Consider the following 72,089-nt stretch of genomic DNA (forward strand, 5'->3'; position numbering starts at 1 on the left):
ACAAGAACTTCATGGGTCTCTACTGTTAGGAATAACAAGGTTACCTAACGTAGTTTGGGTAAAATAATATATATATAAACTATGATAGTAAGTTTAAGTGTGTGTCACTTTAAACTGCAAAGCATGTAATTTTGGGTGCGGTGTGAAACCGCCATAAGAGGGAGCAAGAGAACCTGACGATTGCTGACGATTGCTGGTTTGATGGTTTGCTAACTGCGTGTTTCCCTATTGCTGAGTTGCTGAACGTCGAAGGAAGATAGGAGGTTTGACTTCTTCATATCTCTACTGCGAGGAGATATATTACTGGACTGATATTTGTAAGTTTACTGACCTCTTTTTCGACACTGGACTTTGCAACTGTATAATCCCCGGACGGACTGAACTAGTGAATGATATATGGACTGTTTCGACTATGCTAAAACTATTACTGGAATAAACTATTTAACTAGCACAGTGTATCTGTTTTACTGAGTGTAAGCTACAAAAACATTTATCTCACATATTTTGCCTGCCTGCCTGACTGCCGTGCAGATTCTGCTAGGGTGTATCCCTAACATCTACCAAATGCTAGTCCATGGTACATTTCGTGATTACTTGCTCCTTTATTATTCAGTTATTCAAGTCTAAAAGACATTAGTTATCTACCCCTTCAGAATCTTCATTGTCAGTTCTAAGGCTGGTTGCTATGCCTGCGTAATTTTTTGGTCTGCGATATATTTAATCTTAATCCTTTTTCATCATGCTCCTTCACTTTCATTAATAAGGTTGCAGATCATTTATACATTCAGGTATCAGAGTAGTATCATCTACACAGCACAGATTATTGATGGGCCTTCCTTTAAAACCAAAGCTCATCTTTTTCTAATCAAACTTTTCTCAATATACGTATATTCAGCACATATGTTGAATAAAAAAATAAGAGAGTATTCAGTTTTGTCTCACTTCTTTGCCAACCAGACTCAACCTGTTACCAGATATGGACATGGGACAGTACCTGGCGCATTTTCTGGTGTGAACAACAGAGTACAGGTATTCTCAAGTTATGACCACAATTGAAGCCAACATTTATGTCGCTAAGTGAAACATTAATTCAGTGAGTTTGTCCCATTTTACGACTTTTCTTGCCAGAGCTGTTAAGTGAATCATTGCATTTGTTAATTCAGTAATAGGGATGCTGCAAAGGTCGTGTGAAAAACGGTCATAAGTTATATTTTCCACTGTCGTCGTAACTTGGAATGGTCACTAAATGAACTGTTGTAAGTCAAGGACTACCTCTACATGCACAATACGATACAAGTAGTTCTCGACTTATGACTGGTCATTTAGTGAGTGTTTAAAGTTGCAACAGATCTCTCTGGAGGTACTTACATTCTAGTTCTGAAGTTCTGGTAAGCATTTTTTATTGAGTTATAGAGTATTGTAAAATACAACATACAAAAGTAAATAGAAGCGTGTGGGCGGGAGGGGAAGAGAAGTGAGGAAAAATAAGGAAATAAAAGAAAAAGAAGCAATGACTTCCGACTCCCTGTTACAGTAAAATGAGGCATTTGCATCAAATCACAACTTTTTGAAGAAGCCACTTCTATAAAGATCTATCAGTCTAAAACTGTAAAACCTGAAGTCAGTGTGTCATTCTTTTCCACATCGAACACGAAATTGAGAAGCAGTTTCCATGAGGAAACAAAACTATTTGTTTTTTTCCTTAATCAAAGTAGTCAGTTTTGCTATTTCAGCCAATTCCATCAACTTCTGCAACCATTCTCCCAGGGTAGGAATCAAAGTGTCCTTCCATTTTTGTACATACAATAGTCTTGCTCCTATCAACATAAATAGTAACAAAGTTCCAATTTTTTTCTCCAGTTCTTTTTCCACTAGGCCCAAAAGAAAAAGTTCTGGTTTCATTTTTATCTTCATTTTTTACAAAAAAGAAATTGCATTAAAATATGAATCATACTCCAATTTTTTTGCTTTATCTCATTCCACCGTAGATAATAAAAAGTCCCTTCTTTGCTTTTACACTTCCAACATTCATTGGACATACCTTTATACCTATTAGATAACTTATCTGGTGTTAAATACCAGCAATGGTTCTGAAGTTCCGATGGCTTCTCTGACTCCAGTCACATGACTGTATGTTGGGCGCTTGGCAACCAGCCTGCATTTATGACTGTTGGCAGTGTCTTGTGTTCACATTGACCTGTTTTATGACAGAAGCGATCCACAGTGAATCATTGCTTTGCTTAACAGCTGCAGTGTTCACTTAACAATTGCTGCAAAAAGATTGTAAAATCGGGGTGTCGTGGGGTTGACCCAATTTAAAACCTCCATGGCTTGGGACCATGATAGGCAGGTTCCATTAAGGTTAAGTCAAGGGCTATCTACACAGACCTTGTTTTCCCGTGGCCTTTTGGTACACGTCATGGCCGCCAAAATGTTTCTCACCTGTGGGCCCCTTGAAATCTCCCAGGACCCCAGGATACCATATGGTTTTTATCTGAGAAGCACTGGAGCAGTTGATTTCTCATAATCTTTCATTGTGTTGACCTTTCCCATGTTCCTGCTTCTTGCAGTTTATGTTCCCATTGTAATTCTTTCTTTGCGGCTTTGAATTTGGGCGCTCTTGGCGCACACTCCTGTAGTGCTCCACTCAACCTTCCCAGGAAACCCTTCCCCACCGTAACCCTAACCCATCCCTAGACGGAGTAAGTTGGCCAACTGACAAGAAAAGCAACTATCCGAAAAGGATCCATAAATATATTTGACTGAAAGCATTCCCAACCAGGTCTGTGCATAAAACTCTGAAATGGGGATTCAACATTTTTATGTTCTTCTTTTGGAAGAGGGATATAAAGTCATGAATGTGAAATGACATCGCTTAAACAAGAAAAATAAAAGGAAAGCTAATAAGAATGAATAACTCTATTAACGTGTTAATAAGAATTTGTTAACTGATCAATCAATAATGTTCATTAATTTGTTAATAAATATCTGCAGGAGGTCACCTGTGTGAATTCTAAATACTTGCACAAATCGCCCCTATTTGATGAAATATTCGACAATCTTCCTTTTTTTGTTTCCTTGACCTGGAACCAAGTCTTAGTGAGTGAAATTGAACTAGTTTAGTTTAGTTTAGTTTACTTTATTGTCATTGCACCTCGTACAACGAAATCAAACACCATCTTCAGTGCAGATCATGACCATGAAAATAAACAAAAACACACATCTTTCACCCTCCTCACATGAATTGAAAACCCTGACACCACACCAACACTGCACTATACAGTAGAATTCAAAAGAGCGACTGCCCTAGGATAGAAGCTGTTTTTCAGCCTATTTGTCCTTGTTTTTATTATCCTGTACCATATGCCAGATGGTAACAGTTCAAAAAAAAAGGGTGCGCAGGATGAGATTGATCTTTGAGAAGGTTTTGGAGTTTCTTAAGGCAGTGGGAGCTATAAAGCTCTTGCGAAGAGGGGAGAGGGCAACCAATGATCTTAATGTTAGCCCTCTGGAGTGCTTCCCTATCTGCCACGGTGCAATTGGAAAACCATACAGAGGTGCAGTAAGTTAAGATACTCTCTATTGTGCAGCGGTAGATGGTCACCAGCAGTTTTTCATTCAGTTATTGTTTTCTGAGAAGTTTCAGGTAGTAGAATCTCTGCTGGCCCTTTTGACCAGTGCTGCAATGTGAGCACCCTAGGTCAGGTCCTCTTTTAGGGTAACACCCAGAAACCTAAAACTGGCCATTTGCTCCACTTGGTCTCCATTGATAAGTAAGGGCTGGATGTCTGGTGTGTTCCTTCTGTAATCCACTATAAACTACTTGGTCTTACTGGTGTTGAGGACCAAGTTATTGTCTCCACACCACGAAAGCAACCGGTCCACCTCATCTCGGTAGGCAGACTCATCCAGCAGACTCATCCCCCCTGGAGATGAGTCCCACCACTGTTGTATCATCTGCAAATTTAGCAATAGTATTACTACCATGTTTCTCACAAAATAAGGCTGGGCCTTATTTTTTTTTGACCCCTGAAAAAACGACTAGGCTGTCTTTTTGGGGATGACTTAATTTCCTCCCCCACTTTGAGAGGCCCATACCCATGGACCTTGCCGCGAGAAGGCAGAGTTCCCAGCTGCTTCAGGGCGTGGCATGGCTGCCCGTGTCCCCTCGCCTTTAGGCAGTCTCTTTCTGGCAATGGAAGCTCCCCAAATGCAGTCACCAGCCACTTCGATCGGATGGTAGAAGCGGCCTAGGGGTGAGCGCACACACATACACACTCCCCTCGCCACGAGGCCGCTTCTATCGGCAGACGAAAGCTCCCTTGAAGGCAGAGTCCCCAGCTGCTTCAGGGCGAGGCGTGACTGCCCGTGTCCCCTCGCCTTTAGGCAGTCTCTTTCGGGCGATGGAAGCTCCCCAAATGCAGTCACCAGCCCCTTCAATCGGCCGGTAGAAGCGGCCTCGCGACTAAGGGATGCCTATTAGTGTACATTCAAAATGACAATAAAGTTATTCTAGGTTTCTAAGTCGAAGTCTAAATGCTGCTTTGGGTGAATGATCAGAAACGAACAGGCAAACATACATCATAACCACTACAGTCCTTGTACTAATACAAACCAGCTGTCCTTTTCCTGTATTTCAGATACATTTTTCACTATTTCATAGGAAATTGGAAACAAGTGAAGTTCCCGGCACTTGTCCTTCCTTAAAAATGTCCCCTGAAACAAACTGTATTTTGAGAAAAATTAAGTGCTCAGGGATAATATTTGTACTTCTAATGGGGTGTCATGCTTGCAATATTTCTGACTTCATTTCAAGAGTACTTATTTATTTACTGGTTGAATTGATATCCCAATAGGTAGGTTGGGCTGAGAGTGGCTGCCAAGTCTCAAGCTTGAGGTCAAATAAGGACTTTAATGTTTAACTTAATATTAAGATCCAATCTTCATGTTTAAAAAAACAATGCCCTCAGAAGTTATTTCCACTCTAATAAGCAGAGTTCAAATGTTTCTACAATACTGCATGCTTATGCCTTCATGTGAATCCACAAACTCCCTCTTCTAACGCTCAAATAAATGCACCACCCTCTTTCAGACATTCAACATAAACACGTAACTAAGAATCCTTTAGCGCATAAGCAGAATGCTCCGCCCACAAACAGGGGCGGGGCTTCCCCTCTATTCTTTCCCGTTTTCTTATTGGACACCCGAAAGGGAGAAGAACCGGTTGTATCTTAGCAACGAGAAATCAATCGCGCAGGTGTACCCGTACTTTACCCTCCAAAAGACAGATTTGCTCGCGCATGCGCCTTGCTTCCTCTTTTCTATGAGAGAAATGACGGCAGCGCTTCCTCAGTTTGTTCTTTCTTTAACCGCCCCGCCCCCTACCGATTCCGAGCTCCTCCTCCCTCCCTTTCGCTTGCGCACGAACGCCTGCGCAGAACATCCATCTCTCTCTCTCTCTCTCTCTCTCTCCGCCCCCCACCTCTTTTTCCCCGCCCGTCGCTTCCGAGGTTTTGTCGCTGGACGATGACGTAGGCCTGCTGGGGCCGGTAGCTGGCGTGTAGGTTGTGGGAGCCTGACCCACGTGAGTCGCTGCCGAGGCGGTTGCCGGGCGCTGACGCTCACGGGAGTGGGGGTGGGAGAACGGGAGCCGGGGGGTTGGGGGAGACCAGCCCTTCTCGGAGGCCGGGATGCGCCCAGCGACGAAGGTACGCGCCCGACGGGCAGCGGTGGGAGGGGGCGTGGTGAGCCGGGGCTCGCGTGCCTTCCTCCGCCGCGCTTCCTGCGTGGGGGGCGGTGAGTGACGGATGGGCAGGGCCGGCTTTCGGCCTAGTGCCACCCCACCACCCGTCCTCCGGCCGGAATCCTGGGGGCGAGGGGGGTTCCCGGGGAAGTGGGGAGGGGATATTGTCCCCTTCGGGGGAGGGATTGCCTGGGTGGGGGGCGAGGATGGGCGTCCGTTGAGGGAAGCAGCTGCCTCCCCGGGAGGGCGGGGGGCTCTGTGTTCCCAAAGGGCGTTGATTCGGGTCAGCTCCAGAGACTCGCCTCGGCCCGTTTCTAATGAAATCTACCCGGCGGAGGAACACCTCCCTTCCCCGGTTCCGATGAACTTGATAAGCCGGGAGAGCGACCGTTTCTTGGGTTCGATTTTTAAGGGGCTCACAAAAAAAAAGCTCCGAGGGACTCGAGGCAACAAAACGAACATGGCTCCCCCAAAAATACAATCTCTCCCTCTCTTTCCTCAGTAGAATCCGAAGGTCCAGCCATTTAAGAACCTGATGCCCCCCAAAAAAAGTCCTAACGCTGGTTTATTGTGACCTCTGTTTATTTACGAGACTCGCTGCCAAATTAAATCCCACCTGCAACATTTTTAATGGTTTCTCTGTGCTCTTAAGAGGTATGTTGTGGTATCAAGGAACTGATTGGAACTCTGACACAAAACACTTCTGGTTTAGCTCTGGCCTTCTCCTCCAGTAATGTAATGTTTTCGCTTAGAAAAGGCATCTCCCCCCTTTAAATAACTGATAGTCGGAATTTCCTGCAGAGAAATAATACTTAGACTTACATACTGCTTTATGGTCCTTTATAATCCTGTGCAGATCTGTTTCATCCAGTCATCTGCAGGAACTGGAACTTTCCCATAAAGGAACTATGCCTAAGAACATACAAAGAAATCAGAAATTGACAGTGAAGGTTAGAGCTCCAGAAAGAAGTGACTGTATATGCATGCTGGGGAGTGTTAGGGAAACTAAAACAGATTGTGAATCAGTGTTGAGATTTTTTTTCCCCATGGTGTGGAGAAGATAAGTGTGGAAAAGGGAGTGAAAATAACGATATATCTAATTTCAGAAAGAAGATTCAGAGAATATAAACACAAGCTTATATAAAAGCATATTTTCAATAAGGTAACAATAAAAGAAATGTTTCATCTAAGATTTTCCCATGAAGAAAGTATCAGAATAGGAGGTAGTTATATATCTAAGAAGCACAGTACAACAAAGCTGCTTTAAAGACATACAGACAGAGCCGTGTATCTTCTCTGAAAATCCTTATTAGAATTAAACCTGAAGAAAAGGAAGTACATATTCAGGCTGCAGATTGTACAGAGATAAGTTGCTGATGCCAAGCAGGTTTTTTTTAAAAAAAAACAAACTTTTTTTTTCTGCTGAGAATTTTTTTTCACAAGCTGTTTGGAAATACTTGTATTTTTTTTTCAAGGGCAAGCACTTTATTCTTGGCTGCATGGGAAAACACAGACCTGTTTAAGACACTTAGGTTCAATGTGTTTTGGTATAGTTACATTCAAGGAGGAACTAAAATCCAGATCCTGTCCTCACAATATTTGAGTTATTAAATAAAACTGATGATCAGGGTTGAAATTTAAATCAGACATTTAATTGATGGAACATGCTTCCACAAGTTATGCTGACAGTTGCTAAAGGGATTGAAGGCGGATGAGACAACCTGTAAGATAATGCTGGTAGAAGCTCCTAGTCAGGAGAAATCTCTTTGTGCCTTGTTTGTGGTTCTCAACAGACACCTGATAGATCACTATGGAAGGTGGTGACTAGTGTTGATCTGCATCCACAGATTTTTACACTGCTCAGAAAATGTAAAAAAAAAAAAGGCATTTTCATATTTCAGATGTCTTACCAAATCCAATGTGAAGAGAGAGAACTGATATAATAGTCACTGGTGAATACGCATGCTTGTACTGATTATATTGACATACTTAAGAAGCTGGATAAGAATAAATGGGTGAGTGTTACATTGGCAGCTTATGGTTACGTGGAAACAACCATCTTGATTGTTAAATGGCTGCAGATGGAAGGATGGGAAGCCTAAAGATTTTATTCCATTATAAAATTCCGTTAGCCAAAGAACAGAATTATTTTGTAGGTAGAAGAACTAGATATGCTTAGGATGTGGCTTGTTGGACATTATTTTTGGGACAGTCTTTCCACCAGTCTTTATTCTTTTCCCCTAGCATAAAGAAAAGTCTGGCCAGGAGAACCAGACAGGGATTTACCAGATGCTGATCAGTTTAGATCTAAAAACACGGAGACTCAAGTTCATAGTGCATTAAGTCAGTGGTTTTCAACACGGACCCTCTTTAAATACTTTTGTGGCCATGGACCACCAAGACCTAATTCAAGATTTAAATCGTAACATTTCTTCAAGCCTTTTTCGGACCTGCTGTGATGATATCACACCTGTGGACTACAAGTTGTGAACCATTGCATTTAATTAAACAAAGGACTGCATCCTACTCTTGTGTATGTTGAAAGGGGTATTGCAGGGAAGAGCACAGTGCTGGTAAATGCACTGTGTACTGCTTGCCTTCATAATCTGAGGTCTGGCATGTACTTACAAGTCAGATTTATCTGACTTTGGGACAATGTCTATGTTGCAGCATATTTTAGGGTGTGACAAGCTCGTAATTTAGCAATTTTAAACAGGCTAGTATTTAACAGTTTCCTGACGCAGCCATAGGCAGTTGGGAAAGTGATGCAGGGGAGTATATGGAGTTCCATGTTGATGAATGAGTTGTCTGGAAAAACAACAGATCCTTCCTCTGGTTCCTTTGCCATTTGCACAGGGAGAAATTCTTCCTCTGCAACCAGCAGAGAAAGATCAGACATTCCATCCTTTAGAGGCTGGTTACTTCTTTGTTAACATCTTGCAGGCTATAAATCTGTGGTCTGATTTTTAAAGTGGAGTTTAGAATGTTGATAGAAAGCCCTTTGTGTGGGGCAGGAGACAGGCCTGTGACATTGAGGTATGGGTGGTAGTGGTAAGAAATCTGAAAGATGTGGATCCTGGTTTCTGCAAATTTGAATGTAGCCTATTTATCACGTTGCTGGAAAAACGGTGTGGTTTCAATGCCAGGATGGCTGGAATTTAGTTTTATAAGGATGAGCTTATAAAAGTGAGTGAGCTCTCCTTTTCTATAGAAAATGATGTCATGAAATCATTTCCAGTTGAGAACAATGAACTTAAAATGTACAGGTCTCTCCTCTGCCAGTGTAATATTTTGGGGGAGGGGGGAACGAACAGAAGAACAGAATAGAACAGAATTCTTTATTGGCAAAGTGTGGTTGGACACAAGGAATTTGTCTTGTTGCAAATACTCTCAGTATATATAAAAGAAAAGATACATTCATCAAGAGTCAAGAATCATCAGGTAGAACAATAATAGTCATAGGGTACAATAAGCAATCAAATCATACTAGGAAACAGTATAAATCGTAAGGATACAAGGGACAAAGTTACAGTCATAAAGTCACAAGTGGGAGGGGATGGGTGATAAGGAGTGATGAGAAGATTAACAGTAATAGTAGTGCAGACTTTGTAATAGTTGGACAGTCTTGAGGGAATAATTTATTTAGCAGAGTGATGGCTTTCGGGGGAAAAACTGTTCTTGTGTCTAGTTGTCTAGAAGGTTTTGAGTTGTGCATAAACTTTTTGAAATGGTTTCAAGCAATAACATCTCAGGATCTCAGATACTTTTCCTCATTTCTGAGTAGATCAGACTTCTTCCAATTGTGACTTTCAGATATTTGGGCTTTAATATCTGCTTACAGTATGCATCCTGAGCAGATTTGAAATGTGTTTGTTGTTTTCCTTTTGAATTTTAGAGCAGTTATTTTCAGTGACTATCAGCTGGAGTGGAAGAAAGCTGAGTATAGTCCATCTCCAGTTGTTGTTTTTTTGTACTCCAGAACATTGTGCTGCAATATTGTTTTAATACTTTTATATTTTTGTGACTATTATGCTGTCCCATGTAGCAAAACTGCTTAGATAACTAGAGTCCACCACATTTTCCAGTAGTTCCCCTGGCATTGAATAATTGCCCTCTTCTGCTTGTGTTGCTTTTGTTACTTGCCAATATGTGGTCAGTCAGTAACTATTTACACAAGAATAAAATGTACAGTTTTCCAAAAATGTGCTGTTTAGCAGACAAAAAAATTCAACAAGAGATTACTAATAATTGACTTTTAAATATATAAAGCATGTGAAGCCATAGTCAGTCTTCTGATATTTTGGACATTTGAGAAAATAGCTTGACTTACTGCCAGAAAAATGTCTTAGAATGAAACCTTGGTAAAGTCTGAGCAGAAAATGTTTCAGAATTTCTACTGTTTGCAGTTCCTTGGGGGGAAGCAAGTCAGTGCTATATATTATTTGATACTAAAAGTAAGCATTCTGAAACAAAAATACTAGCATTCTCTGTGTGTATGTTTAAATTTGGGATAGGGCTTCAAATCATAATTTTATTTCAGGTGAATTTTCTGTGGTCGAATTTGGTTAAAAAGATAGCAATGAAAATTTTATCGGTTTGCATGTTTGAAACCATTACAGGTAGTCCTTGACTTACAGCCATTCATTTAGTGACTTTTCAAAGGTTGTAAAATGGGGCAAAATTAACTCATTCAGCAACAGAAATTTTGGGCTCAATTGTAAGTCGAGGACTACGTATATGTAAAGTGGAAACAGGTTTACAGCTAAAATCTTTCCCCTTTAATGGCAAAGATATACAAAAAGCATACATTCAGGAAAATTGCCTAGAAACTAATGTCGTTATTTATAAAATGAAGTGTTCCCCCCTCTGCATTTGAACAAAAGAGTTATTCCACCTTCACTTGAAGAATGTCCCAGAAAAATAAAGCTTGGGAAAAAAAATTGGTTGTTTTGCTATTTTCATCGTGGAAATTTGAAATGGTTCCTTTGCTTTCTTGTTTTATAGCAATAGGCCACAAAGTAGAATGTGAATCTAGGCTAAGTGCTACTACCACTCAACCTGAGTAGGGGATGGATTTTTTTCCTATTTTGAAATGCCCCTAACACTGGAAAAACAATTAAGCAACTTTTACAACCAATGCCTGTTTAAAGCATCTGTCAGAAAACAGATATCTAAGAAGCAGCAGCAATAGACTCATACAATACCTGCAACATAACAGCAAAAATATTTGTCTTGATGCTTCTTCCTGTTGCACATGTTTGCAAAGTTAACATTTTTCCAGTTTTTCCTCCAAAGCTTAGCAAAGAAATAAACCTTCATAATTTTCCATATGGCACCTGCGAATCTGAAATCTCAGTAATAGTGTTACTTAATTTTATTTGCAAAATTTGTGAACCACCCACTTGAGACATGCCAGTGAATAACGAAGCAAGGACAAATCAGAGCGCAATAATCAGAATATTTAAAAAGTGATACTCATATACTTAGCCAAGACAGGCACCTGCAAACAATTCAGGCTGAAGGCACATTTGAAGCTTACAATAATAAAAAGGAAGAAAAGGAAAGGGGGAAGCAGAACTAAAATAATAGAATAAAATAAAGCATGACAAAGGAACACAATGAAAATAATACAATATTTATATTCCACCTTTATTATTTTTATAAACAATACAAGGTGATGAACATACTTTAATACTCCTTTCTCCTATTTTCTCCACAATAACTATCCTGTGAGGTGGGTTGGACTGAGACAATGACTGGCCCAAAGTTACCCAGCCAGCTTTCAGGCCTAGGATGGGACTTGCACTCACAGTTTCTTGGTTCCTAGCCTGATGCCTTAACCTGCACATTTTGCATTTAGAACATTCTAGAAAACAGAAAACGTTAGGGGCAGCAATACTGTGTTACAAACCATGGATTCAACGTCCTTTAAATATGTGTAGTTTCTCTATAGATTAAGACTGAAGTACCATGTTGGCAGCGTGCCTACTTTTGTGGCCCTAAAATAGAGCATGAGGAAGCAGCAAAATGCTGCTTTTAAGTTCCCATTTTTCACGTTTCTGTCCGTTTTGAATAGTGAACATTTGAGGTACTTTGAGTTTTGTTCAATAAATACACATTCACTTAAAGCTCAGAACATACGGTTTTGGATTCGCACCTTGTTACAAATGGTTTAAATATATATTTCAGTTACAGTATTAATCCAGATTGGAGGAATAAGCATCACACACAACGGAAAAAAACCGCCTCATGATTTTTAGAAATCTGAGCAAACATAATTTTATATCCTGTGAGCTGTGCATGTTCTGGATAGCATTGCAATTTTGCAATCCCTCCATTTTGGCTTGCCTGCCTGCCTTCAGAGGAGTTGAAAAGAATATTCCTTGTTACTTATCAAGCATCTGCCTTCCATCAGTCTTTAATTTTTGCAAACCAGTTCAGAAGATTGCCTCAAAATACAACACAAACACACACGCACACACTGTAGGTACCTTTCTTTCTGTCCATCAGTGCTTTTTCTTCATCTTCTTCCTTTTTCCCCCTGATTTTCTTTTTTTATTATTACTGCAAGGTGGGGTTGAATGAGCTCTGCACTGATTAGCTCTCAGTGGTTAAGATGACCTTGATAGGACAGAAGCTGATTGCTTCGGTCACCTGCTGTAATAAAAGACCAGCTCACCTTTGTTTGGCTCTTACATTACATATCACCACAGTATCAGTACAGATGGCTTCAAGACTGTTTTACTGAGGTCTGAGAGTGATGCCTTCAAAGGATGCGATGGTTATACACAAACGACAATAATTGAGTCATGTAGGCCACAATTATGAAAGCAGTCTTCGGTAAAAATGGTGCGGTATCCGGATTTTCAGTTAGAAGAGCTAGTTCAGTTTTTGGTACCCAATTGTCCCAATTCTTGGGAACAGTGATCCGGAATATCTGAGGAAGATTGGGTGGAGGGTGGGAAGGAGTGTGGATGGATAGGGTAGAAGAGACAACACTAAGAAATGGATGATTAAAACTGTGGGAGTGAGATTGCAATCGAGTCATCATTTATAGAACAGACTTCAAGTGTTCAAATCAAGGCTCTTTCCATACCTCTTGAAATAGAAAGTCCTGAATTAGCTCAGTTCCCCACTTATTCCTGTAATCACTTCCTGTAAATACGACTGTTGTCTGGATGCACAGTGGTTTGTGTAAGGATGCCTAGTGATTTTGTGGCAGGAATATAGATGCAGTTAGGAATTTGCATAAAGCAGAAGGGATTAGGTTAGGGGTGACAAACTCAATTGCATTGAGGGTTGTGTTTGACCTTGGGGGGTGGGGGGGCAGGGCCAGGGCGGGTGTAGTCATGTCAGGGGTACTTGTGATGGCCCGGGCATGCGTGGGGGGATCCTCCTGCAGCCCTCTGCCAGCGGTCCTCCCGAGCTCCGTTTTCACTGGCAGAAGCACCATGGGCCGGCCTTTCAGTATTTCCAGGGCGGCCCCGCGGGCCAGATCTAAGCATTCCATGGGCCGGATCTGTTCCATGGGCCTTGAGTTTGACATCCCTGGATTAGGTCATATATTTCCTGTATTCTACCAATAAGCAATGGGCAAAGTTGGTTGTGACCTATCTGTAGGCTTTAGCAATAGCACTTAGACTTATATACCGCTTCACAGTGCTTTACAGCCCTCTCAAAGCAATTTACAGAGTCAGCATATTTGCCCACAATGAACTGGGTCCTCATTTTACCCACCTCGGAAGGATGGAAGGCTGAGTCAACCTTGAGTTGCTCAGGATCGAACTCCTGGCTATGGGAAGAGTTAGCTTACAATACTGCACTCTAACCACTGTACCACCACTAAAGCTGTTCTTCAGAAAGAAAGTTATTGATATTGTAGGGTCCCTTTGTGAAAAAGTACGTTTTTTATTCAGGGAGGAGATTCTAATCTAAGCCAGGGGTCGCCAACCTTTTTGAACCTCAGGGACCACCAAACTCATAATTGTAAGTCCCGCAGACCAGAAACCCTGGGAAAATCTCCACCCAGTTTTCCTACCGATCAATCGTTCTTTGTTTGGGATCGCAGGATACCATCTCCAGCTCCGTTCTCGGGGGAGAGGAGAGACTTTTGGCTTCATGAAAGGAAAGCAGAAGCAGCTTTCTCTGCCCCAGACTCCGCCAGAAATGAGCCTTTGTGAGATTGGTTGCGCCGGCACAGCCTCTTGGAGCAGGAGGCCTTGCAGGGTCCCAAAGACTCATTTCTGGCGGAGTTTGGAGGAGCAGACTTTTGCTGCTTTTCTTGTGGGCAGCCAGAAGCAGAAGAAGAAAGCAGAAAGAAGGAGCCCGGTGGCTTGTGGGGCGATTGGGGCAAGTCCCCCCCTCTTCCCTTTCCCCCCTTCCCCTCACTACCTCGTGGTGTTCACAATGCAAGGGACGCAAGCCTTGTGTTCCCACACAGCCTGGATTAATTGCTTTGGGGGGTGACTTGGGAGTGACATTTCTCTGCAGACCACCAAAACTTTCTTGCGGACCACCAGTGGTCCCTGGCCCACTGGGTTGGCGACCACTGATCTAAGCCATTACAGGCAGTCATCAACTTAAAACAACTTTGTTTACTTGACCGTTTGGTTACAATGGCAATGACCTATGACCGTTTTTTCAGGCAACATCTCCATGGTCATATAATCAAAATTCAGAAGCTTGGCCATTGGTTCATGTTTATGATGGTTGCATTGTCTGGGGGTCATATGATCCCCTTTTGTGACCTTCTGACAAGCGGTCAATGGGGAAGCCAGATTCACTTAAAAACTGTATAACTAACTTAACTGTGGTGATTACTTAACAACTGGGCCAAGAAAAATCATAAAATGGGGCAAAGTTCACTTAACAAATGAACTTAACTTTAGCAACAGAAATGTTGGGCTCAGTTGTGGTTGTAAGTCGAGGACCACCTATACATTACTGGAGAATGGTAAATGAGACAACCTGCATGTATTCGGTTGTGTAATTCTGTCTTTTTCATTGCAGCTTCACTTTGGGATCATAATGCTGCAGAAAAATGAAAGAGCATAGTCAAAACTTGCACTGGAGAAGTCTGTCACTGGCCAGTTGTCGAAAATGGACTGTGGGACTTTGGGGGCCAAGGCCACGCTGCTTCCAGAAGAGGCGTCTGCCTCTACTTAGAAGAAGGAAGCAAAGCAGTCAGCCAGCTTTCAATACAAAACAAACTAAACCCTACAGGAGGAGGTCTCTTCTGCAGCAGAGAAGTTGGACTCCTGATGTGTTCTTCAATATAAATCTGCCATTTGGATTTATTCAGGACTGCACATGTCCTCAAAATAGATTCAAAACCCCTTTCTCCAGGTGTGGAAGGCTCCGTTCAGGGTGCAGGGGGCTTCACAGCACAACTTGCCAGAGTGAGCTGCTGGCTAAATACATTGGCTTAGGGGTTGACTCAAAGGTTTGTCAAGACAAGCCATACAGCCCCGAGGCCAGCATTACTAGTTTGTCGCGTAAAAGGGACAGTCTTGTTTTGAAAAGGAGAGGCCGTAATCATGATGGAAAACAAAATGAAATCATAATTCTAAATAACTCTACGAGAAAATATTGTTGCCGACGACTGAAGCAACATGGAACTTGCGGCCTCTTGATTGCCCGACGGCCTAAATTCAACCAGTGTACTTTTAAAAGATTCCTATTTATGATGCATAAAAAACTTTCTCTGGTTCAGTTTCGAATTAGAATTGCGAAATCTCTTCCCAGGCTTCGGAGAGGCAAATCGTGTAAATTAAACAAAAGCAAGCTGAGCTGGGCGGCGAAAGTAACAAGGGATTGGCAAGAGGCTCAGCAGGCAGAGGCCTTCGCAGAGGATCACAGGGCCTCGCTTCCTTCACGGGAATCCAAGCGTAACTTTCCTTGGGATCTGTTCTGCTTCTCAGATATGAACAGTAACATGCCAGGACCACTTATTGAGGAGACTCAAACGTGTCGGCCTGACGCTTGCCTTACGCAGGAGAGACTCTTTCATTGTAGGCAGCTCCATTACAAAAACTTGGTGCCCCGAGATCAAAATGGTATCGCGGAAAGCTGCCTGCTTCCGGAGTTGCAGAAAATTCCTTCTTCAGGGACGGAGGCCCTGCCCAGGGCGGACGTGGGAGAGATTCCATCCTTGGACGGCTGTCCCGAAGACCTTTTCATCGTAACGGAAAAAGACATCTCGGTTTCAGGGCAGGACGAGGACGAATCCAGCCAGGTGATGGGTTCCGATGAGGTGGTCCTGGAGTCCTCCAAGTTGGATTTGGGCACAAGCGATGGTTGCACTAACGGACCTGTCATGGCGTCGGTCCAGAACGAAGACTGCCGTAGTCAGATGGAAGTGGAAGGGCCTATCAACACGGACGTCTTTGGCACAGGGCTCTTAGATCACCTGTACTGTAAGAGCCCTCTGGAAGAGCCCCTGAGGGGAGGAAGCACAGGACAGAAATCAGGGACTCCCAAAGGTGGCAAAAGGAGCAGTCAGAAAATGTCTTGTGTCAATGATGAGCAATTGGCTGCCTGGCTCTGTGGTATTTGCCTATTTTTTTTTCTCCCCTTACGTTTTTGAAGGTTTTTGCTTGGTGTGTAGTTATTCTGGGTTGAGATTCAGGTGCTGCCTGCGGAGCAGAGTTCCTAAACCTTTCAGGATTGGCAGCCTGGAGGGGAAATAAGGGATGGTTTTGTGGGAGGGGCAGGCGCATGCGCCTGAATCGTGATTACAAGGGCAGTGCAAAAAGTGATTTATAACCAGGCCTCGCACTTAGGATGCTTGCTGCAACTGGTACGTATTTATGATGGTTGTACCATCCCTCGTGGTCAGAATATGAAGCTTTGCATGCAGCTGCTTATAATGCAATTAATGATACACACAGCTCCTTTCAGTATAAAAATACTAAGTGGAATTCGAAGTTTAGCAATATTTCAACAACAAAAAGCAAATGTGCGATGACTATCTGCAATACGGAGAATGAAAGAGCATTTTTGAAATTTATAAGACTTTTTGGTTTAGAGGTTTTACAGTGTACTGTTGCAAAGAAGTATGTATTTGCCGACCCTGTGATTAAAAAAAAAAAAAACATTTTGGGTATCAGTAACTAAATTCTGCTGTAGTCTTATCTTAGGTGGCCTGTAAAAATAAGCTCAGATCTTGCTCTTGCTGGGAAAACATGACTTTAGTGTTGACATCTAACAATTTTTATGAAGTATTCTGCATTCACTTTCTATACAGGTAGTCATCGACTTAACAACAGTTTGTTTAATGACCATTCAAAATTACGACACTGAAAAATGTGACTCGCAACCTTTTTTTTTTTCAAAGTTGCAACCTTTGCAGCATCCCTGTGATCATGTGATCAAAATTTGGATGCTTGACAACTGGCTCATATTTATGATCATTGCTATGCCCTAGGGACGTGTGATCTCCTTTTGCAACAACCTGGCAAACAAAGTCAATGGGGAAGCCAGATTCACTTAACAACTGCAATGATTCATTTAACAAATGTGGCAAGAAACGTGGTAAAGTTGGGTGAAACTCACTTAAATGTCTCACCTAACAACAAAAATTTGGGGCTTAATTGTGGTCGTAAGTCAAAGACTACCTGTGCAACCATTACTGGCCTGTTTCCCTGAAAATATGACCTACCCTGAAAATAAGTCCTGGCTTGATTTTTACATGTGCTCTCAATATATATATAAGCCCTACCACCCAAATAAGCCCTAATTAAGATCCTGCCCACTTCAGAGTGGATGGGTAAAAATTAAGCTATGGGAGGGTAGAGCTGCCCTCCTACTTTAGACAGTTGTAGCCAGGACTCACATACCCTGACACCTGCCTTGCCGGCCCATTTCATCTGCAGCTGGCGAGCCTTTCCTGAAGGCCTCTGTAGCTGATAACAAAGCTCTGGATCGATCCGGAGCTCTGTTATCGGCTACAGAGGCCTTCAGGAAAGACTTGCTGGCCGCAGAAGTTCCTGAAGGTCTCTGACAGCAAAAAGGAGGCCAGGGCGACGTGTGCAACTGAGGTTCGTCAGTGGAGGACTTTCCCTGAAAATAAGACCTGATGCCTTTTTTGTTCGACAAAAATATATATATAAGACAGGCTCTTATTTTGGGAGAAACACGGCATTGCTCTTAATAGTTGCAAAGTTCTACAATAGAGCCGTTTTCATGGAATTCATAATATAACTTAATATTTCCACATTATTTCCATATTATTTATTTACTACATCATTTATACACTAATGACTTCCATCTGATTCAAGACAGGCAGCTCACAGGAATAAATTATATCATCAAAGCAAAATGTAAACAATAAAAACCATCTGAAAGCTAATATAATAAAAATGATTTCAAATGCAGTTAATAAATCACAGATTAAACCAAATTCTAGTACGGTCGTGTAGGCTACATGAGAAATGACATCTGCCTTACTTGTGAGAAATACAGGAAGTGGCCTTTGCTGGTTAGGGAAGATATTGGTCCAGAGTCGACATAGGTAATCCTTGACTTACGGCCACAATTGAGCCCAAAATGTCCATCGCTAAGCGAGGCATTTGTTAATTGAGTTTTGCCCCCATTTTATGATCTTTCTTGTCACAGTTGTTAAAGTGAGTCACGGCAGTTAAGTTAGTAACATGGTTGTTAAGTGAATCTGGGTTCCCCGTTGACTTTGCTTGTCAGAAGGTTGCAAAAGGGATCACGTGATCTCAGGACGAGCTCATCATAAACGAGCTAGTCGCCAAATGTCCAAACTTCAGTCACATGACCAAGGGGATGCTGCAGTGGTCATAAATGTGAAAAAAGAGTTCTAAGCGTGATGGCCCGTAGTGTCTCAAAAATAACACAAAAACTAAAACATGAATCAAGGTCTTGTAATGCCTTCATCTTACCTTCGCTGTTTTATTAGTCACAATTTAAATTCAAAAAAATAGATAATGAAGCAAAAGGAAACCAGACACAAACCGCATTGACGAGAGTTTCAAGGCAAACCAAGATAATTAATCACACATTCCAGGAAGATAACCGGGGAGAGTCCATGGGAAGAACGCCAACAAAGATAAACCTCATCCAAGGAAAGCACTAATTTGACTCCAGCGCCTGTGAACACGCAGTTCCAAACTCTCATACTCACAGCTGCAACCCATGAAGAGGATCAAGGCCCTCTCCTAGCGAGTAAACCACACTTTCCCCTGATCCTCTCCCTGCGTGCCCTAGGACGGAGAGGGGATGGGCCTGGATCCTCCCCTGACTGCTCAGCCAGCCTCTGCCCTTCCCCAGCCTCCTCCACCACCCCTGGAGCCACACTCCCACTCCCTGTTGGCTGTTCCTCCTCTTCCTCAGAGTCAGTCTCCACCAGGGGCAGGACAATAAGTCACTTTTTTCAGTTCTGTTTAAATGTTGGTTACTGAAAAAATGGTTGTAGAGTCGAGGATTACAAAGGTAGCTGTGGTTGACTCAAGATGCAGATTGTGTTAGTATAGATACTCTTGACTTGGAACCCTTCCTTTGGCAACCATTCACAGCTACAAGGGCGTTGGCAAAACGTTACTTACAACCAGTCCTCACACTTATGATTATTGATGATGGTTGCAGCATCCCAGGGTCACGTGAAGGCCAGGTGTGACTTTCCTAGCCAGCTTCCGGCAAGCCAAGTCAGTTGGGGGAAGCCAGATTCCCTTTAACGACTGTGTGATTCATTTAACAACTGCAGGGATTTGCTTAATTGTGTCAAAAGGGGGTGGGATAACTCAACACCTACATTGCTCAACAGTGGGAATGGTTCCAATTAGGGTTGTAAAATGAGGCTTACCTGCATATGAACTTGGTATAGAAAGTATAGATCGGGTGTCAAACTCGCAGCCCACGGGCCGGATGCGTCATGTGGTGACCCAGCCCCTGCCTGGTTTAGCGAAGGGGAGAAAAAGTCATGCGAAGCCGCCGTGATGCCGCAAGTTTGACACCCCTGGTATAGATGGATGGCAAAAAATATGTATTGCGCCTATGAAACAAGGGGCATTTCAAGAGCTGACAATTCAGGTTACCAGTTCATAGTAAAAAAAAAAAAAGGTAGAAATTATAGGGAATATTTAATTCTCTTTGTCTCCTGCTTGTTCCTTTCCTTTGAGTCCCTTTGTTTGCAGACATATTAGAGCAGGGGTCTTCAAACTTGACAGCTTTAAGACTTGCGGACTTCACCTCCCAGAATTCCTCCTCCAGTCATGTTAGCTCAGGAATTCTGGGAGTTGAAGTCCACAAGTCTTAAGCTTGCCAAGTTTGAAAACCCTTAGAGTAAAGCAGAGAGGTCTGTAAAATACCAATGGATTTCAATATGTCTAGGAACACCTCTACTGGTAACCAATCTAGTTTAGTCTCTTTTTAGATTGTTTTACTTTAATTAAAAGTGAAAATTTAGCAGGCTGCCAACAAAGCATGATTTAATGTCCAGTAATGGTTCTGTGTCCCATCTCCAAGATTCTAGAGGGGAGAAGTTACTATGGAGTGTTTTGTTTCATGGTTTGCCTATTTCCCTTTAAAAAGAAAAACCAAAGCTGACTTACGGATATAGGAACCATGATGGTGTTCGAAAACAGGGCCCCTAGTTTGCTTTCCTGTCAGTGGATATTTTCTGTTTTCATGCTTATTGTGGCGGTTGTCCCAACGGTGCTTTCTTTCAAAAGGCAAACTGTTTTTCCTTGAAGATGTTTCACTTCCCATCCAAGAAGCTTCTTCAGTTCTAATTGAATGACAGAAAGTGGAATGATTTATATTCCTTGCGGTCATCTGGTCATTAGTCCTCTTTCTGAGAGTCATTGAGGATGCTTGAGGGTTTATCTGTGCCCTCAGGGTCACCTGAATCCTACAGCCTGTTGTGGCAGTGGTTTCATGAATGCTCTCAATAACTTTAAATTCCAAGGTCGTTTGGCGGCTTAGTAAGATCGGAGTCCTTGCAGTAAGTATGCAGGTAGATGAGTTGAAAAATAAATTTCAAAATTCTGATCAGACATGTGTTTGTCCAGTTCCGTCTTTAAAACACAATGAAACCCTGTATTGCATTTTATGGGAAAGAAGTTGATTCTCATTTTAATGCAGATCTGTCTCAGTATATGAATCCAAGTAGAACTATTTGGCATTTGCAGTTCTCATAATTTTGTATGCATTACTGTGCAAACATTAATATGCAAAAGGGAGAGAAAAAGAGAGACATTTCTAGAAGGCATACAAGTAGAACTATGCAGAAATGAATATATTGGCAAAAAGAGCTTGAGACAAAAACATATATAGTAAGAGAAACGTGTATTAAAATGCATTTATTCTTCCATGAATATAGAAGCATAAAACTTCATTCTTAAAAAACAGGCTGAATGTGGAAACAATTCAGTATGGATTTAAGATGAGGAAATTGATTTATATTTGCCTGTCTAAATCTGACCAAATTATGCACGCATGCCTTTGAAACGCTTATTGTGGTCTTAATGTGTTCATGTCTGCTTCAAAGTCTTTAAGTGGCCACAGTTGGATTTGTGGATGTAACAAATCAACAAGGAAGCCACAAAATCAACTTAAGATAAATTACTGAATATAGTAGTGGATGAAATACTTCTAGTATTTCATGAATTTCAGAGATAGAAATGGTGTAAAGCAAACTTATCATTGATGTAATGAACAAATTTGATACTTTAATAATGAAAATGCACATAAGCTTTTTACTAGAGATTGGTGAATGAATCTGGTATAGATTTTCATGACTGTATCTTGAATATCACATCAATTTGACTTGAGAGCAATTTAACCATATAAAAACAGTTAAAAATACTATGTGGATATCAAATACACAAGTAATTTTGCATGCTTCTCTCTTTCCTTTGTTTCACATTTATTACTTTTGATAAATAACTGAAGGCGGTGAACATACCTAATACTCCTTCTGCCTCCTATTTACCCCATAACAACAACCCTGTGAGGTGAGTTGGCTGAGAGAAAGTAAATGGCCCAAAGTCACCCAGCTGGCTTTCATGCCTACTGTTGATTGTCCCAAAATAATTCAACTGGCTTTCATGCCTAAGGCAGGACTAGAACTCATTGTTTCCTGCTGATTGGCCCAAAGTCACCTAGTCAGTTTTCATGTCTAAGGCGGAATTAGAACTCATATCTCCTGCTGATTGGCCCAAAATCACGCAACTGGCTTTCATGCCTAAAGCGGGACTTGAACTCCATCTCCAGTTTCTAGCCTGTTGCCATAACAACCTAACCTTAACCACTGGAGACCAAACTGGCTTTTTACAGTTATTTACAATGAGTGTTTCGAAAGAGGTGATTGGACCAATCACTTTGTAGTTGAAGACCAATCACCCAAGGTATTTGCTTCCTTATCATAATATATTCCCCACCCATCCCTTCATTAACGGAACGCATGGGAAAACAGCCTGTTTTCTTTCATTATTAAGACAGATCTTTTCTTCCAAATGTCCTAGATGATGCTTGTTGAATCTCTTGTTGTCTAGAAATGCTTCCCATCCTAGATTTAAATAAACAGGCTCTGTAACTGTATCATCTTCCCCCATCTATCTGACTGGGACCATAGTACTAGATGATCTTAGTTATATTGCTAAACATATCTAATAATTATTAGTCATTCATAATGGTTTAGTTCAGTGTTTTGGTGTGCCATTCTAATAACAATCACAATATTATTTAGACATTCATAATGGTACCATCTGTCAACATCTAATCTTTACATCTAGTTATTACTTTTAATATATTATATAATAATATTTCCCTTAATCTTATTCCTACTTCTAGCTTTCAAAAAAAACCCCAGTCTTATATTAAACAACATTCCCTTTCTAACCATCATCTCTTGTCTGCATTAGTCTTTCAATTCTTACTTGTTTTTTTTTTTTTAGCTTGCCTCCCAAACTCCTCCCTTGGGTCTTTGTCTCTGTTTACATCTTTCCTATTTAACCTGAACATTTCTTCCATCTCTATTATCTTTTGCTGCCATCTCTCCAGGGGAGGGGTGGTCTGCCCAAGCCCCTATCTTCTCTTTAAAAAGGTCTTCTTTTTATCCAATCCCATTTTTTGATCTCTTAATATATATTGTCCCTGATTTGGTTCATAGGTCTTTAGTGTCTTCTCTCTTTTCTTGTTCTTCTTGTTGATTTATCTGGTCTGTTTTTTCTTCTGCTCTTTCTATTATTTCTTCTATTTCCTGCATTTTCTGATCTTTATTTGTTGTCCCTTGTTGAACATTTTCTGATTTCCCCAGAATGTCCTGCATTAAATTTTTTTATCTCCCTGTGATTCTTTGTTAACGTATCATAAATACTTTGAAGCATCAATAGCATTTCTTTTTGAAATCCAGTCATCTGCCCCTGGTGTAACATCTTGTCTTTTAATAGGCCTGAATATTGCTCAATTGCCTGTCAATAGTCTGCCACTGACCCAGAGTCTCAATTGTCTGTGACTTCCAAGAGCCAGCTTAAAGACCATTTGCTCAGTCGTGGTGTTGCTACTCAGGGGGATGCAGTGGTTATAATTTTTTGTATCCCACAGTTAGTTAATTAGTTCCATTTAAATGATCCAGGAAGATTTCCAAATGTCTCCTTAAATCCATTCTGTAAATTCAGTCTTAGATCCTAGTTTTAAAAATCACTTGCTTTAAATGTCTTTCAAGATCTCACAATTAAACCTGCAATAGCCATAAAGTAAAAATATAGATAACCCAGCAGATCTCCAAGTGCTATGTAGATGCACTTTTGTGTCCTTGTCTTATCATTGTTTTCCAAGGTTATAAGAGTTTAGTATATATTCCTTTCACCAGTAGATGGCACCTTCAGCTTAGATTTCAGTGTTGCACAAAAGATTTCCGTTTTTTACAAATAGTCAATATTCAAACAAGTGACTTCTGGTTTGACGTTGTGGTGGGATTGGACCTGAGGAGTGGATCTCTGCGAACCCGCACTGAATCCTTGTGGGAGCCCCCCGGGGGGCTAAAGTCACCCTGTAGGGGTGACAAATAAAGGAGGGGCACCCTGCAGTTTAAAGAAAGCGGCAGCACTCCAGCTGGACCCAGGGATTCCCTCCCATCCAATGACGAAGAGGAGAGGCAGCCATTATGGCTGCCATGAAGCTGGGACAGCCAAAAAAACAAAGAAAGTGTTGGAGTGGTGTAGAAGAACAGTGATTGGAATTGGGTGAAGCGATTCTTTTTTTCACTTAGAACCTAACCTCCAAGAAAATAAACTCTGGAAAAGAGACTCTTTGAAATACTTGTTAAAGTAGCAATTAATTATAGAGAGAACAATTATAGACCTAAAAAAAAGGAACCAAAGGAAAAATGCAAAATCCTTAAAATACAGAAAGATTGGATTTATAAATTTTATTGGCAACATTTTGGTAAGGCATTTTAAAATGCTGGAATCATTTGTTTGAATACAATATCTATCAGGATTCCGGCAGTTACCCCAATTAAATCATGAGTCTCGAGCCAAACTTCAAAAACTTCAAAGGATTTATTGGGAGTTAACATGTCTGGCACTGCCTGGGTGTAGCCTACTCTGAGTCACATAATTCATTGTCTCCAATGAGACACATCCATAGCCAAGAGTCATCAATCATGTTCTCCAGTTATGTTTTTGCATAGCAGAAACTTTAGTCATCTAGTTACTATCTCTGAAAAACTGTGCATGGAATGCACTTTCGATTTCCAAGCTGCTCTTTCAAACCCCTTTCCCCCCTCCCTTTCTATTAGCAACTCTATAAAGACCATAGAAATATTTTATGAGTTGACAATATCTACTTTTCTTTGGATCAATAGATTATGGCTGTTTACCCTAATTTCTTCTGAATCTGTCAGGATTCCGGCTCTGAGTCATTACAGCAAGTACGTCCAAAGCCAACTTCCTGGCTAGGAATTGTGGGTTTTATGAGAAATACCGCTGTCTCTTTTCTGATGTTCACTGTCCGGAAGTAAGCATGAAATTGCTGGATTTAATGAGAAAATTACTTTGTTTCTTCATGTTACGTTATGATTTGAAATCATATTTCTGGGATCCTAGGTCTACTTCCAATACAGCTGGTCATCTACTAACAATCACAATTGAGCCCAACATTTCTGTTGCTAGGCAAGACAGTTGTTAACTAAGTTTTGCTCCATTTTACAACTTTTCTTATCCCTGCAATTGTTAAGTTAGTAACAGGGTTGTTAAATGAATCTAACTTCCCCATTGTCTTTGCTTGTCAGAAGGTCACAAAAGGCCAGTTGCCAAGTGTCTGAATTTTGATCACATGACCACGGGGTTGCTGCAACTGTTGTAAATAAAAACCGGTCCTCTTGTAATTTTGAACGGTCACTAAATGAACTGTTGTAAGCCAAGGACTACCTGTGCTATCTTTGACCAACCATGCTTATCAGTTAACCTTGCGGATTGATTTTGTGCTGTATTGTCTAGATGAAAAAGTGGTTTATTGAAACTTGTCTGTGGAAATAGATTAGCCAGCTCTTTTGTACTTAATTCTGCAACTTTTTAATATACCAATCTTTTCCTTGAAGGATTCCTAGATGAAGTAATAAAGAAATACGGCAGCTTAGTTCCACTTTGTGAAAAAGACGTTATGGGAAGATTAAAGGAAGTCTTTAATGAAGATTTTTCTCATCGGTTAGTAACTCTCTATAATTTTCTGCTTTGCTCATTCCTGCTAATTCCAGATTCCATGTTTATGGGTTTATGTACCTGTATCTCACAAGTACTAGGATTACTTTACGTTGGCTGTTTTAATTCTGTTGCAGAAAGCCATTCATCACTAAAGAAATAATGAAGTATCAGACCAGGCATCCAAAATCTCCCACTTGTAATTTCCGGGTCTTTTATAATAAGCACATGCTGGATATGGATGATTTGACAACGCTTGATGGCCAGAACTGGCTAAATGACCAGGTGAGACTCTGCTATAAATATCCACTAAGATGTATCTGATTTAAACGGTGCTTGCTGACGATCAGGTAGTTGCATGGAATGCTGGCTTCTTTGGAAAATGTCCTAAGAAGCACCAAGCAATATTGGAGGGGGAGCGTTTCAGTGGATTTGTATTCTGTTGCTGACCGTGCCTGGATGTTAATTAACCATTCAGTGAAAGAGCCCAAAATTCTTTCAAAATGTTGTGCTCACTTATTTAGAAAGGTTCAGAGCCTCTGGTTGTACATATTAGAAGAATGTGTTCGAAAGAATTGCCAGTGTTACACAACAGAGGCCTTTCTAAAGTAAGGATCCTCTAAGCTGAACTTTCAGGGAGCAGCATGGTGGCCTAATGGTGAAGATGCTTGCTTCCCACTTGGAAGGTCGAGAGTTCAATCCTAAGTAGTGGCAGATGTTTCTCTCATAAGGTTCAGAATAAAAATATCTGCTCTGAACTCCATGTGGCATCAGGAAGGGGATCCGGCCAGTCAACGCTCCGCTCCATCCAGTTGCCCTGACTCTACCCTGAATAGGGACCACAGGAACTTATAAAGGGAGTTTTGGAGATACTTTCAGTCCAGCTAACAAGAGAATATCTCCATAAAGATATATAACAAACCATCAGAACAATCTCTGATAATTTAGACCTGGAAATATCATTCAGAATAGAGCTGGAAGGGATCTTGGAGGTCTTCTAGTCCAACCCCTGCTCAAGGAAGAGACCCTATACCAGCGGTTGCCAACCGGTGGGCGGCGAAAAATTTTGGTGGGCCGCAGAGAAATCTCACCCCCAGAGCACCCCCCCAAAGCAATTAATCCAGGCTGTGCAGAAACACAAGGCTGCGCAGCCCACATGGCCCATGGGGAACCCGCCCCGCCCACTCACTCCTTACCCGGCAAACTTGTCTACTAAAATTGCTATTTTTCCTTTTTCCAACCATCAGCTCTTCTGCTGTGCTGGGAGATTTAGATTAGCAAGAAAGCAGGAAATGGTTGGATTGCTTGCTTTTTAGCTAGTCTTTAGATCTTCGGCTCTGCTTTTAAGTACAGCTGAACCTCCCTTAGGACTGAAGGTTCTGTTATTCAGTGCAGACTCACGGCAAGCAAATTTGAGAGACTGAGCAAGCCGATGGCAGATAGATCACTGAACGATTCTGTGAGCAACTCAATCTGCCTGCCTGCTTTGCTTGATTTTGGGTAAAAGTTGCTCTTGTTTTATAAAAAAATTCAATATTTACATACATGGTGTGTTGTGAGTTAATTTTGTGAGTTTGCTTGCAAGCAAATTTTATGTGACCGACTGAGCTAGCCAATCGCGGATAGATAGATCTCTGAATGAATCTGTGATTCTGTGAGCAACTCAATCTGCCTGCCTGCTTTGCCTGATTTTGGGTAAAAATTGCTCTTTTTTATTAAAAAAAATTCAATATTTATATAAACATTTATAATATTTACATACAAGCCATGCCCAGCCAGTCACATGACCACCAAGCCATGTCCACAAATTAGGCCATGCCCTCAGAACCGGGTAGTGGTCCCTGGGATTTAAAATTATGAGTTTGGTGGTCCCTGAGGTCCAAAAGGTTGGCGACCCCTGCCCTATACTATTTCAGATAGGTGGCTGTCCAGTCTTTTCTTAAAAACCTCCAGGGATGAAGCACGTACAACTTCTAAAGGCAATCTGTTCCACTGGTTAATTGTTCTCACTGTTAGGAAGTTTCTCTTAATTCTAGGTTGCTTCTCTCCTTGATTAGTTTCCATCCATTGTTTCTTGTCCTGCCCTCCGGTGCTTTGGAAAATAAGTTGACCCCCTCTTCTTTGTGGCAGCCCCCCAAGTACTGGAATACTGCTATCATGTCACCCCTAGTCCTTTTTTTTCTCTAGACTGGCCAAACCCAATTTTTTGCCACCCTGCTTCCTGTTTTTATCTCCAGACCTTTAATCATCTTAATTTGCTCTTCTTTGCACTTTTCCCAAAGTCTCAACATCTTATTTTTTTTGTAATGTGTAACATACCATTCAGTAAACTTAGAGTAAGTAATAAATGCCCATTCAGATTGTTCTGACCCCACTAATCTACAAGGTAGGTGACAGCTATATTTGAATGAATTCTAAATTCATTTTGGATAGGTTGTTCAGGTGGGAGAAGATGGCTTGACCTATATAAAGAAATGCGAGAGCTAAAACGTCAGATTCTAAAATGGCATTCGTAGGCAGTTGAGAAAAATATGTTCGTAAAGAAAAATGATTAGAACAGCAAGATACGATGAATCTCTAAAGAGAATAACCGAACAATTTCTTTTTTTTCCTATACTTTGAATGTATTAAGTGATGATCTCTATCTTTGCCTGAAAATGGGAACAAATGTTTTTTTAAAGACGTGATTTAAATGCTTACTTGCCAAAATGGTGTGTCTGTTTGTGTGTGTGTTGTGTTGTGTTGTGTTGGAAAATCTATAGCTTTTGGTTTAATTAGTTGTGAGAATGTATTTGCAAATAATCCAGTTTTTCCTAGAATTAAGGTATGTGTGCCTGCATGTCTGTTCAAAAATGTGTAATTTGTATTACATTAGGCTACTGTGTGATATATTTGTTCTAAAGTGCTAATCCTATGAAGGAGAACATCTTGCTTGTTTCTGTAGAACTCCGGTTTAGAAGTAAGGAACTTCTCAAAAGATAGATATGTTAAGTTTTAGCTAACTGATAAAAAGTTCAGTACAAACCTTTAGTTCGGAACACATTTTATTCTTATCTGTATACTGTATTTTTGCTGAATTCTGAGAAGGCCACGAAAGAAAAAAGGGTTATTTATCAAATTTTTATCTTGCATTTTCCCCCCCAAGGAGTTAAAATGGATTATTTGTTGCTGGCAGAGTTCCTTTTTTATATACGATTGTTATTGAAACTTTCAAAGAAGAAGATTAAAAAAAGGAACTGTGCGATAATATAATTATAACTGCTGTGAAGAAACCGGGGGGGGGGGGTTCTCCTTTTTTCTCCTTTATTTTATATTTGTTTGCATTAGCTACTTGCAGAGTTCCTGAAGAATTGAGCTGTATGCAAGAGTGACCTTGAATCAGCTGCTCTGCTCAAAGATGTTCGCTATCGTGATGAAAGTTTAGAGGCTGATAAACATTACAAATGCCAAAAGATGTTTTAGCATACAAGGAACAGCATAGGCCGTATTGTTCCCACAGCCAATGAAACTCATTTATTTTATTTTTAACGCAACCTTACTATTTAATACCTTAAGCTTGTGAGACGAAGTATTTCAGGCAGGAGCAACAGGGTAAATAGCAAGAGCACCTAGACTTATATACCTCTTCATAGTGCTTTACAGTCCTCTCTAAGCAGTTTACAAAGTCAGCATATTTTCCACCAACAGTCTGGGTCCTCATTTTATCCACCCCGGAAGGATGGAAGGTTGAGTCAACCTTGAGCCTGTTGAGGTTCGAACTGCCAAATTGCAGGCAGCCGGCAGGCAGCAGAAGTAGCCTGCAGCACTGCACACTAACCGCTGCGCCACCACGGCTCATGCAACTTTTGAGACATAGTTACCCCTGTAATGGAGCCTGCCTTTGTGGTTGTAGGTTGTAATGGTTGTAAAATGACAACTGACCTGATTTCATGGGTGGGGTTTATTTATTTATTTTTGGTGGCAGTTGTTAAGTGAATACGATGTCAGTTTTGGAAGCTATTTCCATGCTGCCACAAGTGGTAGGGTGGTGGATTCAATTGAGTAGCTCTAAGTAGACAAAATAAAATTCTTTTGTCCAAGGTCGTCATCTTCTTCTTTCTATCCAAGGTCATTGGATATGGCATAGGATAAAAAAAAGGATCTTACTTTTGGACGGATCATGATTGGCCCATGTGATGTGATGATGGCCGGGGGAGGGGGATGGATTTGCTGTTTGGGAATTGTGTGAAGTCCGAAACCTTTCAGATTCGGGATTCCACAGATGTGCCAGGTGCTATTCTAATAAAGGTACTTTTGAGATATGTTTGTCTCGGAGTTACTGATTGGAATGGAGGTTTGCTGGAATGCTGACACATGATAGCGAAGCGGATCCATTGTTCGCTCTGCTGCGGTTTTGCAGAAAACCGGAAGGAAGTCAGGTGACTTCAGGACGCTGCCAACGGCTGTAAATATGGCATGTTGCCAAGCAACCACATGTAGTCACAGGACTGTGCAGGGGTCACTGTCAGAACTTTGGATCTGGGTCCTAAGTCCCCCTTTTCAGGTAGGTCAGTAAGACTGGTCAGTAAGGTCACAAGTTCACAAGTCAAGGACTACCTCTAAGCAAATCATTTCCCTGAACCAGCAAATGTGAAATGCAGTGATTTTGTCTGGTGGACGCTGGAGATTCCTTTGTGAGGTCTTCTCCCCAAACTGTTTGGAATTCACTATATTATTTATTTATTTAGCGTAGGTGCTACCATATATATGGACTAGCGTTACAGGTAGTCCTCGACTTAGCACAGTTCATTTAGTGACCATTTTGACATTACAACGGCAGTGTAAAAAATGACGTAGGACTGTTTTTCACACTTACGACCTTTGGGGCATCCCCCCGATCATGGGAATCAAAATTCAGATGGCACCTGACTCATACTTACGACCATTGCTGTGTCCCAAAGTCATGTGATCGCCTTTTGAAACCTTTTGACAAGCTAAGTCAGTGGGGATGCCGGATTCACTTAACAACAATTGTGGTGATTCACTTAACAACTATGGCAAGAAAGGTCGTAAAATGAGGCGAAACTCTCTTAACAAATGTTTCACTTAACAACAGAAATGCTGGGGTCAATTGTGGCTGTAAGTCGAGGACTACCTGTATAAACATTTCACCTAGATGAGTAAAACCCAATAAAATGCAAATGTTAATGAAGAACGGAGAATGCTTTGCGCTTGGAACATCCCATCTCATCGCTGCTGCCTCAAGACTTGGTGGAATCACAGGCTTATTCAAGCATCTTCTTATATTCTTTTGATGCTTGTCATTCATCTTTCCATTTTTGTTCTGATCACCATGATCATTTAATAACTTTTTTCAATGAAAGCATTCTAGATCGGTGCCACCTGGGGTAACTGCCCTCTTCGATTCCTTCAGACGCATCTGCCACTATGCACCAGGACTGCTCCAGACAAATGAAATCTTACCTAGCCTATTTCATTAATAGCATTCCTTTATAATTCTGAAAATAATAATGATGAGGCCTGTATAAGAGCTGCCGCCCATTTCTGTTATAAACAAAAGAACTATTATGTAATGGGAACTTTACCAAAATCAACCAGCGAACTCTGCTGCACAGTAAGAGTCACTTGAAGTCTTTATGTAGAACAATAAAACACCTGCAGGCAGAAAAAAAAAGTACAAATGTTAAAAAGATCTATGTTCAAATACCGATATCTAGCCCATCTAATCATTGAAGTGTAGCACTGTTTATATTAAAAAAAAAGTCAAGATACTGGACCCGTATATGGCCTCGGCTTATAGCCGGTCATGACATGATCTGTGTGATTCGCTATACAAAATCCACAAGTGGGACTTTAAAAACAAATCACACACTCACACCAAACAGGAGCCAGCTATTCAAGGTAGCCTTTGATTTTAAAATCTTTTTATCTGGAGAACTTTGAAGGGGATGCATTCATATGCTTCATTTCAATGTAAGTACAGGAAAATATGCAGAGTTGGGCTTTAGGCAAATAATGAACAGCTGAAGAAGTTCTGGGTTTCTTTTCTATCATTTATGTCTGTAGAAATATTAGATTCAGGTAATAATACCAGAATATGCTACATGGATGTAGAACATCCCAACATAACATTTTTTTGACACCCTCCCCCTCAACTGTTATGAAGTTATGGTATAAGAGAAAATAATCATTTTTTTAATCAATGTGAGATATTAATTTTCTTTTTTCCTTTGCCTAGAACTGGATTGTGCATGTTGTAAATTAAGCATAGAGAACTTGATATATACTTCTTTATGTTCCATAAGATGACTATGCGTTGGACATAATAGTCTTTCTTGTATAAAAAATAATTTTTCTAAACTATTTCAGATTATCAACATGTATGGCGAGCTAATAATGGATGCAGTCCCTGATAAGGTAGGTATCCTCCATTTTGTCTTTTTAGGTAAAATTAGCCAAATAAAATCCAAAGGAAGAGCAGGTAGGAAAATAAAGAATTATCAAAACAACCACCACCACCTGAGAATTGGTTTATTTATCAAACAGAATTATTTATAATCAGTCAAATCACCTGAAAAGTTGGGTGATGGTGGGGAACAGTAGAGTAACTGAAGTGCTCAGTCTAAGCTGCCTATGTTGTGTATATGTTTTTTATGAATATTATTTGAATGTTTATGCTTAGGTTCATAAATTGGTTTTAGAATAGAATGAGTAGAGCAGAACAGGGGAGGGGAGGGGAGGACTTTATTGGCCAATTGAGAATAAAGGAATGTATCTTTGGTGTGTAGTCTCCCCGGCTGAAGACACAAGCCTGAAGGTGATGAATGAGACTTCATCGAAACATCGCCTAGATACTTCCAATTTTACATGGGAGAAAACCCAAATAACCAAAGATCCACATACAAATACCTGCGAGAACCTCAGAAAACAAATATATATATATATTGAGGTTTTCGCAGGTATTTGTATGTGGATCTTTGGTTGTTCGGGTTTTCTCCCGCGTAAAATTGGAAGTATCTAGGCGACGTTTCGATGAAGTCTCATTCATCACCTTCAGGCTTGTGTCTTCGGCCGGGGGGATGACTCTTTGTGTCTAGTTTGTGGCACACAATGCCCTATATCAGCATCCTGAAGGGAAAAATTGGAATTGTTTATGTTCAGGATGTGAGGGGTCTGGATATTTCCTCAGCCCACTTTCTGGCTCATACAGTCCTAACTATCTGTTGAAGTCTGTACCTATCCTGTTAGTTGATGTACAAAACCAGATAGATGTCTAAAGATGGGCCCTTTTCCTTCTCTTATTACATGCAGTAGTTTTACTGTTGAGGACTCAGTCCAGTATTGGAATTATGAGCTCTGGTTGGACCAGTAAATTCACTGCTTACCAAACTGTCTTTATAGGTTCATTTCTTCAACAGCTTTTTCCATAGACAACTGGTAACCAAAGGATATAATGGGGTGAAACGATGGACTAAAAAGGTATGATCCTATTTCCTGATCTTGACAACCCTTGGCAGGTGAGAAGTGTTGAACATTGGAAAAAATGCACCTGAAATTTGTGAATTTTATGTTTATGAACTTTTCCCATTTATAAAAATATCAATCTGGGTCAAAACCAAAGTGTATGCCGCAAGGGGACCATTGATGGTATAACTGGTGAGGATATCCTTTGGGGAACAGACCAAGGAAACGTCTTTTTTGCCTTTTGGCTAAAGTCAAGTGTAGTATCACAAAAATGCGATTACTTTAGTCGTTTGTGCAGGCCAAACCTCCCTCAAATTCTTTTGAAGTTAAAATAGCTTTTGTAAGTATTTATTTAGACCCGGGCTTCAGAAATCGAAATGTTCCATTCTGCTCTTTCGAATTAGAAATTAAATTGGATTTTGTTACTTGACTTGTGTAGTAGAACTTTGTTTTGTTTTGTTCATGCTTTGTGTCAAGCATTTGGAATTCAGCCACAAATAGCAGTTTCACCTGGCTGGATTTTCATTAAACTGAGAATGTGCATTTTCCTTTTTTTTAAAAAAAACTGAGATTAAGGGCATCTTATTTTGCCACTTCAGCTCTCAGTTACTTCCCAAGCCATAGTTAATTCTCATTGTATAATTTTTATGAGCTGGAGTTATGTAGCTCTGTATAAACAGTCCTGTTAGATTTATTTATTGAAAGCTGGCTTGGTTTCCAGTCTCATTAACCATTTTGGTCTGAACTCATTCCATTTTCTCTCTGTCCTTTTTTTTTTAACTGTGGTGCCTAGTATTTGTAATTGGTGCTAATCATTACATCATCACCACCACCACCACCATCATCATCATTTTAATGACATTGGAGATGGTCTTTGCTCCAGCAGTTCGAACCCTAGCACTGCGTGACAGTGGGAGCTCCCATAACTTGCCTCAGCTGCTGCCCACTTAGCAGTTTGAAGCCTGTTCTGTGCGAGTAGATAAATAGGTCCCACATTGGTGGGAAGATAAGCTGGTGCTTTGTGTGGCGGTTAAATCCTGCCGGCAGTGAACCTACCTAGTCGTGATGCTCATTTGGGAGGTGGCGTCGCTGGAGGGAGGGCCACCTTGGATAATGCTACAGGAAAAGCCCCGTGTCTTCCTTGCTGGTGCAAAGCTAGTTTCCCTTTTGTGGGAACTCTGGGAAAAGCACAGTCGTGTACCTTTAGAACAATTAATCAGTGGAACAACTTGCCTCCAGAAGTTGTAAGTGCTCCAGTGCTGGACGTTTTTAAGAAGAGACTGGATAACCATTTGTCTGAAGTAGTGTAGGGTTTCCTATCTGAGGAGGGGGTTGGGCTTGAAGACCTCCAAGGTCCTTTCCAACTCTTCTCTTCCTCGTCTCCTTTCCTTTCCTTTCCTTTCCTTTCCTTTCCTTTCCTTTCCTTTCCTTTCCTTTCCTTTCCTTTCCTTTCCTTTCCTTTCCTTTCCAATCTATTCCATTCCATTCCATTCCATTCCATTCCCTAACATTGTTGGTAAACAAGCAGCCGAACTACTGCTCTGCATTAGTATCATGGTCTCCTGGCTAATGTAACAATGCCATACACTGAATGAATGAATGATGAATAAATAAATACACCATAATCATCCTAGTTTTATTCCCACAAAGGGACGATGTGCATTTTGGGGCAACAAGCGTGTGATCAAAAACAGTGTCTGGGTCTAGTTCTCCCATTACCAGTTCACCATTGGACCTTTGGCTTTTCTTTTGTTTCTACCCCAGCCAATCCCTTTTGTTGCTTTTGGTACCTCTTCCTTTTGTGTCTCCTTTTAGCCTTAGGCAAACTCACTTGCTGTGGGGTGTCCATGCTGCGTTTTTAACTGTGTAAATACATATTTTCTTCGCGTGTATTACAACATCTTCATCCCTTCTGGGTTTTCTCCTTCTGAAAAGTTATATAACCTTCCAATGCTGTAGGATCATAATCCCTATTGAGTTTATATAATGTCTTATCCCAACATCTTTGTCTTTGGATTACTTTTCATATTCTGCAGTGGTGTAGAAACATCAGGTTCTGAGTATCGCCTGCCAGTATTTCTGTTGTAATATCCTACAAAACACTGACTGCTCACCCTGGTTTTCTTCCTTTGTGTTTTGTTTTACTTGTCCTAGACCTTGTCAGCGTGTTAGCTTTTGGGCTGTTTCTGTTGTCCGCCTTTGATTCTTGATTTATGTCATTCTCATGAGAAAGGTCCTTTCTTCCAAACAATTTCTTCCTAGTTTTCCTGTACATTCACTGTAGTCCTTCACGAAGATAGCATAGTCCACTGTTGTAGAAGTTCAACTTTTGGTTTCACCATCCACAGTACAACAGATGTTCATTTCCAGAGTCTTGTTTAGTCTACTTGCTCATTGACCTTCCCCTGAACAATTTGATGAAAAAAATTACTTGTCCTCCCAGTTCACCTTCCTGGCAGGAGATTCTTTAAAGTATCTTCTGATCATGTTATACATCCCCACATGAATCAGGAGGAAAGGAACATTGAATAATACTGTCCCAAAATATTGGCTTTTCAAAAATCAAGAGGACTTTTCTTAGTTTTTTTCTTTCTTTCTTTCTTGGAAACCAAGAAAAGAAGCCAAGAAGCTTCTTGGATGAGAAGCAAAACATTTTCAGGGCGGGAAAAACGAAGAAGCTCCCAGTTGCCTTTTGAAATACGCCTTTGGGACAACCATGACCTGGGTGAATCATCTTGTTAACCTCTTTGTTCAGTTCTAGAGACTGGCACCTGGAAGATAACACACCTCTAGTCATGATGTATTGTGTCTGCACACAACTTCCTTGGATCCTATCAGCAGGGAATTGCCCATCACCACAGTGTGTTTCTTTTTCCCTAAGGGGCTCCTGGTTTTATTTCTTTTCTTTTTAGGATTCTCCAGGGCCCCAGGTAGCTCAGGTAGCTCTTAAACTTGACTAAACGTCTATGGAGATTCTCGGTCATCCAGGTCATGGTTGTCCCAAAGGTCCTTTTTTCAAGAGGCCATTGGACTTTCTGGTTTTCCTTTGAACACGTTTCGCTTCTCATCCAAGAAGCTTCTTCAGCTCTGAACTGAAGAAGCTTCTCGGATAAGAAGCGAAACGCCTTCCAAGAAAAACCAGAAAGTCCAATGGCCTCTTGAAAAAAAAAAAAACACCTTTGGGATCCTTAAACGTGAGTTAATGTAGAGGTAGAACACTGGGTTCTGACTGAGAAATTCTGTAAATAGTTTCATGCGTTCACCAGTTTCTTCTGCGACTATTTCGTCTACAGCGGGGTTACTCGATCCTTCCTTTTTGGTAAGAACAGTGTGTTTGCCTACTTAACGATATCAATTCTTTAGAGACAAGACTGCAGGTGCTGATGGCAGAAAGTTGGATGTTCTGCTATTTCTGTATCTTTCCCCCTCCTGCACGTTATTTTTAAAGTGCCAAGACTTTTGTTCCCTGAGAATTGCAAAGAAATGAGAACTATTGTTTGGAATTTTCATTGAGTCTTCTGAAGCTGTTAAGCATATGTCCTTTTGGCTCTCTCCCCCCACTTCTCCCCCCGGAATCCTTTCCGGGTTTTGCCTCCTCCCAAACTCACCGTATGTTCAGGGTGGCCAGCACCAACCAATAAAGAAGGACCCTTGGATTAATTAAAGCTTCATCCATGAATGGAAAAATACAGCATAACATTTATTCCAATATTTGCTTTGTTTGCAAATACGCTTCTCCTCTCCCTTAAGCTATTACCATCCTCACTTATCCAGGAAATTTTCTATCTCTCTTAGGTGCTTACCAGATCTTCAGTAGAGTGGGCTGGGTTGCAAAATTAAAGAGTTACTTCATCATTTAACAGCGTGAGCTGATGGACGTTTCTCTCTGTAGACCACCTTGCATAAAAAATGCTAATTTTATGCTTAACACCGTCTCATTGTATGCTGTCCGATATTTCTGATTTTGAATAAGTCAACACAGGAAGATTTTTTTTCACCGTTTTTTTTTTTAAACAAATTAAAAGTTCTGATTTATTTGGCGAATTGCATCAAATAAATGACCGGAGAGAAGGAAAATTGACTCCCAAATGACTGGGTCAAGGATATTACGCATTCTTTTATTGATTGAGGAACGATTTTTTTTTAAATCCTTTACCAGGAATTTCACTGGCCAAGGTCATCATGCAAAGCGGGTAAATGAAATGGAATGAAAAATGTGGATGACAGCACAAAAAGTCTTTAAAAAAAAAAAATCTACCCCCTCCTCCGCCAGCAGACCCCCAGATTCCTCTTTTATCACTTCACTAAATTTCAGCAAACATTTTTACTGGTTATACTACTAAAATGCTGGAAATGTTTAAATTGCTGTTTGGTGGCTTGGCCTCCCGGATATGTAAACAATTGGGTGATGATTGAGGAGCCCTGGGTTCAAGTACTCCCTCAGCCATGGAAATTTCTGGAAATTTCCCCTAGGGATTTGCAGCTAGCCAGTCAGCCACTCTCAGCCCAATATATCTCACAAGGTTGGTGGTGAAAAAAACTGGGAATACTGTATTCAACTGCTTGGCCTTCCTTTGGGGAGAGGCAGGATATAAATCTAAAAAGCAGCTTTAAAAAAGTTATCATTGACCCAGAAGTTGTTTCAACAAGGGTCTCTCATTGTCCTCTTGTGTGCCTTTCGGGACGAAATGTGTCTAGCTGATTGGAATTCCAAAAAAGTGTACAGGAAAAAGAAATATAATGTGTTGTATGATTTTTATTGGTTCCCTAATGATCTTTTTATCAGGGATATTCTGAAGAAAGAAGTGTTCAGAGTGGTGTGTTCTCTCTACCATTTCTTTTTCCCCTATGACTATTGCTGTTTTTCTTTTTTCCATTGTTTCCTGTTAAAAGCCTCCATCTTGAGATATCTAGGGAGAACTTCTTATATGGCTCTTATTTCATCAATAGACATCTGGCTACTGTCCACCAGAATTTAGAAGTCCTTCTTGGTTCAGGCCATATCCCTACCCATGGTTGTTAGGAGGGAAAAGAGGAAGATAGTACAGAGAGGAAAGGTTCTTGTAGCTTGCTCTCTGCTAGTATTTTTTACTAAAAGAAGAAAATATTGGTAGCTCCTGGTCGAACTGTGGGCGCTCTCTGAGCTTGGTGGTTTTCTTGGCAGACGTTTCATTACCCAACTAGGTGACATCATTGTCAGAGTATATTCATGAACTGGAACAGAGCATGGTAACAAGGTCGTCAATGAATAAGCATAGCTACTAAGTCAGCCAATGAGGGCTGTTTGGAAACTGAAATTAGAAGTAGCCTAGGCGTGACTCTATATTAAGCTCTGCAGCTCTGAAACTATGTTAAGCTCTGAGTCTGTCTATCGAAAATGAAACTGCTCCTCTCCTCTGCTGTATGACTTGCTTGCTGAAAACTAGAGCTCTGCTCTGGACCTGTAACACGTCTGCTTCTGTTTGAGTTTGCTCCGTGTTAGAGAAACCTGCAACTGGTATTGTAAATTTTACTTTTATGTGTTTATAAAGAAGTTAAATGAGACCTCAGCCATCTGTGTTTACTTTTCTGGTGCTGAATTTACGCTGCAATACCTTGAACAATCCTCAGTGCTGGAAAAGAGTGGAGTTTGCTCGCCATTCCTGCCCTAACTGAGGATGTTAACCAAGCTGGGTAATGAAACCTCCGCAGAAAAACAATCAAGTTCAGAGAGCAACAAAGACCCGCTAGTTTGTTTTACAAGTCGTGCGCTGTTTCTGACCTGATTTGGGAGATGCGTTGAGACAACCGGGTGGCAGCACAAACCTAGCACCCGTCTGCAGCTTGTCATCGTGCCTGCAGCTGCAAGGGAGGTGGCCTGGTCCGTGCGCATAACGCATTCCGAAGTTTCTCTTGATGCTTGCTCTGAATTGGTTCCGTTTCTCAGAGGTTGCTTACCCTCTAACCTTTGCCTTCAATCATCTGCGTTACAGCATTGATGGTCTGCTTTAGATTGTCCAGATCAGGGGTGTTGCTAGAGTCTATGGTGCAGTCTGCATGCCGTTGAGGCTTTTTTAAAGAGAGGTTGTGTTTGTCATCAAAGCTGCAGCGGGCAAAAGAATTGTTCCTTGCAGTTCTAGGAGCTCTTCTGCCTATTTGAGTGGGAAGGGGCAAAAGATAATTGCTATCCCTGTGGAACTGCTGCCCGAAATGATACCGGTAGTATTCTTTGTATAGCGACTGCCACCTGGGGTTGCTAATTTGTCCTGCCAGAAAGTGATTTGTGCCTCAACCCTTCCACTGCCTCGGGGGAGCTCGGGTTTGAATGTAGTTTTGGGTGAAGAACGGAAAATTCTCTTTGCAGGACCTGAGTAAAGTTGTAGATAGAACTTGGCTTGAGGGTGCAAAGCAGCAGTGCCCATCCTTTCTGGCTTGGCAGCCCCAGGAGGGAGGGGGAAAGTTCCCTGTGAGTGGCAGGCTGGTATAGATAACAGATAATCAGAGTTGGAAGGGACCTTATAGGTCATCTAGTCCAACCTCCCCGCCCAAGCAGGAGATCCTACACCATTTCTGACAAATGGCAGTCCAATCTCTTCCTGAAAGTCTCAAGTGATGGTGATCCCACAACTTCTGAGGGCAAGCTGTTCCATTGGTTGATTGTTCTGTCAGAAAGTTTCTCCTTATTTCCAGGTTAAATCTCTCCTTGTTCAGTTTCCATCCTTTATGCCTTGTCTGGCCTTCAGGTGCTTTATAAAATAGCTTGACTCCTTCCTCCCTGTGGCAGCCCCTCAAATATTGGAAGACCGCTATCCTATCTCCCCTGGTCCTTCTCTTCACTAGACTAGCCAGGCCCAGTAACCATTCTTAGTATGCCTTAAGTCTCCAGTACCCTAATCATCCTGGTTGCTCTTCTCTGGAATTTGTTTTAGAGTCTCAACATCTTTTTTATAGTGTGATGACCAAAACTGGATGCAGTACTCTTACTAAGGCTTTATAGAGCGGTCTTAGTACCTCACTTGATCTTGATTGTATCCCTCTGTTAGTGCAACTTAGGATTGCATTGGCTTTTTTGGCTGCTGCTGCACACTGCTGGCTCATATTTAGCTGGTTGTCCACTAAGACTCCAAGATCCCTCTCACAGTCACTGCCACTGAGCCTGGTTTCACCCAGTCTATATGTGCACTTTTGGTTTTTTTTGCCTAAGTGTAGGACTTTACTTTTCTCTACATTGAATTTCATTTTGTTAGATATGGCCCAGTGTTCTAGTCTGTCAAGATCCATCTGGATCTTGAGCCTATCTTCTTGGGTGTTAGCTAGTCCTGCCAGCTTAGTATGAGCGTGCACAGCTCCATTTGGGTGAGCAGGCACACCTGGCATTCACGCGAGGATAAGTTTGCGTGCAGGGGCAAGCGGCTTCCCCTTTCACGAGGAGAGAATCACACATGCTCATGCGCTCGCCTGCCGCTGCTTGTGCAGCCCAGTTTCAAACAGTACCTGTGGTCCGGTACTAGGCCACAGCTGAGGCTTGGGGAGCCCTGGTGTAAGGGTTGCTTTGAACAGGGAGCTGTGCTCCTGGTCCTAAAGTCGTGTGCAAGCAAAACAACCACAACAACAACCGGCTCCCAGGACCGCAGGTTCCACCTTCCTGTGTCTCCTAAAAATAGATGAGAAATTAGCCAATCTTGGAATCGTGGCTACTTAAGGTTCCCCAGACCAACTCCATTAATTAACCTCATGGTAAATTAAATAAGTATAAGGGAGGAAGAGAGCTTTGCCCAGATGTTTGAGCAATAAGTTTCATTTTTCCTGGTTTGTTCAGTTGCAATTTAACATCCTCAGAGCAGGGATGCAAAAAATGTTACGGCCCGAGAATCAGAAACGGGGATGGTGTCTGCATCTGAAGGGCCAAAATAAGCTTTGCGGAGACACCCTTCAAACTTGTGAAATTCTCCCCTCCAGTGAAGGCTGTGCAGCTCCCTCCGCCTGCCATGTAAACCTTGAAAAGGTTATTAAGTTGATGGAGGTTCTAACCTCTAGTTTGGAAGGCAGTAATTCTTCACCCCAGGTAAAGAGGAAGGAGGCATGGTGTGTTTGTGTGAAATTGGCAGGCAGTGTACCCTATATTTCCTCAGTCTGTCTCTTGTCTTATTGTTGGAATTCCTGGTGGTTTTCTTTATGGTTCTCAGGGAATTAATGATGCCTTCGGCATTGTGGGCAGGTGATACATTGCTTGCTCCTAGTGATGGATGACCTGCAGTTTTTTTTTTTCCCTTTCAGGTGGACCTCTTCAAAAAGACCCTCTTATTAATTCCTATTCATCTGGAAGTCCACTGGTCCTTAATTACTGTGAATCTCCCTAACCGGGTTATTTCATTTTATGACTCTCAAGGCATTCATTTTAAGTTCTGTGTAGAGGTAAGAGGAACAGCTACTCCTCTAGTAAAACGGGTCCCATCTTTCCATATCCCAAGGACCTGGGCCGTCCCTTTGGTAGAGTTGTCCTGAGGGTAGCACGGTCATTCGGATTTACAAAACTGGGACTGGCCACTCCCCTTCGTGCCGGCAGAGGAGGTATGCTGTGGGTCCCTCCAGCACGACTATTCCAACTGGCGGGGTCCAAGAGGAGGGCCTTCTCTGCCTCTGGAACAACTTTCCCCCCCCATGTGAGGTTGGCCCCGACCCTCATCTTTTCCTAAGGGCCTAAAGACGTGGCTCTGCAAGTGGGCTTTGGGCCTCAATGGGGAATCAGCACAATGGAGGTGGCTGGTTGAGTAGTAACAGACCCCACCTTCCCTCCCCATGCGCTTCTGGTTTTAAAGCTTGATTTTAACATGTTATGTTTTAACTAGGGTGTAACTTATAAGCCGCCCAGAGTTACCCTATGGCGGGGGTGTTAAACTCAAGGCCTGGGGGCCAGATCCAGCCCGCAGGACCGCCCTGGAAACAGTGAAGGACTGGCCCACAGTGTCTCTGCCAGCGAAAACGGAGCATGTGAGGGCCACGGGTAGCCCTCCCTAGCTCTGTTTTCACTGGCAGAGGGTTGCAGGAGACTGTCGTAGGTGAAAACGGAGCTTGGGAGCCCGTTTTCTCTGGCGGAGTGTTCGGGCCACCACAGGTGCCCCTGAACACAAGTGACGTCGAGCTGGCCATGCCCCTCCTCCCCAAGGTCAAACACAACCCTGATGTGCCCCTCGATGAAATCAAGGTTGTCACCCCTGCCCTATGGTAAGACGAATGGCCAATATATATATATATTTTTAGTAAAGTTTTATTTGGGTTTTCACACACAAAATACAAGTAAAACATCTTTTTTGAAAATAGCATGGTCCCGGGTTGAACTTCTTTATACAGACACAAAACTCAATTTCATGCTCCTTTTTGTATTCTATTCCATATCTTATACTATTTTACATTTTCGATAGTTTTTCTCCTCTTTTAATTTTCTCAATTTTATTTTGATAATCTCATCTCAATTCAAATCATTATATTTATATTTTTGTCTGTTCTGTTTCAATTTCATATTATCTTTTCTCATTAAACAAATTTTCTCCTGTAGTTACTAATTGGAGTATGACACCTTTATATCTTTTAATTACATCCATTCAACTCTTATTTAACCTTCAATATATACCTTAAGTTTATGACCTTCAATATAATACATAATACATAACTTCCAATCTAATTCTGCTTGGCACATTCTTATAATACACACTATATTCTTTTTTTAAAAAAAAGAAAGATTCTTAAAATATGTAATTATAAACCCTCATTCCATTCCAGTTCAGTTCTATCATTAATAATCATTAAAATCTTAACATCTTTAACTCTTCTTTTCAATTAAATATCATACTTCCTTAAAAACACATATAATCTCCATAATTAATTTTTCCCTTATTTCTCTTCACATATGTTTTATAAATCATTAAATATTCATTTTGTTACATTTATTTATTGACAAGCATTCCACTGAATTATGATAGCTATTTTATCAAACATTTTAATCATACATGGCTTCATATTTTCTAAAAATTATTTCTGTTTCTAATATAACAATACTAACTTATGTACCTTTGCAGAATCCCTTTTTCCATTAAATTTTCACCCATTATCTCTAAATAGGCCGTGTTTCTCTATATTTTGCTCCTGTCCTTTATAACTTCTTTTCCTTTCTTTCTTCCCTCTCATCTTCTCCCTTCCCTTTTTACCCCCTTGTCTCTCTAGTTCTAATTCTCTCTTCTGCATTTCCCTTTTCTGTTGCTTTCTGATTTTATACTTATTTTTCACTCTAATTTTTTTGGAGTTGTTTTTCCCAATCTTAAACTTTCCATTCTCTTTTCCCCCTTTCCTTTTTTCCCCCCATCTAAGATTACTTGTTCATTAAAGATAGTTTCTTCTTTGTCGCAATCTTCTTGTTCTGCAGGCATTTCTTGTTGTTTCTCATAATTCCAAATCTCCATTTCTAAAAACTGAAATACGAAGCCAAAAGAACCTCTTCCTTCTTGTGCATCTTCTTTCTGTTTTTTAAGTTCCATTTTCAGTTCTTCTAAAAGTGGAGCCATTTTAAAAAGTTTTAAACAACCACCCGATTGATTTTAGTCATTCAAAACAGTAACGAAGAATCCAGAAATCATCAAGTAGTCCAAATAGTCCCGAGTTATATCTTCTTATTTCTTTTTTGACTTTCTCTTCCTGGGGTTTTTGTTGCAATATTTCAGTTAGAATGTATCTTTTGGAAGTCTTGTTGAGATTTTTCTGTAAGTTCTTTTTAAATTCCAGGTAGTCTTCTCCCTTCCAGATCCTACCCTTTTATTCTTTTTCTCTCCTTTCCTGTTTTCAAAAGCTTTTAATTATCCAGAAATCTTTATTATCCCTTTGACTTTTTATTTTCAGCATTAAATGCCTATTGATGTCAAAGTGGATTTTTTTCCAATTTCTTGCTTAAGTCTCTTAGCTGTCAGTATAGGAAAAGGAGAAAACCATATCTTTTCCCTTTTCTCTCTCCTTCACAGCTTACAAATCTTCTTAGGGAACAATGTTATTTTTTTTTAACAGTTTCAATTCCAGGGTACCTTATTTGTTGCTTTTGCTGTTTGACCCGGTCAACCAAAACTTTCTCTTCTTATCTTCCTCCTGCACATTCTTTTCCGGTCAAGTTCTTTTTTGTGGTGACCATTTCTGACCACTGCTGCAAACGCCTTCGGGAAAGGGAGTAATGGCCGGCTGAGGAGAGACGCGGCTCTCCTCAACCCTGCTGGCAGTCTCCCCCATCTTCACCACCTCTACGGGGTGGCTTAGCCCCGAAACCAGCCAGCTCAGGGCGCTCCAGCAGCGAGCATGGATCAAAGCCTTGCAGAGATGAGGTTTCGGTCTGTCACTGAAGAAGCTCAAACTGGAAGTCCCCACGAATGGCCAATAAATTTTATAGATAGATAGATAGATAGATAGATAGATAGATAGATAGATAGATAGATAGATAGATAGATAGATAGATAGATAGATAGATAGATAGACAGATGATAGACAGACAGACAGACAGACAGACAGACATAGATGATAGACAGACAAACATAGAGATGATAGATAGATAGATAGATAGATAGATAGATAGACAGACAGACAGACAGACAGACAGACAGACAGACAGACAGACATAGATGATAGACAGACAAACATAGAGATGATAGATGATAGATAGATAGACAGATGATAGATAGATAGATAGACAGACAGACAGACAGACAGACAGATGATAGATAGCTAGATAGACAGACAGACATAGATGATAGATAGACATAGAGATGATAGATGATAGATACATAGATAGATACATAGATAGATACACAGACAGACAGACAGACCCCAGCCATCTTTTGTTAAAGGGATAGAGCATCAGTTGGTTAATACTTTGGGTATTTTTGTAGCCATTAAATTGTGACCTTGGGGAAACGATAAGGCATTGCAGCGTCCACATATCGAAATAAATGCCACATTGCTCGAGTTATTCTCTGTTGCCAGGCCACTTGTTACAGGTAGTCCTCGACTTAACAACCATTCGTTTAGTGACCATAGAAAGTCACGATAGCACTGAAAAGCTGACTTATGAACGTTTTCCACACTTATGGCCATTGCAGTATCCCCACAGCCGTGGGATGAAAATTCAGGCGCTTGTCAACTGGCTCATAGTTATGACGGTTGCAGTGGTTACATACTCTACTTTTGCAACCTTCTGGCAAGCAAAGGTTAATGGGTAAGCCAGACTCACCAACCAACTGTGTGACTAGTTTAACGACTGCAATGATTCACTTAACAATTGTATATCAAAAAAGGTCGTAAAATGGGGCAAGCCTCGCTTTATAAATGCCTCGCTTGGCAACAGAAATATTGGGCTCCCTTGCCGTCACAAGTCGAGGACTACCTGTACTTTAGTAATCCAAAACCTCTTTCTTACAATTTGGCCGGAAGCATCATTGATAAGCTTTCACCTGGAATATCTTTATTTACAAAATATGACATGGAAGTTCCCTGTATCCTTGATCGTATATTGTTAATTCTAACTCTTCCCACTTTTTTTCTGAGTTCTTAATATCTTTTTTTAACCCATGTAGTGTTTTCCAAATTCACTGCAATGGGAAGTCTCAGTGCTCCCAACCCTTTTGGCCCAAGACCAACATATACTTCAGAATTCTGGGAGTTGTAGTCCCAACAAATCTGCCATAGGGACAACCCAGCCAAGGTTCCTGCTGGTTCTTAAAGCGTCTTAAATAACGTCAGCCATTCATGTCCGTTATTGATCCTCTTCCTTTCGGTAAAACTCTGCAGGCTACACAGACAGATTTGTTGCAGAGATAAAATGAATTAAAACCCCGTGAGGTTAATTACACCAAAAGCTAATGATTCCTACAAGATTTACCAGGGATGTTTTTTAAATCATGGCCATTAAGGGAGCTTTCTGTTCCAAGCCAAACGCTTTTCATGGTATCCCACTGACTCTCCAAGGGCACAATGTGTGGGGAAGTGCTTGTTTTAAGAAACATACGGCTGATCCAGACAGGCTCTGATTCATATTCCTCCTCCTATTTTTTTCCCCCACCTTAAAAGAACATACGGAAATACTTGCTGACAGAAGCTAAAGAAAAGAATCGGCCCGATTTCTTTCAGGATTGGCAGACGGCTGTTACAAAGGTAAGTGCTATTCATGAAGGCAAGGCAATTTACAGCGTACAGACACATTTAACAGAGCTACAGATAAGAGATAATCAGAGTTGGAAGGGACCTTGTAGGTCATCTAGTCCAACCTCCCACCCAAGCATGTGACCCTATACCATTTCTGACAAATGGCAGTCCAATCTCTTCTTGAAAGTCTCAAGTGATGGCACTCCCACAACTTCCGAAGGCAACTTCTGTGTTGGTTGGTTGTTCTCATTGTCCGAAAATTTCTCCTTATTTCCAGGTTGAATCTCTCCTCCAGTTTCCATCCATTATTCCTTGTCTGGCTTACAGGTGCTTTAGAAAATAGATTGACCCTCTCTGTGGCAGCCCCTCAAATATTGGAAGACTGCTATCATGTCTCCCCTGGTCCTTCTTTTCACTAGACTAGCGATGCCCAGTTCCTTCATGTGCCTTAGTCTCCAGTCCCCTAATCATTCTGGGTTGCTCTTCTCTGTACTTTTTCTAGAGTCTCAACATCTTTTTATAGTGTGGTGACCAAAACTGGATGCAGTACTCTAGGTGTGGTCTTACTAAGGCTTTATAGAGTGGTATTAGTACCTCCCTTGATCTCGATTGTATCCCTCTGTTAATGCAACTTAGGATTGCATTAGCTGGCTGCTGCTGCACACTGCTGGCTCATATTTAGCTGGTTGTCCACTAAGAGTTGGAAGGGACCTTGTAGGTCATCTAGCCCAACCCCCCTCCCAAGCACCATTTCTGACAAATGGCAATCCAATCTATTCTTGAAAGCCTCAAGAATTTTGGAGGGTAGTACTGGATGGAAGGTCTGACTTTGGGAAAGCTCACAAACCCACATTTATACTTGGGAAAGAGCTACCTAAAGTCAGACCAAACACAGAAGGGAGACCACAGCAACACAGAATACAAAATCAATTGCAACAATTTTAAACCAATTCTACGTGGGACGAAAAGGAAAGCAATTGAGCACAAGGGTTCTTGAACATCAATGAGCAGTGAAATGGCACGACCCAAAATCCTCATCTTAACCTGCATTGATAATAAACAACATTGGTTTGATTGGGAAGGAACAACAATCATTGGCCATGCCAGCACCTGCCATACACGTGAATTTATTGGAGCCTAATATTTCACCCAAGGAGCAATTAACAAGCATCTTGAACTATAGCAATAGCCTTAGACTTCCTGTATTCTACCAATAAGCAGCACGCAAGGCTGGTTGTGACCTATCTGTAGGTTTTAGCAATAGCTAAATATACTGCTCCACAGTGCTTTCCAGCCCTCTCTAGGCAGTTTTACAGAGTCATCCTATTGCACTCAACAATCTGGGTCCTCATTTTACCCACCTCGGAAGGATAGAAGGCTGAGTCAACCTTGAGCCTGATGAGATTCGAACTGCCAAACTGCTGGCAGCTGACAATCAGCAGAAGCAGACTGCAGTACTGCATTCTAGCCACTGCGGCTCTTAACTAGATCCAACCAGTATGAATATATAAGGAACCAGACCATTCAAACGGCCAGTCCACAAGAAAACCAATCAGCTGCTCAGAATTTAAACACAGCTCCAGACGAACATCCAATCACACGACCAACTGACCACACTGGCCCACAAGACATGTATAAGGTAGAGAGGAAAAGGACAAGAAAATCCTGCTGATGATGTTACCTAGCGTGGTAATGAGACGTTCAGAAACTAAACTGAAACAAGTTTGGACAGCAAACTGACTGCCAAAAGGTTTGACTTGGTCTCAAATGAGAGCTTTGCACGGAGTCCGGGAATGAAGAATTGGGAGCCGCATTTGACGATGGCGGGATGGAGTGAGGGAGGCGGCCTTACTGGCTAGGGTGAAAACGGAAGCTGGGGGGAAGGGGGCCAAGATGTTAAGGTTCCCCCTTCCCCCCACTACTTTGGAACTAATTTTTACTGGGTTGGGTGGTCTTTAGGACATATTGCAGGTAGTCCTCGACTTACGACTGCAATTGAGCCCCAAATTTCCATTGCTAGGTGAGACTGTTGTTAAGTGAATGTGGCCTCCTTTAACGACCTTTCATGCCTCAGCTGTTCAGAGAATCACAGCGGCGGTTTAAGTTAGAAACCAGGTCGTAAAGTGAATCTGGGTTCCCCCTTGAGTTTGCTCGACAGAAGGTCACAAAAGGGGATCCCATGATCCAGGGACACTACAGCTGTCATAAATACGAGTCAGTTGCCCAAAGTCCGAATTTTGATCACGGTTGCTGTGGCAGTTGTAATTGTGAAAAACGGTCATAGGTCAGTGCTTGTTGTAACTTCAAATGGTCACTAAATAAGCTGTTGAAAGCCGAGGACTAGCCGTACTGTAATTGCCATAACTTCTTGGGTCAGAATCAGAGGTGGGTATTCAGCAGGTTTGGACAGGTTCTGGAGAACTGATAGTGGAAATTTTGAGTAGTTTGAAGAACTGGCAAATACCACCTCTGACTGGCCCCCCACCCCACCCCATTTATTCTCCGCCTCACAAGAGTCGCAGCTGATGGGCTGGGTCTTCTTTGGTTGCCCTGCGCAGGAGAATGGAGCTGGAAAGCAGGTTAGTGGGGTGAGGAGGGAATGTAGATTTTCCAGTAGACTTTTCCATGCCCATCAAGCCATGCCCACAGAACCAGTAGTAAAAAAAAAAAAAAGAATCCTACCACTGGTCAGAATGATGGAGAACCACTAAGTTTTTAATCAGAGAAGGACTTCAGTACCCGAAAACAAAAAAACAAAAAAAACAAAATGGTGGCTACAATCAGTCCTGGGACTACGGATGGCCCATTCCTACTTTAGACCTGGCACGTTTGTGAGTTAGAGGGAGGCTACTCTGATCTGGGCCATTTTCAGACGTCTGAATTTCAGCCCCAGAATTTCCATCCAGATGTTCATCACCAGGCTGTACAGAAAGCTTCCTCTCTTCTCCCAACTACGTATCACTTAAAAGCGGAGCGCTGTTTATAATGTCAAACAGAAAAATGGAAATTGGAACGTTTCAGTAGCTGAGGCAGCGTTCAAGCTGCCAAAAACATAACCATCGTGGAATCGGAGCGTAACCAGCATACCAGATCTTCCCTTCAGAAAAATTCTTGTCTGCCTGCAAAGTATAGCTTAGCTGCTGCTTAACCATAGCATCGTTATGCTAATTCCCTATAATTATAAAGATGGATTGAATAAAAATCAGACTATGTAGCTTGTTCAGGATATCTCTGAATCTGTGGCTTGGTTAATTTTATGTATGTTGCTTGCAAAGGAGCAGCAGACAAGCTACTTTGGTTGGGTGTCCCTCCCTATATGTTGGAAGCAAAACTCAGAATTTCTAGCCAGATATGAGAGCTCTCCCATCTCCCCGTTTATTTGGGGTGTGTGTGTAACCTGGTTAGGAAAGGTTCCTGCGTAGTATGACTCAGATGTATGTACCTTATTAAAAAGTATTTCAAAAAGGAATGGGGGTGTTGAAGAAGAAATCACCAATCTTTAGCTTCATCACTACGAAAATGCCTATGAGCCCATATATACAAACACATTATCAAAAGCACCAAACAATAAAAATAGGTGAGAAGCTGCTGTCCAGCTGTTCGTGGAGAACTCTTTCCTATCTGATGGGGCTCATAGAAAGGATCCAGGAGATGCGGAGGTCATGATAGGGAATCTCACTCCAAAATCGTTGCTTTCTGAATGTGTTGCAACCACCACAACGATCCGTGTTTGGAGAAGACAGGTAGTTGTCAGCTTAACAACGATTCATTTAGAGACTGCTTGGTGTTAACAGCGATGCTGAAAAAAAAGGGACTTTACGACAGATGTTTTTTCAGGCTTATAACATTGCAGCATCCCCCGTAGTCACTTGACAGCTGGTTCACATCCCCCTTTGGTGACCTTCTCACCAGCAAAGTCCATGAGGAAATCAGATTCGTTTAACAACCGTGTTACTAAATTAACAGTTGTGGTGATTCACTTAACAACTGTGACAAGAAAGGTTGTAATATGGGGCAAAAATCATTCAAGAAATGTTAAGCAACAGAAATGTTGGGTTCAATTGTGGTTGTAAGTTGATGATTACTTGTACCTCCCTCTCTAGGAGTCCGAGAGAACATTCAAGAGTTCCAGGTGGCCCCAAAAAAGCTTGAGTACCCCAAGTTTAAACTCAGAATAGCTTTATTGTGCCTTTAAATGTACACTAATCAGCATGCATTAAAATGAAATTGCGTTCCATACAGCTCTCAAAGCACTTCCAATATACACGACAAGATAAATAAATAAAAAATATGCCTATATCCACATACATTATTATAAGACACAGAGAAACAACACAGTCTAGTTCTGAGGTATACATGGCGAGTTTTACCAGAGGGATGGCATAGGGAACAAAGCTGTTACAGAAAGATGAAGACAATCATGCTTTAGAGAAAATAAAAATAGATCAATGAATGGGGAAAAGGCCAAACTAAATGATCATTTTCTTAACAACATAAACATTGCCTCCAGCAGACATTAAGATCCTGAGACATACTAATATAGAACTTAATTCGGATGTTACTCATTACTCAGGTTTTTGACGTAAGAGTGGGCTCATTTTTTTCACAGACGTTGCAATTTATTGAATTCCCTGTAAAAGTCCTCTAAATTCCTGTTCTCTCTCTCTCTCTCTCTCTCCGATTGATGACAGTTCACTGAACGGTATCCTGTAAAGCAAATCTTTCAACGCATCTTCTAGTTATCTCCCTCTTCCTCACAGTTAGTACATTGCGAGGGTGCGCTCATAGGGGCTAGTAAGTCTTTAATGCTCAAATGGGCAACCCTGCTTTAAAATGCCTTAATGATGCCCAAATATGTTAAGCTGCTAAGCTGTAAAAAAAAAAAAAAAAACTGTGCTCTGTGGAGAGAAAGGCTAGGAGTAACTCTTTCCCCGAACTAGTGTGTTTGACCATGTGTGTGCATGCTCAGAATAAATTGAGCCTGTATAAAGGAGATAGCAGAGTTCAAATATTTACTTAAAATAATTGGGAAGAAGCTGCCCCGTCTTGCTTATTAAAATTTTGGCATGTGGCTGGGAGGTGGAATTTATTTTCCTTTATAAAATAACATGTGTGTTTACTTATGTGGCCAAATCCACATAAGAATCTGCCATAGTTTTGAGCATCGAGACCTTGTGACCTTGTGATTGACCCCCAAGCTGCCACCACATCCTTTTGGTTGGATCCTATCAGGGGAAGTATTACTCCTAAGAGAACAACAGCATTTGCAATCTCTTTAAAAAAAAAACCAAATGCCACTTTCTCACTCTCATTCGCACAGTTCTAAGTAAGGGTGCAGGTGGTCCTCGCTTAACGACCATTCGTTCAGCAACCATTCAAAGTTTACAGCATGAATGAAGACACTTCTAACCTGTTTGCAGCACACACACACCCCCACAGTCACATGAATGTGGTCTTGACAACCCATTCACAGTCATGGTGGGTTGCCAAGCACCTCATAATCATGTGATCACCATGTGTGGTATTTCCTGCTGGCTTCCCCAGAAAAATCAACGGGGAAGCCAGCAGGAAATGTCAGGCTGCTGCCATCTGTCCAGATGACTCCCTTTGGTTTCCTGAGGGCTGGCTGAAAAAGGCTCTTCACAAAATCCAAGCAGGAAATCCCGCCTGGATTTCGGGAGGGATCTTTTCATCCAACCTTGAGAGTAAAAACGTTTGGTGGAGAGTTTCCATCCTGCAAAACTCTTTCGCTCTCCCAAGAGGCCAAATGGAAAAGTCCCATCATGAGATTCTGGCTGGGGAATTCTGGGAGTTGAAGCCTACCCATCTGAAAGGTGCCAAGTTAGAAAAAAAACACTAGTGAACTCACCTTCTTCGACGTGTCAGCTTTCTTCTTGATCCTAAAGTGATAGAACTTCCAGCTATATTTGGACTCAGAAACCCCAGCCAGTGACTTTTTCAGACAGGATTCTGAGAATTTTGCTGGGAAGGCAGCTCTAAAAATAAGGGCAGTGCCTTTATCTTTCTGGCTGTATTTCTGGGGGGGAAAGTTTCCAAGGGGTCAAAAAAAGAGAAAGTGGGTTGCATGTACTTCTTGGCTCATGTGAACAGGAGGAAAAAGAACGGAGCAGTGAGCAGCCTTTGGAGCAGCTGTCCCGGCGGCTTCCTCATCAGGATACTCTGGAAAATTTAGACAAGTAGATTTGCCATATGTACTCTTAACTTATTTCTCTGCTGGCCGTTAAAAGGGTCATGAGTCTGTACATTAAAAACTTCGACCCTTCCTCTTTAAAGAACTGGGCCAATCAGAATGTTTTCTGACAACGTCCCTAGGTCCTGGGCTCTCCAAACACGGCAACTTTAACACTTGTGGACTTCAACTCCCAGAATTCCCCAACTAGGAAGCATCTAGCCAGCAAGATTTCTAGGTGATCTCCAGACTGTGGAGGGAGCAAACTTTTTATTATCTGCTACCTGGTCTTCTTTTAAACGGGAGACACAAATTGGATCTTTCTGAAAGCAAAATGATTGGCACAGTGTTGAGGTGCACACCATAATTAGAGATTAAGGGGCAGGGTTGGGTTTTTTTGTTTTTTTTGCCAGTGTGGGCTTCCTTCCCATATTCTCCTTTTGAGCATCAGGAACCGTTAACGTAGGTTGCAAGTTGGTGATCTGGAGACGAGCAATTGCAGAATGCAAATCAGCTACTTGGAACCCGGTGTGCATATTTGTGTTAAACTCTTGTTTCGTTTTTGTGGTTTGTTTGTTTTTTTCCAGTGCATTCCGCAACAGAAAAATGACAGTGACTGTGGAGTTTTTGTACTCCAGGTAAGGCAGAGGCTTTTTACAAAAGGCTTTCCCCCTTTTTTCAGAACCTGCTGAAACGTTGCTTCTCGTCCTTGTTTCTAAGATGTGTTCCTTCTTGGTTTTTCCCGCAGTACTGCAAGTGCCTCGCCTTAGACCAGTCCTTTCAGTTCTCCCAAGAGGACATGCCCAGAGTGCGAAAAAGGATTTACAAGGAACTCTGTGAATGCCGACTAATAGACTAATAGAAAAGAAAAAGAAAAACAGCCCTTGGTATTTTCTGAAGAGTCCCAGCTGGTATTTGTGTACTTGAATTTTCTGAGAAGAAAGAAACTTCCATGAATTTCAAACAAGTCTTGGTGGAGTGGTTATAGCCAACAGAATTACCTCAAGCATTTTTTTTTTCTTTCAATCTGTACCTTTATCTGGTGGAACCTGCCGCAAAATATTCCCAATGTCATGGGTTTTTTTCTTCTAATGTTCTTTCCTGTATTTAATATTTATTATCTAACGCATGCGCATAGGCAAAGCATGCGACTAAAAAGCAAAGAGAAGTATAAAACTGTAGAATTGGTGCACCTTTGAAATGTAGCTAGAAGTGACAAGAATAATACAGGTTAAACGTTTTTGTCTGAAAACATGAAACGTGCATGATCCATTTTTCTGATGCAATAATCTTTGAATGTACAAAAAAAAAAAGGAAAGGAGAAAAAAATCCCAATTCCACAAAAAGAATACCCTGAATCTATTTCTTTTTCTTTTTTAAAAAAATAAAAAAATATGTTTCCTCCTTCCTGTTCCATTTCCCTGTTAAATTGGGAAGAAAGATAGTTGGAAACTGGACTCTGTATGTAGTTTGTGAAAATCCATTCTATTTGGTCATTTCATTTTTACTCTTATTTTTTTAATTTGTCAAGTGGTACTAGATCACTGTCTTCAGACCGTTTGGAAGGAATTCTTTGTACCACAGACTCCTTTAGCGCTAATAAAATATGGAGATGCTCGTTCAGTTGGATTTGGCAGTCTTGCTTGTAGATTTACCAAGGAAATGTTGACATTCACTCCCTTAAGCAACATCTGGGTCACTGCTTCTCAACTTCGCGGCTTTAAGATGTGTGGATTTCAACTCCCAGAGTTCCTGAGCCAGCTAACCCAAAGGTGCATTTTCAGGAGGCAACTGGACTTGCTTGTTTTTTTCTTTTGAAGAGGTTTTGCTTCTCATCCAAGAAGCTTCTTCAGCTCTGACAGGAAAAGGCACCCTGTCAGAGTTGATGAAGCTTCTTGGATGAGAAGCAAAACGTCTCCAAAAGAAAAAACAAAGTCCAGTTGCCTTCTGAAAAAGCACCTTTGGGACAACCATGGCCTAGAGGACTGAGAATCTCTACAGATTGAGCCAGCTAAATTGCCACATATGTTAAAATTACCAATGTTGAGAAATACTCCAATGTGTACATCAAACCACTCAAGTATCTCTTGTTCCCTTACCCTAGCCTATCTCCTACTGCAGTGATGGCTAACCTTTTCAGCTTGGTGTGTCGAAAATCGTGTGTCACTTCAAGAAATATCAATAATTTGGTTTATGACGGACTGGGCTGGGGTGATCACACAGGGCTGTGAAACTCGTCTCCCTGGTCTCAGGGCTGCAGGTGCAGGATGTGGGGATCGGAAGGCCACCTTACAGGGCTGTGAACCTCATGGATCTCCTTTCCTCCTGTAGCGTTCCTGAGGTAATGAAACTGACAAACCTCAGTTTATGGCGGTTAAAACTGGTTCTCTGCTGCAAAGATCTCGCGGCAGCGGTGACACCACGCCTCCACGCAACAAGCAGGGAGCAGGGATTGGAGCAGAGCACAGGCAGCCTCTAAATGTGCAGGTTTTCCCCAAACCAACAGGTGTGTCAGTCAAAGTGCCTCGGCGTGTCACGAGTGACACGCGTGTCATAGGTTAGCCATCACTGTTCTACTGTATCCTACTCTACCTTTCTTATCCTGCCCTACCCGTTCCTACTTTATCTTACTCTACTCCACTCTACCCTACTCTACCCTATCTTTACTATAGTCAATCCTGGCCTATCTTATTTATTCTACCTTACCTTACTCTACCGTATCCTAATGGTTGGCAGCCTACAATCTCCAGAATAATTTTGGACTCTCTCCATTTCCCATAAGATTTTAAACATTTTAACCTGTGATATAGGTTGTGATAAGCTTCCACTAGGTTTAAAGGGCCAGTTATTCAGCCTTTTAAAAAGAAAAAGCCTTCACCCCCTAGTATTAACTGATGTTTCAGCTGGAGACACTTACTGCTCAGGACCCTGTTACAGTCAGAAGTGTATACACACACACACACAGAGAGAGAGAGCATTTTATGGAGAAAAGAAACATCCTTCCCTTTTTATTGCCTTGTATTTGTGTTAATAGTGCACATGACAGGTTCAACAGAGCAAAATCCAGCCTGCAACATTTTTACTCCCCAGTGAATGTGCCCCAGTGGTTAAACCTTGGATACTGGCTGTCTTCCTTCTCAACTCTGATGTGCTTGTTTTCAGATTTAGGCTCGCTTCCTCAAAGTGAGGTCTCTGGAATACAAGTTTCCAACATGGATAAACTAGTTTTGTGTAATTGCGGGATGAGGGACTGACCTTCCAAGGCTCTTATTGCCATTGGAAGAAATGTACACGCGAGAAAGTCAGAGAGGAGGAGATGGAGATAATGAAACCTAATATAAATTTGCTTCAGTAGTTTGGGGCTAAATGGACCTAGATGTGTCAGTTGTTAGCAGTTCCCACAGTTTCACTATGAGGCATTGGGGCATGATGTTAAATGTTTTGACAGCACTGGGCTGCCTGCAGGTTGATGGCTTTTGAGGCTCAAAGCAAATAGATGCATTCTTGATAGCCTAGATCAGGGGTGTCCAACCTTGGCAACTTTAAGACTTTTGGACTTCAACTCCCAGAATTCCTCAGCCAGAAACTTGGCAACTTTAAGACTTGTGGACTTCAACTCCCAGAATTCCTCAGCCAGAAACTTGGCAACTTTAAGACTTGTGGACTTCAACTCCCAGAATTCCTCAGCCAGCAAAGCTCGCTGAGGAATTCTGGGAGTTGAAGTCCACAAGTCTTAAAGTTGCCAAGGTTGGACACCCCTGGCCTTAGTTGCCAAGGTTGGACACCCTTGGCCTTAGATCAAGTTTTCAAGTGAGGTTGACTTGAGTTCCCATCATCCTTTTGGCTAGGAAAGGCTTGCTCTCCAGCACATCTTGATATGAAAGCAAGCTCCCTTTTGATTGATGGACACTTTGGACAAGTTTTGTGGTTTTGAAACATTTTCTACCAAGACGTTTGCTAACAATGCACAAAGTCCTAGAGAGACTTGAAAGTCTACCTGAGGTGGGCGTGTGAGTATCTTTTACAAGCTGTTGGAAATGCATATCTCATTTTTACCAACTCTACTTCTGGAAACAGAAGGTTTACACAGAAGGCATTTTTTTGGCAGATGCTGCCTTCTAGCAATTCATGACATAATCCTTAGATGAGCGATATCCTTATTTTTGTTGCATTCATCACCTAAAAGGAAAAAAAAAAAAGACCAGTGACAACACAGCCTGACCTGTGAGAAAGAACTGTTTACACTTCTTAGATATTTCTGACAGAGGCTGAACACTAGAAAAAGTGTTGATTAAAATACCAACTATCCAGCCTTGGCAGAATTATCCTTGCCTTTCTGTATAATGAAAACCAACATTAACGAATAAGATGTCTTTATACTGACAATAACAGGATTTGTAAGTAAGGGTCTAGAAGGATCTTGACCTTTGGTGTCATAGGCTGAAGTTGTGATCTACATGGGATAAAAAAAAAATTTGGGAGTGCAATGTCTGAATTTTTTTAATAAATGATCTCTGCTTCCATTAAGATCTAGCAACATCTCAACTGTGTGTGTGTGTAAAAGGATTGGATATTGAAAATCGTTTGGCTGCTTTCTAAAAAGGTCTTTTCCCCCTACATCTTATCCAAGAACTTGATATTCAGTGGCTCCTGCCAACCTCACAAAAATCTTCCAAGGGAGGGTAGAGATCCTCTTTTCCCAGCCCAATGCTGAGACCCTAACCATGGCCCTCCAAGATGTCTTTATATTTGAGGCTGTGAGCTGTGTGAGGGTGAAGGTTCGTACTCCGAGTTTGTGGATTGGATTCCGAACGTTTCTTTACCAGGCTAGGTAACATCTTGGCGGAGTTTAGGGGATCCCTTAAACTCCACTGAAGACGTTACCTAGCTTAGTAAGGAAACGTCCGGCAACCAACCCACAAGCTTGGAGAAGGAACCTTCACCTTCATCCTACACCCAAGCTGCAGATACTTGCCACCATTGTGTGTTGTGTGTTTCAGAAACAAAATCTTTCATAGCAGTTTCAGATTCTTCCTTACGATCATGTATTTTTGTGTGGGGGACTTTGAAGGACTATTAGTTTTGCAAATCTGTATATTTTGAGATGCTGCCTAATTTATGCCAAACAGACAAAAGTTTCTCTAGCTATTGCTAGTAAATGGAGGCAGAGGGAAGAAATGCTTCAATCCTTGTCTTGATTTCATCCACTTCTCAACACACATTACAGCTCTTGCAAGTGTTAACGTTTATCATCATCAGTATCTGAAGCATGTTTGTCCCCAAAGTCTCCAGTTTTTGAGGCCACGGTAAGGAATGCTAAGGACAGGATGAGACTCTGGCCGTTGGGGTCCCAAAATATTCCACCGTCCTGAGGTTGGAATCGAAAACTTTACCAGGTCATCAACCAAAAATCCAATCCAACGACGAAAACCTAATGCATAATAAACATGTTTACAGTTTTCATATGTAAGCAACGTTCCACGCTGCAAAGGATCATCCTGTCCTGTGCTTGTTGGAATGTTTACAGACCCAGGAAACGTGAAGGAGAGAAAGATTTGTTACAGAAGGAAGCAGGGTAATTACAAAAAAAATAAAGATTCTTAAGTCTGAATAATGGAGTTGGAAGGGAATTTGAAGGTTTTCTAGTCCAACCTTCTTCTCAAGCAGGAAGCACTATATCAGTGGTGGTATGCTACCGGTTCGGACCGGTAAAAGCGTCTGATCAGCTGAGAGGATAAAAGACCGAAAAGCTCGTGGGAGGGTCGCTCCTAGCTTTTTGTTTCTTCATCCTCTCAGCTGATTGGCTTGTTAGGGATGCTTGCGTTAGGGGCGCACCCACCGAACTGGTAGAGATTAACGTAGGATCTCACTACCGCCCTATAACATTTCAGACAAACAGTGATCCAATCTCTTTAAATACCTCCAATGTTTGAGCAACCACAACCTCTGGAGTCTGGTAGATGAAGGAAATGTGGGGAAAAGCCCCAAAATAACTCCACCTTAACTACGTTAGGTATAAGTTGACCTGGAGAGTTTTTTTGTTTTTGGACGGGCTTCCAAACTTCTGTTATCTTGCTCTATTAGCAATAAAGTGTTCTATTAGCAATAAATTTTAAAAAAATTATTCAATGTGAAACTATCACCATGGATTAGGATTACAAACCCCATAATGTAGCTGGAACATGTAGCAAGTTGGTTAGGGCTAATAGCAATCAAAAACTAGCATTATTTGTCGGGTGAAAGTTTCACAGATTTCAGACTCTCTATTTTTATATTCCCGAATTTAAAATAAGAAACAAAAAGGACATTTTAGGGTCCTATTCTAGGAAAAAGTGAATGAATGTTTTAGAGAAGAACTGAAAGATTCAAATGCACTTAGGAGAAGAGCAGTGAATTGCACAGAGAGACAAGGTAATTTTCAAGGAATCCAAAATAAATGTTCTAGATTTTTGGTAATTCTTTGGCACAGTGCTATTTTAGCAAATATTAGTCTATGTGATGTAACCATTTCCTACCCTGGTTAAAACAAAAAATCTTAACAGATCATTGTAAAGCATTGAACCTATAATTTTGCTTTTTGCTGAAGTCAGGATCTTAAAAGAGACTGTTTTTCTAATTAGCTTATTTCTAATTTACACAAGAGCAGGGCAGAAGGGTAACTTGTGTAAGTAAACCTATAGGAGCTGACACAACAGAAAATGGTGGATATTAATGCAAATTAACACAGAGAGAGATCTGGTATCTGGTCTGTTTACATTGATTTGATTCAACTTCAGGGGTCACTTCTGAAATAGGTGTCCTCATAAGGGCCTAGAAACCAAACTGTAAAAATTAAAAATCCTGGTTTTTCCCAAGAGGAAAATTCTGTACATTTATTATGTTTTGTGTCTGGGAGTTGAGGCATCTGCACAACTGTGGCTACAACCCATAAATATTTTCTCTGAGCTTTTTTATTAAGAGCATTTCCTTTAAGATGTTCAAGTGTTAGGTTCATCTTTCCTGGTATATGTTGTGATTCATCGGCCGCTGGTGCACCAGGCAGTAGTATCAGACAATGGGGAAGAAAGGGAACCAGTCAGGGAGTCTGGAGAGGACTTGGATGAGGGTCCTGCATCTGATGCAGAGATGGGGCCAGGGCCATCTGGGAGTGGGGTGCTGCCTCCGGAGCCCTTGGAGTCTGGCAGTAGTGAGGCAGAGGAACAAGGGGAGCCTGTTCCCAGTGTGCATGTGCGCAGAGTCGCTAGAAGGCGAAAGCAGCTGAAGCAGAAGGGGCAATTCGGGAGTAAGGCAGGGAAGTGATTGCCCCTCCCATAAGGGATAAAAGTCAGACCTCAATGACGAAACCTTTGCAGGAAGCAAAGCAGTTCAATAGATTCCGAGTCCTTGAAACTCTGTGTATTCTCATTTTTTTCTGGTACTGTTATAATTAATTTGGATACTTCTGTTTTTGGCAGCATTCCACAGCATTGAAAGGTGTGGGCTTATCTTGGGGAACCATTTAAGTTTAGTTCTGGCTGTGAATGGAAGTAATTTCCAGCGTTGCATTAAAATAGGTTGTGCTTTTAAAACAAGTTTATGTTTAAATACGTTTGGTGAAGCCTGGGTCAGAACAGTATACTTAGAACAGTGGTTCTTAAACTGATGTAATTATGGCCGATTTGGGCATACCCTGAGGAAAATGGAGCAATTTGTGATTGTGAATTGAGTACAGGTAGTCCTTGACTTACCAATCAAACTGACAGAAAAAAGGGACTTACGACCGTTTTTCACATGAGCGTTGCAGCATCCCCATCAGTCATGTGATCAAATTTTGGATGTTTGGCAAGTGGTTCATATTTACGATGGTTGCCGTGTCCTGAGGTCAAGGATCACCTTTTGTGACCTTCTGACAAGGCAAGTCAATGGGAAAACCAGATTCACTTAACCGTGCTCCTAATTTAAACGCAGTGATTCACTTAACAAATATGGCAAGAAAGGTTGTGTGATGACCCAGGGTGGGATAGAAAACAAACACAGTCACAGAAAACTGGTAAAGTCTCTTTTATTCCTTCCATTTGCTTCCAAGCTCTGAATATCTTTGACGGAAGACAAAAACTTCCCACACAAACAGTTACAAGAAGAAGAAAAAAGCAACACCAACCAGGCAAGATAAGGGCTGGAGGATGTCCACAGATAACACACACTGGGAAGGACACTAAACTTAGAGAGGAACCATAAACTAGAGATATTTACACGCTTTGTTTCCAGTGTTTGCCAGTACGCCTCTTATTCAATTGTCACATCTGCAGCCCATGAAGAGGACCAAGGCCCTCTTCTCCCGAGGAGACCATGCTTTTCCCTGATCCTCTCCTCCCTGTGTTCCCTAGGATGGAGAGGGGATGGGCCTGGGTCCTCCTCTGTCTGCCCTTCCCCATCCTCCTCCACAACCTCCGGAGCCAATACTTCCATTCCCTGTCAGCTGTTCCTCCTCTCCCTCAGAGACAGTCTCCAGCAGGGGCATGACAGGTTTTAAAATGGGGAAAAAAGCTCACTTAACAACTGTCTTGCTTAGCAACAGAAATTCTGGGCTCAATTGTCATAAGTGGAGGACTATTTGTGTCCCGTTTGGGACTGCTGCTTGTTTAAAATAAGATGCTGCCTTTTTTGAGGGAGTATTAAGTACGTTCATTGCCTTGAGTTACTTCTAAAGTAATAAAAGGCGAGATAAGAATCAAATGAATAACTAATGAAATAATTATATTATTTGAGTGTAAGAAAGCATGTAATTGGGTCAACCAGTTTAGAACCACTGGTGTAGATACTCTTTCCTTGCATGACGACAGTGATGTCCAGAGATGTACGATGGAGGTGGAAAAAAATCAAGATGGAAGCTACCACCAGATAACAGATAATCAGAGCTGGAAGGGACCTTGTAGGTCATCTAGTCCAACCCCCCGCCCAAGCAGGAGACCCTACACAATTTCTGAGAGATGGAAGTCCAATCTCTTCTTGAAAGTCTCAAGTGATGACGCTCCCACAACTTCCGTGGGCAACTTCTGTTCCATTGGTTGATTGTTCTCCCTGTCAGAAAGTTTCTCCTTATTTCCAGGTTGAATCTCTCCTTGTTCAGTTTCTATCCATTGTTCCTTGTCTGGCCTTCGTCTGCTTTAGAAAATAGCTTCACCCTTTCCTCCACTCTGTAGCAACCCCTCAAATGTTGGAAGACTGCTATCATGTCTCCCCTGGTCCTTCTGACCAACATGAGGTCAGAACAATGGGCGTTGACAACCTTGGATAAAGTACATTTTAGACTTTTTGACACAACCTTCTCTGTGTGAGATCCATTTTGAGGTAGTGATTTAAAGGCACCGGTATGGAAAAGTACAGTTACAGATTAGGTGAAACCTGGCTCAATAGCAGTAACTGAAAAGGACCTTGGAGTCCTAGGGGACAATCCCTTAAATATGAGCCAGAAGTGCGTGGCACCAGCCAAAAAAGTCAAAGCAATCCTAGGCTGCATTAACAGACGGACATTATAAAGTGTTAATACCACTTCATAATGCCTTCGGAAGGCCACACTTGGAATACTGCATCCAGTTTTGATCACCCCCATTAAAAAAAAAAAGACTTAGAGACTCTGGAAAAGAGAAAAGAGCGAAGATAATTAAGGGGCTAGAGACTAAAACATATGAAGAATGATTGCAGGAATTGGGTACGTCTAGTGAAAAGAAGAATTCGGTGTGACATGATAGTGTTTCAATATTTGAGGGGCTGCCACAAAGAATGGGGTGGGGTGGGGGGGTTCAACCTATTTTCCAAAGCACCAGAAGGCAAGGCAAGAAACAGTGGATGGAAAGAAGGAATCAAGGAGAGGACCAACCTAGAACTAAAGAGAAATAAGAAAATAAGAAACTGTCAGAATTCTAGTCCAAGATACGAAGCTTAAGCTGCTTTGGAAGTAGGAAGCGAGTTAAATGATGTTGGGCCAGTCATTTTCTCTTAGCCCTAGGAAGAAAGCAATGACAACCACTTCTGAAAATGTTTGCCCCCCAAATTTGGCAGGGACTGGTGTTCAGGTAAACTCCAGGAGTCAGGACTGACTGGATACATGCAGACAGGCAGACACAGACACAGACACAGACACACAGAGACAGACACACACACACACTCATTTGGGCAGCTGCACAAGGGGGGATTTCTGTGCAAGGGGCAAAGATGTTTAGAATCCCCTCAACATGAGGCTGCTGTTGCTCAAAGATGTTTCATCCATCTCTGCGAAACCAACAGTTGCCCATAATTTCTGCATTTCCCAATGTTGTCCATTCATCAAAAGAAACCCTCTTGCTTTGCCTGAATGGGTTCTGGAAACTTGCAGATGTGAGTATCTGGTAGCCATGCCATGTAGGGCCAATCTGGTGGCCTTAGAAAATACGCAAGGTTTCAATTGTGAATGAAGGCAAATATACGTGTCTCGGGCTAATGTTGCAGGATCCAATCCGGGTCGGTTACTGGGACTAGAGGTTTAGTCTTCTGAGTTTTTGGATTAGTGCTGGAGCCCATACTGGGAGACTTTATGTATTTATTGATTATTTTATTTGGTTTGTCAATTGCTTACAAGATAATAGGTATAAGTAAAAACATAGTTATGAATACATGGATACATATAAGAAAACTAAAAGAAACAATAGGACAGGGACGGTAGGTACGTTGGGGCGCTTATGCACGCCCACTACAGACCTCTTAGGAAAGGGGTGAGGTCCATAGTAGACAGTCTAAGGTTAAAGGTTTGGGGGTTTGGGGAAGAAACCACAGAGTCAGGTAGAGTATTCCAGACATGGACCACTCGGTTGTTGAAGTCGTATTTTCTGCAATCAAGTTTGGTGCGATTAACCTTGAGTTTGTATCTAATGTTTGCTCTTATGTAGTTATGGTTGAAGCTGAAGTATTCATTGACAGGTAGGACATTGCAATGTATGATTTTATATACTATATTTAGGTTTTCTAGGTCTAGAATTTCGAGTCTGCTGGCATAAGATAGTCTGCAACGAGTAGAGGAGTGGAGAACTCTTCTTGTGAAATATTTCTGGACTTTCTCAACTGTGTTAATGTCAGATATGTAATGTGGGTTCCAGACCGATGAGCTATATTCGAATACTGGTCTAGCAAATGTTTTGTATGCTCTAGTTAGTAGTGTGATATTACCAGAGAAAAAGCTACGGAGGATTAGGTTAACAACTCTTAATGCCTTTTTGGCTATGTAGTTACAGTGGGCTCTAGCACTTAGATCATTTGAGATGAATACTCCAAGGTCCTTGACAGAGTTTGGATCATTAACAAGGTCTTGACTATTCAGCCTGTATTTTATTTTCTGATATATATTTTTTTGCCAATATGTAAGACAGAGCATTTATTTGTTGAGATTTGAAGTTGCCATTTTTTTTGACCAAACTTTGTTCGAATTTCTCTCTCACCAGAATGTGCCAATATGTCCTCAGGGAAATTTTCTCTCGCACTCTGGTGAAAGAGAAGGGAGACAGAAAGAGAGAGAGAGGGACAATAGAGTGAACGAGAGAGAGTGAGATAGAGAAAGAATATGAGAAAGAGAATGAGAGAAGAGGGGGACAATGAGGGAGTGAATGAGAGAGAGAATGAGATAGAGAAAGAATGAGAAAACAGGACAACGAGGGAGTAAATGAGAGAAACATAATGAGAGAAAGATGAGAGAGAAAGAACATTAGAGAAAGAATGAGCAAGAGAAAGAGGGACAATGAGGGAGTGAAAGAGAGAATGAGAGAAAGAATGAGAGAGAAAATGAGAGAAAGAGAGAGAGAAAGAGAATGAGAGAGAGGGACAATGAGGGAGTAAATGAGAGAGAGAAAGAATGAGAGAGAATACGAGAGAGATAATGACAGAGAGAGAGAGAGAGAGAGAGAGAGAGAGAGAGACTGATCCAGATTGGATCCTGCAAGGTTTCAATTGCCCCGTGATGGCCTCCATTTTGAATTTTTTGACCATGCCCTGCAGACACCCCTGATTGTTGAGTAAGAAAAGTTGGAAGGTTTGTTTAAATTTCAGAAGGGACCTGAATAGTCAGGGGTTTTTCTAGCCTCTTGAGATTTCTCTGATAACATCGCTGAGATTTGCCAGCAAAATTCCCCAAATCCTCAGACGGCTTTTCAGCTGCTTTGAAGTAGGAAGCGAATAAGCTAAACACAGGGCCGGCTTGTATAATAATGTAGACAAAGGTTAGGTCATTTGTGATTCAGAGTTATGGAAGCCAGCCAGCCTGTTGGCTCGTTATGCAAACCGGCCTTTTATGTTAAGCCGTTGAATGGTTTGTTTGTTTATTTCCCTAGAAAATTTATATGTCTGCCCATCTTAAATAAATTACTCTGCGTGCCTAACTAACCGGTCCACAAGAAAACAAAGGAAGAAAGCGGAAAAACAAAACAAAACGATAACATATAAACAAAGCAAAATCCTCACCCCAGAGCATTCACTCCAAGCAGAAATGACCAGGTTCAAATTATCCCACTTTGGACACATTATGCGAAGGCCAAGCTCCCCGGAGAAGGTGTTGATTTTGGAAAAGGTGGAAGGAAAGAGAAAGAGAGGACAACCAGCAGCAAGATGGATGGACACAGTTACTATCTTGATGACTGCAATGTTGTAAGACTCAGAAAGACCAAGTTAAGGACAGACCATTATGGGAAAAAAAAATGCTACATGGTTGCTAAGAATGTCAGGTAATCCATAAATCAATCAATGTAGTTCAATATATTCTGAAAGCCATTGTTCGAGGTGATGGGTTCTTTTAATGTAAAGATGGGTCACTTCAGGTGGACAATTGTCTAAATGATAGAACCGTGATGGCGAAGCTATGGCGCGTGTGCCAGAAATGGCACGCAGAGCCGTCTCTCCAGGGGCGCCAGCCATCGCCCGTTGCTCTTCTGTGTTCCGTCCGTGCCTGCTGGTCTTCACACACATGGGAACACCAGAAACTAGAGAAGCAGCTCCCCGGTGCGCATGCGCATGCCAAGAAGCTGAGCTTCTGGTTTCCGGCACACACATGCATGCTGGCCAGCTGGTCTTCATGTGTGCATGTGTGCCAGAAACCAGAAGACCAGCTGGCCACCGCACATATGCGCACCACAAACTGCACATCCTGGGAAGTTGCTCTTTTGGTTTCTGGCAATCCCACACAGGCTGGGGAGCACCAGAAACTAGAGAAGCAGCTCCCCGGTGCGCATGCGCATGCCAGGAAGCTGAGCTGGTTTCCGGCACACACATGCACGCTGGCCAGCTGGTCTTCATGTGTGCATGTGTACCAGAAACCAGAAGACCAGCTGGCCACCGCACATGTGCGCACCACAAACTGCACATCCTGGGAAGTTGCTCTTCTGGTTTCTGGCAGTCCCACACACAGGCTGGGGAGCTGCACTTCCGGTTTCTGATGCTCCCCTGCGCGCGGCGCACTCCTGTTTTGGCACTCGGTGCCAAAAAGGTTGGCCAACACTACCGTAGAAGGTAGAATCATAGAGCTAAAAGGGAGCCTCAGAAGTCTTCTAGTCCAACCCCCTGCTCAAGGCAGGAGCTCCTATACCAACCTGGTCAAATGGATGCCCAGTCTATTTTTGAAAAGCTCCAGTGATGGAGCACCCATCAATTTGGGACATGAATAAGATAGAATACTTTATTTGGCCAAGTGTGATTAGATACACAAGGAATTTGTCTCCAGTGCTGAAACCCTCAGGGTACATGCAACACAACAGAACAATAATAATCATAATAATGACACCAATAAGAGGACTTTGCCGACTCCCATGATATGACCATCACGAATACCTGCTTCATTAGGCGAGAATCTCAACTCCTCACCTACCATAGCAGAAACGGAGCCACCACACACAGATCGACTACATCATCGATCGACGAAGAGCCGCTAAAAACGTGCTCAACGCCAAGGTGTACCCGCATAATCGAGCAGTCAGCACAGGCCGCTGATGGCGAAGATCAGGATCAGCAAGCCCAAGACCAGGATTGACAAAAGGAATGCAGACCAGCCACGAATCAAGTGGTGGAACCAGAAGAAGATGGCGGGACCCCTCATCAAACCGGAGCAGTTCCTGCAGATGGTCAACGGGCCACAGGAAGCGTGGTCCATGCTGAAGAGCACTGTTCACACTGCCGGCTGCCAACAGCTTGGTTGCACCAAGCCAGGACGGAGACGCATCGAACGAGATACATGGCTCTGGACACCGGAAGTACAAGATGCTGTACACCTGAAGAAACGGCTCTACAAGGCCTTTCTTCAGGACAAGACCAGCGAGAAGCTCTGCGAATACAAGGCGGCCAAAAAGGCAGCCAAGAAAGCAGTAGCGACAGCCAGAAGCTCCCACTACGATGACATCTACGAGAAGCTGAACACGCGAAGGCGAGAATGAGATCTACCGCCTAGCCAAAAGCAGACACAGGAAGACCCTGGACATTGACCAGTTTCATGGGATCAACGACGAAAGGGGAAATTTGATCGTCAACCCCAGAGACGCTGCGGAGAGGTGGCGGCAATACTGAGAAGATCTCCACCGAGGAGTTCCCACACCCACGAACCCCGCGAGGTGACCCAGTTGAAGGCCCAGTCTCAGGCATTTATGCCAGCGAGGTCGCCGACGCCATCAAGGCCATGAAAAACAGTAAGGCAACAGGACCAGACGACATCCCTGCCGACTTCTGGAAAAAGGCACTACCGGGCTCGGCATTGTGGCTGTGCGAGCTGTTCAACAACATCGTCTCCACGGGAAAAGTGCCACACGACTGGTACCGCAGCACCACTGTTCCGATCTGGAAGGGAAAGGGCAGCCCAGCGGACTGCTCCAACTACAGACCGGTCAGGTTACTGTCACACACTATGAAGATCTTTGAACGCGTCCTTGATAAGCGATTCGGGACATCGCGACATCAGCGTCAACCAGGCTGGATTCATCAAGAACTGCGGCACCACCGACGCCATCTTCGGTGTGCAGATGCTGATGGAGGCTCACAGAGAGAAGAAAACCCGCTCCACACCGCCTTCCTAGACTTGGAAAAGGCCTTCGACCGAGTCCCGCACGATCTCATCTGGTACGCACTGCGAGATCACGGCGTGCCTGAGCTGCTCGTACAATGGGTCCAACTCCTATACAGATGTCACAAAAGCCGTGTAAAAGCGGCAGCTGGGATATCAGAGGAGTTTAATATTACCGTCGGCGTACACCAGGGCTCTGCTCTCTCACCACTGCTGTTCATTCTGGTGATGGACACAATTACACACGACCTGTACACGCCCGCCCCATGGACGCTGCTCTCACGCCGATGATGTGTTCCTGGCCAACCTGTGCAAGGCTGAACTCGAGCACCGAGTCCAACAGTGGCACGACCGCCTCGAGCAGTTCGGGCTCCGGCTGAACCTAAAGAAGTCCGAATACCTGACCACTGATAATGAAATGACAGGCTCCATCCACGTGAACGGGCAGGAGCTACCGCGCGCCTCCACCTTCAAGTACCTGGGAACTACTCTTGGGGAAGAAGGCCTACTACAAACTGAGGTGGCAGCCAGGATCAATGCAGCGTGGGGCAATGGAAGTCCGTCACGGGCGTCCTCTGTGACAAGAAGATGCCGATGCACCTGAAGGCGAAAATCTATAACTCTGTGGTGCGCCCGTGGCCATATATGGCGCAGAGTGCTGGCCGACGACCAAAGAAGTCGAAAGCAGACTCCAGATAATGGAGATGCGAATGCTCCGATGGTCGGTAGGCCTCACCCTACTCGATCGCATCAGGAACGAAGAAGTGCGTAGACGGTTCAACGTCGTGTCCATCCCCACGGTCATGAGGCAGTCCCGGCTACGATGGTTCGGCCACGTGAGCCGCGCCAAGGAAGAATCCATCATCAAATCTGTAATGAAGGTGACTGTCGGAGGAGCGAGACCGCGTGGTAGACCTAAACAACGCTGGATGGACACGATCAAGGCCGATCTAGAGATCGCGAAGGCAGACCCGACACACGTGGCAGACAGAGAGGTGTGGAAGCAGTACTCAAGGACATTAGCGGACCTCGCCCGAGCGCGAGACAAACGCTGAAGAAAAAGAAGAAGAAGAAGAAGAAGAAGAAGAATAAGAGGAAATCAGGGTGTTAAATTCACAATGTCACAATGTCAGGGTGTTAAATTCACAACGGTGATAGTTGCAATGTTGGATGATCTGAAGGACCAGGTCAGTGGTGGGATTCAAATTTTTTTACTATCGGTTCTGTGGGTGTGGCTTGGTAGGCGTGGCGTGGCTTGGTGGGCATGGCAGGGGAAGGATACTGCAAAATCTCCATTCCCACTCCACTCCGGACGAAGGATATTACTACATCCCCATTCCCTCCCCACCCCACTAACCTGCTTTCCAGCTCCGTTCTCCTGTGCAGGGCAACAAAAGAAGACCTAGCCGATCAGCTGAGATTCGGGAGACAGAGAAGAGATGGGGGCGGGGCCAGTCAGAGTGGGCATTTGCCAGTTCTCCGAACTACTCAAAATTTCCGCTACCAGTTCTCCAGAACTGGTGAGAACCTACTGAATACTACCACTGGACCAAGTTGGGGAGAAGATCTGCCCATATGATCACTCAGAATTGGCATTGAGTTGAACATACATAAAACAAAATATACATTTAAAAAACAATAATTATAATACAAAAGCGAAACACGTGCCATAACAAACTCAACAGAAACATGGCTATATTGGGTTTCTCCAACATCCTGGTCCTTTTCCTTGGGGAAAAAGCCAATCTTTGTGTTCTTATGGAACACCAACAGTGTTGGGAGACTTCATTGAAATAGGTTGCAATGAAGAATTTTACCATTCTTTCTTCTAGCCCAATAAATCAGGGAGATGATGTTTGCCTGATCCACTTTTGAATATTATCTTCTCCCTAGCACTTTTAAAGAATGTTTTGATTTCTTTGCCAAAGTTAATGGTTCTTGCGCAGTTCATTTAAGGTCACCTTTCTGCCTACCCCCAGTGCCATATCAGAGAAGACACATTTCAGTCCCACAAAATAACAATGTCTGATGGAGAGGACCTGGAACAGACCTACCTTGTCAGATCTAGAGCCTGAGTAGAGAGCCTTGGAGTTAGGAAGTCCTTCTAGAAACCTGGTTCTGTGCCAGGGAGGGCTTTAACGTTAACAAGAAACACCTTGACTTGTGCTGGAAGCTTACTGGGGTTCACACTGATGAACCTCGTTGTTGCAAAATTGACTGAACAGCTGCACTCTCAATCAGTTAAATTAGGGCTTCCCTCGATGGAGGGACTTCAACTCCCATAATTCCCCCAGCCAGTCATGTTGGCTGGGGAATTCTGGGACTTGAAGCCCATGCATCCTTATGTTGCCACAGTTGGAGAACCCTGAGCTAAAACTTGTGAATATTTTTCAAGGGCAGTCCCATGCAAACTGCTGTATGACCATTCATCGAGCAACCATTCCAAATTACGGCGGCACTGAGAAAAGTGACTTATGATAGGTCCTTCAACTCATGACCATCCCAGCATCTTTGCAGTCACGTGATTTTGATTTGGGCACTTGGCAACTGGCATGTATTTACAATGGTCGCAACATTATTTTATTATTTGACTAATTTATTAGTAAAGTCTCCTCCCCATCATCATTACTGTCCTTTGACACGATATGGAGAGAAGCGGTCTTCACACCTCCTAGGCGGCATCACCTTGTGTTTTTTCACTTCTACCTCAGTTTTGAGACCGTGTTCTGTACCTCAGTTTTGAGACCGTGTTCTGACCCAGCTCCCCAAACAAGACAACCCCACTTTTCTGCCACATCTATTCATCTCCACCCTTTCCTTTTATCCCCAGAGCTTGGGTGGGGCTTTGCTAGCAATGGTGGCTCTTCTGTCCCAAGGATCAGCCCATAGATTTCCACTGCTCTCCTCTCCTCTGCCTTCTGCGCATCTGTGCATCAGGCACTGGACCCAGTTGTTCCTCTCTTCTCATCAGCCACCAACCTGGGGGCTGTTGACTCTCCATCTGAGGAGCCCCCCCCTCCCCCGCTCCCTCCTCTGATTTGGCTGCTGGAGGGGCCGACGGCTGATGGGCCACAACAGACAGGAGCGTCTGAAGGGTAAGGTAAAAAAAGTCAAGATGGCGGCTACAATATGCACTTGAAGCTCTGCCTTTTCTTTTAATGGGCATTGCTTCAGATCATGCTATGGCCGCCATCTTGATTTTTTTTTTTTTTTACAGTCTGAAAAATGAGCATTGAGCAAATTGCGTGTCAATTTGGGGGTCAAACTCCAGGCCTCTCTTCTCTCCCCCGCCCCCAAAAATCATGTAATGTGACCTCTCTGGTCCTTCTTTAAGTATTTGCTTTGCAGACCTGGGCAGACTGCCATACAATTGTGCAGGCCTGCACTGTGTAACACACAAATTGGGCCTCTGAACCGTAATCTTTCTCTCTCTCCCCCCCACCTTTTTTTTAAAAAAAAAATAAAGTACAAACACAGAAGCAGCTGCTTTGAATTCTGAATGTACACAGAGCTTTAACCGTCTCGCTGTTATAACCGGGGCTGATTGAAGGGAGTTGATAAAAAGGGTTAAGACGCATGCAAATCACGGTCTTACCTCGCAAGCTGAAAGATGGCAAGACCTGGAAGGGAAAACAGTCATGCCAACAAATTGGATCTGTTTCTTTCAGTCAAGCTGTCCAAATAATTGGGGGCTCCACTTCCTTCTTTGCAAATGGAGTTTGTGGAGGGGGAAAAAGGCAGGCTCTCCCCCTGCCAAAGGGAGGGGGAAAAAATCAACGGCGTTTTCATGGAAAAATAGGCCTACGGACGCACATTTTCAGTGATTCTGGCAGGTTTTCTCTCTTCCCTCGTGGGCTGTTTTTCATATAATCATAAAATTCTATTGATTTTTTTTTAAAATTTAATACAGAAGATTTACAAAGCATCTTGAGTTGAACTGAGCTGGGGCTATTCATTAACGGCTCAGCTCAAGTATTTTGCTTTGGTTCCAGAATGACAAACAGGTTACATCAATTTTATTTATTGTTCCCTAACATCTGGCATTTAAAAAAAGAAGACGAAAAAGAAAAAGGAAAGCACTTAAGTTTCCTTGTTAGGAAAATACATCCTCCCTCCCTCCTCTCAATTCTGAGGGGATGAAAATGCGCATAACTGTATAAGGGCAACATTAACAGTAACGTGGTTTGTTCGGCTTGGCTTTCTTTGTTGTATGAACACTGTTGCAATGGTTTGCAAACCATGGCTTGTGATTGATTGTGTCCAATCCTGTCAATGGTGGCTTAATCCATAAACCACGCTCAAGCAAACCATGTTTTAACCTGAAAGTGCAAAACTCTGCTCTTTTCCCCTCTCGGATTATGTATTCATCCATCTTAGTTTTATTTCTTGCAAATGGGCCACTATACAAGTGACATCATTCTATATGTGACCTCATCATGGCTGTTGAATGCCTGTGGGCCCAAGGGTGCCTTTCTTGCTTTCCAAAGGAAATGAGGCTATTTCTATCAACTAGACAAGCCATAACCTGGCATCTGAGCCAATAAACTTGCTTTAGATTTTCTTTTCAGCCTTGGTATAAAATGAGTCAGTGATTAGAATAGAATAGAGCGGCAATGCACGCACCGCCCCCTGCACATGCACGTGTGATTCTCCCCCCACACTGCCCCCTTACCTGCACTGTGTGTCTCCTAGCTGATTTTTGGCCTCTCAGAGGCTCAAGGAAAGCTTCTGCAGCCTTTGGAGGCCGAAACATGGGCCCGTTTGGCCACTTCCGGTATATCTGGAAATATAGGAAATGATGAAATGGGCCTATTTTTCAGACTCCAGAAG

The 72,089-nt window shown here is 42.2% G+C and overlaps 1 protein-coding gene and 1 long non-coding RNA gene across 9 annotated transcripts; both read left to right on the forward strand.

Annotated features, from left to right (window-relative positions):
- The first annotated feature begins 5,407 nt into the window (after positions 1 to 5,407).
- SENP5 (SUMO specific peptidase 5) lies at positions 5,408 to 53,839 on the forward strand. 8 transcript variants are annotated; one of them, XM_087933545.1, is made up of 12 exons: positions 5,408 to 5,584; positions 6,249 to 6,397; positions 7,645 to 7,758; positions 14,753 to 16,290; positions 25,311 to 25,416; positions 25,548 to 25,695; positions 31,780 to 31,827; positions 32,812 to 32,889; positions 41,131 to 41,268; positions 45,952 to 46,035; positions 52,804 to 52,854; positions 52,965 to 53,839. In XM_087933545.1, exons 4-12 carry the CDS (start codon positions 14,784 to 14,786, stop codon positions 53,073 to 53,075), a joined length of 2,271 nt encoding a protein of 756 aa, XP_087789671.1. In that variant the 5' UTR covers positions 5,408 to 5,584; positions 6,249 to 6,397; positions 7,645 to 7,758; positions 14,753 to 14,783; the 3' UTR covers positions 53,076 to 53,839. The 8 variants fall into 8 exon arrangements, with proteins under 8 accessions (XP_087789671.1, XP_026574658.2, XP_087789673.1 ...); XM_087933543.1 differs by having other exon boundaries at positions 5,471 to 5,708; XM_087933547.1 differs by lacking the exon at positions 7,645 to 7,758 and having other exon boundaries at positions 5,427 to 5,584; positions 6,246 to 6,397.
- Positions 53,840 to 55,903: 2,064 nt separating this feature from the next.
- Positions 55,904 to 56,743, forward strand: LOC148125912 (uncharacterized). Its single transcript, XR_015743647.1, has 2 exons — positions 55,904 to 55,983; positions 56,014 to 56,743. It is a non-coding gene; the product is annotated as an uncharacterized LOC148125912 (long non-coding RNA).
- Positions 56,744 to 72,089: the final 15,346 nt, after the last annotated feature.

This window comes from Pseudonaja textilis, chromosome 4 (assembly GCF_049901715.1).
Source record: "Pseudonaja textilis isolate UNSWEBS1 chromosome 4, rPseTex1.2, whole genome shotgun sequence".
In the NCBI taxonomy this organism is placed as follows: Eukaryota; Metazoa; Chordata; class Lepidosauria; order Squamata; family Elapidae; genus Pseudonaja; species Pseudonaja textilis.

Coding starts and splice junctions, on each gene's coding strand:
- SENP5 (XM_087933545.1), top strand. CDS start 14,784: ATGAAAGAGCATAGTCAAAACTTGCACTGGAGAAGTCTGTCACTGGCC. Junction 25,417..25,547: donor AATGAAGATTTTTCTCATCG/GTTAGTAACTCT, acceptor ATTCTGTTGCAG/AAAGCCATTCATCACTAAAG. Junction 31,828..32,811: donor TGGATGCAGTCCCTGATAAG/GTAGGTATCCTC, acceptor CTGTCTTTATAG/GTTCATTTCTTCAACAGCTT.